Consider the following 52562-nt stretch of genomic DNA (forward strand, 5'->3'; position numbering starts at 1 on the left):
TGTGTGTGTGTGTGTGTGTGTGTGTGTGTGTGTGTGTGTGTGTGTGTGTGTGTGTGTGTGAGTGTGTGTGTGTGAGTGTGTGTGTGTGTGTGTGTGTGTGTGTGTGTGTGTGTGTGTGTGTGTGTGTGTGTGTGTGTGTGTGTGTGTGTGTGTGTGTGTGTGTGTGTGTGTATGTGTGTGGTGGGGTCTTGGATTATGTGGTGTGTGGTTTTTAATCACTATAACGCATGTGCCATAAAAGTAAATGTTATTTTCATCAAATAACCCATGAATCAAAGAAACCAGAGTGAAGCTTCTAATCAAAGAGACCAGAGTGAAGCTATTTTAAATGATAGCTTATTGGTGTAAAATTTACATAAGTACTTTAGTAATATGTGTCTGGCAGCCATCCATAATTCTTGCTGTTTAATGGCTTAGTGAATGGGGGGAGGAAGCCAACTGTTCCCTGGTCCAGGCAGAGATTCTGGATGAGTGGGCGGACTGCAGAGGGCTGAGCAGGTTCCCCTGTGTGCAAGTCTTCGTCAACATCTCCTCTTCCGGAAGAAAGGCTCGTCTGCACTATGATGAAGGAACCATTAACCTGAACCTGGAGGTAGAACAACCTACAGGCCTGTTTGTTCTCACAGATATTTATACACATAAAGGATTTGAATAACTTTGAAAACAGAGCTTAAAATAAACAGCACATTTGTATAACAAATAAAGTTGTTATACAAATGTGCTGTTTATTTTAAGCTCTGTTTTCAAAGTTATTAAAATCCATTGTAGGGAACAGTATTAATTGAATCTGCATATTAATGTATATTAATCACTGCGGCACCCGGCGCCACAAAGGTAGGTTTTTTTCTCTCCCCATGTCTGTATTTTACTGATTCCAATGAACCCTTGTTTTACTGCTCTCTAGTGTTTCTACATGCCCAAATGCCAGCGTAATGAGTCAGATCTGCTGCAGGAGGCCAGAAAGATCAAACAGTTTCTGGACGAGCGACACAACAAGTCCCTGCAGTGTCGCTTCGGCGCAGAGCGCTACCCGGAGGATGCCATATTGTACAGGAAGTACACCAGGTGGCTGGCGCTGTGGTACCTGCTGTGGCCCAGCCTCATGCTGGGTGGAGGGGTGCTGCTGGTGGGCCTGGTGAAGCTCAACCAGAGGCTGGCTCACCTTTGTGCTGAGCTGGACGGCGAGGAGGCCAGGGCGGCCCAGACAGCCTCCATCAATGGGAAGTTGTACCAGCTGCTGAGCTGGAGGCTGGGGGGCAGCAGCTCCTCACCACAGGAGCCCACAAGCTGAGCTCTAAGCATCTAACAGCCCCGAAAAGCAGGGCCATTGAAAACAGGCACACAATGTCTTGTGTTAGACATTTTCTGCTACTAAGAGATAAACTTTGAGGAAAATAATGTCTTTACAAGTACCAAAGGTCACACACTCACACTCTTATCAAAAAGGATGCTATCACCATAAAAGAAAAAGGACACAAGTATTTTAACAGCATTTATGCTCCCATGTATATTTATGCTCCCACTGCATTCTACCATAGGTACATTGCTATAACGTGTCAGATCTACAGCATAAAAAAGACCAGGTCACATTCGTTGATATTTATTGTAAAAATGACTGATTGGTTACAGAAATGCATTTAGTGAAAATATAAATATGTATAAATATTTCTTTACAAGAGAGCAAACAAGATGTTCAGACATTGTGCACACAATTGAAGTTGCAGCCCTATTCACATAGGAGAAAAGCTTTTCTAGAATTTCCAGACACAGCAAAATTATCATTTTGAAAGCCATATTCTGTCCTGTCATCTCATGATGTGAGGATCCTTTAAAAGACACTTGCCATGTTCTCATTGCCATGCTCATTTCATTTCCCACATATGTTTAAATCTTAAAGTCTCCATATTTTGTCTAAACCAAACCTAGAGGTAGATTGTTGAGTCCCTGTCAAAACAATGTCAATGTCAACCGGTCAATTACTGTGCCAACACTGGACACAGAGCCCCTCTGTATTGCACAGGGAGTTGAAAATGTCCTTAAAAGATAGTCTTTGCCTTTTAAAAACACTGCCCAGGATCCTTAGGTCCTGTTGTCACTGCTTATACCTTCCCTGCCTTTACTTACTGATCTTGCCAATCTGCTCACACAATATGGAGAGGTACTGCGTGAGCTTGACCATGAAGATTATGAGCAGCCCCCCCGCCAGCATGCAGGAGGGCCAGAAGAGAGACTGGAAGACGGCCCCAGGGCCGTACCTCTGGGTCAGCAAAACTGCCTCCTGCCGCTCCAGTGGGTCGTGGAAGCACGGCACCTGCTGCTGCGCCCGCATCCGCTGGCTGATGTCAACGATCAGCGCGTGCATCACCGCCTGGTTCCTCTGGCACTTTGGCACATAGAAGCACTAAGAGATCAACAAATAAAGAAAATATATACTATGATGACTACAGGTGGGTTGAAGTCCTTTTGTTGTGTTTGAAAACAGAAATAGATTGTAGTTTGTGATTGTGTTAGTTAGACACAGTTGCAATTTCTGGCATGTACACCTGAGTAGTAAAACTGGCAGGGTGATCATCTAGATCTTAATGCTCTGGGCTTAATTGGCATTAAACTGGATTAAAGAATTGTGTTTGTGTTACAGCTCTGCGTGGTAAGCCTACTCAGATATGGTGTGTGTGGCATCCCATCAATATGTTAGTACGTAGTATGAGCATAGTGAGTTAGTGAGAAAATAGGGACACTACATATTTCCATCCATTTGCAAGACTCAAATAAACTGTTTTCACATTGAAAAATGCAACACCAAATGCACCTCCTTTACATAGCAGTGAAACAAACTAACCAAGTTTGCAAAAGCAGTATCTCATTAAAAGGTTGGTATGCAAGACGACAGTGTCCAGCAGGAGGGTTGGAAACTGCCACGAGGCATGTCTCTCCTGCTCCTTCCAGCCTCACCTCTGCATTCTCCTCCTGCGTGTCCTCGTTGTGGGACAGCAGCGCCACCCTGCCCGAGGCGTTTAGGCTGACGAACACCTGCAGGCAGGGGAACTTTGAGCTCCTCCAGCACTCCACGCCACAGCTGTACGAGCAGTTGATGTCATCTGTGATGGTGGAGTTCAGCACTGTACACACGGTCTCGTCTGTCCACACACTGCAAAGAGGAAGGTTCATAAATGCTGGGGTGTTTTTTATCTACAAAAATGAAACACGCTGCCACCCTAGCATTGCCATCACAACACAGACAGCATCTGAAACATTTAAACTGTCTGGTGTAATGCTTCACCATTACCATCTTGATTTTATCCAAACATGATACAATTCAAATAATCGCAAAGCACAGGAGGGATGAAGTAGTCCAAACAGAATCACTTACAGCACCTCTGAAATGGATGCCCATAGAATTACTGGTATCTTTCCCTGACTGTTCAAACTCAACCTGTTCGATCAGTATCAAGTCTAACCATGAAAAGTCTGTGGTAGAAAATAGCCACAGCGGTGGTCCTTCACCTCTCTGCGTAGGAGCGCACCATTGTGATGCCCAGCAGGAAGTACATCATGACAGAGCAGATCATCATACTGAGGCCAAGCAGGATGGCCCTGTCCTCGCCTGCCTGGAGGGCCATCTCCGTCCTCTTCTTGTCCAACAGCTCATACCCACGGAACTTCTGATAGATGCTTCTGAGACAGATTCAAGAGTCCAGACGATGATTTAATGTTTCACGCATGTTTTTTACAACCATGTTCTGACTAATATTTGTCTGATTATATTTTTCTGTGATGAAAGTCTCCAAACAAGGGAAATATTAGATTGTTATCAAATATTGAAGAAATGCTGTGCAGATCATTTCTGACATGTTTCTCCCAGTATCACACAGAGAAAGACATATCCAGATAGAGAACATACATTTAGAGTCTTAAGGGTTTGATATTTCAGGACATGGCATGACAATAAAACATTTAGTAGGTTATAGCCTTAATATTAGAATGTCTTTGTAGTTTCCCCCTCACTATATTTGCCACTTTCTTATGCCTCCTCATTCACACATCATCATGGATAGATAATGAAACTTGTTTAATATACTAATGAATTGCCATGTTAATTGTGTTATGCCAGCAGTTATTCATGTATGCCTACTAAGCGCATGTCAACATATATCTTTGGCTGCAGTAAAATGATCAAAACACAAAGTACTGTACTTTGAATCAGCTCCTGAGCTTTGTCCAGCCTTATTTCCCGCAACAAAGAACATTTTCCCTGATGCTCCTCTGTGGCGTCGGCGCTGGCTGGAAGAGGGGCTCCGATGAGTCGTCTGCCGGAAAGACCTGCAGCACATTAAGTGATTTGGACACCCTCAGTCTTTACTTTAACCCCTGACGACCCGCTGGACCCCCTTAGCCTTATCAGTATCACTTTCTGTGTGGGAGACAAACAGTGGAGATCTAATTCCAAACAGTAAAGCCAGTGACACATTTTCAGTTGTAACGGGGTTCAGACCTTCTGTTTGTGGTAAAAGGGACTGACAATTAACTGTGTCTAAGGTGTAGTACTATTGTAACAAGCTCATTTTAATTGAAGATTGAGTTAATGTGGCTTCTTGCATTTTAAGTCATTAAATAAGGAATAGCTGTTTATTCATTTTTACGGATGAAAATCAACTAAAATGAATTGATAAAAACAGTTTACATGAATAACATATATTCAGGTTACTGTAATAACAATAACTTAGTGATTATTATACTACTGAATAATATAGATTACTGACAATGACATATTACTGTTTGTTTCAGCCACAGTGGGCTGCTTATGAAAGAAGATAAAAATAGAAAAGGCATACCTTTGATGCATATCCTTTGCATGAGAAACTTACAGTCAGATGTAGTGAGACACCAACAGTGCATTTCGCTTTTTCTTTCTGAACACTAAACCTTTTCTGCTTTTAAGAAGTATCTCTGCCTCCCATCTTTACCCCAAATGAGCATAGCCAATTAAACAGTGTTCCCCCAAACAGTTACATTCAAATCAACACCTCCATGCAAACATCCCACCCATTCAACCTCACACGAAGCGTCTTTGTCTAACTCGACAGTATGATGGATGGATACAGTCGAGCAGTGTGCTGCCATAGAATCAAATCTTCACGAAAGACATACCTGCCGGAACGCAGAATGAACGCTGTCAACACAAACTCATAGCAGCCACTGTGGACGGCCCAGTCAAAAGACTTGCCGCTGTTATGCTTACCAATGGTCTGTGGCCTTCATTCATTAAAAGGGTAAAGCAGCATGCATATTCAGATCAGTGTGGACCTGGCATTCTTAGTTATATGAAGCGGGTCATTACGAGGTCAGCTGGTTGGAAGAAGGTCGATGCAGCCCCATTTTAGAGATTGCCCTGTTATCGAGTGGGGTATTGGAGAACAAGGAGATTTACATTAAACCCCTCTCATGCATTTGGAGCCTGAGCGTTTGTCAATACTGTTTCACTCAAAGGCAGAGCATTGAATTGTTTTCAAGTGATTATTTCAGTTCAGAAAGACCATGACCACCGTTTTGGATTCACTGGTGGGCTTATGTTTCAGGAAATGCAGTGTTGCAGATTCAAAACAGGCTATTTGGCCACTCACAAAGCCTGACACATGCGCTTTTGTAATTTGAATCTCTCATCAAATTATTAATGTGGTGATGGTTCATAAAGATGGCTAGTTTCTAATCAATATCACATAATTACAATGAGCTTTTTAGATTTTGTTAAAACGTGAATCATTGAGGTTGAGTCAAAGCCACCACAAGGTTTTCTGTGGCTTTAAAAAATACAGACACAATGAATGATGTTATTATCTGAAAACTGGGTCACATTCATATTTCACATTTATATGTCACCTAACATACCTTTATGGCAGCATATTTATTGCAGCTGTACATTTCCTTATCTGTGCGGAGTTTGAACCATATGTTAGACCTGGGTTCCCAGAGGAAACTCATTAACAAGGAGGCATGATGAATGAGGCCACAGTGTAAGAAGTGCATACACTCACCACTACGAGTAATCAATCCCTTTGATCAGCCACTGGACTACAATGCCTAGTCTGCCTGCCCACGATCCATCTTGCCTCTGTTGGTAGATCTCAAAGTCAAGCCAAAGTCCAGTCAAAAGATACCCAAGGACCTGCAGACCTCCTCCCTTGCCACCATCCACCTCCTCCTTCCCTCTCCTGAGAATAGAAGCGACGAGCACTTTTAAAGGCCAGTTACTGCCGTGACAAGATTTTTGGCTTTGCTTAACGCCAGCTCTGGGTGGTGAACCAGCGGCAGCCAGTGTTTTCCCATTTGATGGGGTAAGGAATGGGGCTGCTCTTGCAACCCCAGTGACCTTGCAGCGTAGCCCCACGGAAGTGACTCCCCCACAGCAAGAAAGAGCCACTTCATAAATAACCAAAGTCACACTTCACTTCACCACCCTACTGCTGCTATTGCTCCACACACAGCTGTCACACTTGTGAGAAGCGGGCATGACTCGACTGACATGTAATGTGAGTTAATAAGATATTATTCAGGGATCTCTGACAGTGTGTCATTATTCAAGGCTAATGCCAGTTGCAGGACAGTTTGACAAGATATCGGGCTGCTCGACAGCCAGAGTAAATTGTTGTCATGTAATGACATTAATTGTCCTGTTTGTTGTGTCACTCTTATGATGGGTGGTGTGGTTCACTGTACATGACTCTGACACCCAGGTCTGAGCTCATGAATAATGGTGTGTGAGTTATCTGTTTTTACTTCAAAGCTGTAAATTTGAACAAATGCATGCTAGGGTATTTAACAGCCATGGAGGCTGCTGACTTCACCTTCTCACAGTGAGAAGAAATTGTTAAGCGAAACTGATGAGGACACATTTCAAAGCTCTGTGAAGTTGAAACTGCTGCTCTGTGTAAGAACCCCCCTCCCGCTTCGCTGTCATTTTTGTTTAAAGTGAACTTTCATCAGAGATGGGAAAGAAAATGCTCCTGGTGACCTAGAGATCTCAGAGAGTTGATTGTGTTCAACTCAAACTTTTAGAAGTCTGTCCTGAATCACCTCTCAGTCTGCTGTAATAAATGCATAATTCATCACTGTCAAGAATGTAACGTTTTTTAACTGAGTTCAAACTGTGTGCAGTAGGTGGCATTGCTGTGTAAGATGGTCACTCAGACAGACTCATGGGCGCCTCCATTTTGCAGATGTCAAAAGGTTTGATTGACAGCTGTGGGTCTCGCCACACTTTTCTGCTTTTGCTTTTTACTGGGTGCTAAGCCATGTGATAACAGCAAACATTTACACCTGTTGCTGGCAACATTGCATTTCAAAGCTTCCCCTACTAACACGATTCATGGAACCTTCCAAAATTGCTGACCAACCCTTTTGGAGAATGCTCCAGGACATATCTCCTGCCTTGTCTGTTGGGTGATTATTGCTGCACACCCATGTGCTCAAAGGTTTCCTTCTTTTAAAAGACTCACGCCTCACTGCCCGAACACCCTTGCCCAAGCACAATAAAACCAGTGGCACTTGGCGGCATTGATTGTGTATGCTGAAGCATGTGGACCCTCCTGTGCAACGTGCTGTGAAGGAATAAGGTTGTGTGGAACTGGCACTGTATCACATGACCTGTTTATAAATATCTGAAAATGTACACATTTCACATTCTGACATTTTCTTCTAACTTGGGAAAGACCTGACTGTTAATGACAGCTAGCCTCACCCTCAACATATACGCGGAGGTTCCACAGACTGGCATGTTATATATCTCTGTTACCAGAGCCGTCAGCCCTATCAAATGTCTTTCGCTGTTTTGTTTACTGTTTATCCCTAAGGCACCGCTTACCATGTTATGGACAAGAGCTTCCTCATGGTGTTTTATTGCCCAACCTGCCTGGCATTGTGGGTGGTGCAATAAGAGTATCCAGTATTGTTTTCTTATGTCAGCATGATATGTTTGCACAATAGTTCCTTCCGTTTCAGCCTGCTGGCTATATTCCACATATAAACCTTTGGTTTTACAGTTCCTTTCTGTAACCAGAGCCCCCTGCGATTAAATAAGGAAGTTGTATTGCATACACAGGCCACGCTGAGAGGTCCACATCTACATAGGCCATGTAGTCATAAAGCTAGAGATACTGGTTCTGTCTTTCACTTCTTAGTGCTCACTGACATGAACAATGTCACATCCTGTTTTTTTGTTGCCGCTTCTTCAACATTGTAAAAAAAAACATACACCACTAGATGTCTCTGTTTGTCAAATGTGTAACCTGTGCAACATAAAATGGAAAACTCCAAAGGGCTAGTTATAGGGAGCATCATTCATGGGAATAAAACTACAGCAGCACACACTGGCCTTAACTCCTGCAGACCAATTATTATGATGCCAAGCAATAGCCATCAACGTTGTGTAATACTGTAAAGGCAGTATAAATGTTCTTATCTAAATAGTGGTTGTGTAAAAACAAGAACACAATGTTTTGTGCAATGGAAGGATGTGGTCTATCGCCTGTGAAAAGGGGAGCAGTTGTGAAAGGGATCATTTTCCTTTGATAGGTGGATCCTGTTATCTGAGGGGAAATGATGGAAAAGGATTTTATTTTCTGACATCTGTAGCACTGGTCATTTGATTGGTCAAGATTTATTTTCATCAGTACAGTGGAAGTGTTCTTCCATTTCAACATTGGTATAATGTTAGTAGAGCAGTATAACAACAACGATTAGCTTTAGCTTGCTTCTTAATAAATGTGTAAATTCTTGGAAGCCATTTTCAGATGAATATGCCGTTACATGGGTGTAATAACGAGATGTAGCCTATTGCACAGCAGAGCATAACATGACCGCTGCAGAAAGTGAGTGAGACTGAGCAAGAAATAAGAGATTCCATTCCAAAATAAGTGTGTCTTGAATCATTACGTTTCTGGCAACAACAGACTAATGGCTAGTGAAGTGCTGGAGTTTTGCTTTGAACATTATTAGGTGACGTTGCTCCATGAATTAATAATAATGAGCTAGCTAAAGTCATGTGCCTCCTAGAGGCTAGCTTCCCATAATACATTTGTTGCTTTTGGCAAAACTGTTTTTGAACTATTGGCCAAAGTGCTTTGACCCTGCCCCACTTTAGGGCAACAGACACCTAAGGGACAGGAACTTTATATCCCATAAAAGGCACGTGGGGCTACAAGCATACCAAGCTTCATTTGGATTGGTTGAGAGCCAACTAAAAATTGGTGAAAAAAGCAGAAGAAGAAAGTTGGACTAACACTATATGACCACCTGTCTGGTGATCTATGTTACATTGGCAACAGGGAGAGCTTCACTAGCACAACTTGTCGCTTGAAAGAAAAAAATCTTTTTGCATGTCCTTAAGTCTTACACAACCATGCGTCAAAGGGTCATGGAGCTACTATCCATTAACAGCTGGAACAACCTACATAAAGGCACACACTATAAAATGCTGTGAGTATTTATGACCAAGAAGGGCTGTATCTGTGAGAGAAAGTGAGTGTGTGTGTGTGTGTGTGTGTATGTGTTCATCAGTTGCTGAATGTTATCATCAAAACAGACAGGCAGCATTTCTATATGTTTTGCGAAAGGTATCTATGTGATGGTGAGGTCAGAAAACATGAGGCTTGTGTGCAGTGGACATAATATACTGAGGAGCTCATACACACACACACACACACACACACACACACACACACACACACACACACACACACACACACACACACACACACACACACACACACACACACTATCGTATAAAGCCTTCCGTGCCAGGATTTATAGATCATGACTCTTTTACTCTACAAACCAAAGGAATGACACACCTTTACTGTCTGTCCAATCCATATTTTCCGGGATATGTGGTATGAACTTAAGAATGATGAACATTACGATTTGGACCCAATATAGCTCAATTTCTATACTTGCGCAGTCATCCGGTCAAAAAGATCTACAATGACTTCAGTAATGTGCACGGTAACCACTGAATAATACTTGCAGTTTCCATCTTGTTCTTCCATCAGTTGTTCACATAGCATTTCCTAGTCGTTGCTACAGCTCCAAGGCGATATGCAACAATAGGCCTCATCATCAGGGTAAATATGCAGTGTTTTACATGAATGAATTCTATACATGTGAGAGTGTTACTTGTTGTGCATTCATATTGCCACTACAGCTCCCATGATCCTTCAGGTCATGGGGGAACTATAAATGGGCTGCGCTCCCATCGTTCACTCTCTTGTCACCTATGGATTATGACTCTGCATTCACACAACGCTGCGCTCCTGATGAACCAGGGCTACTAGTTAATAAAGACCAGTTATATTAATAGCATCGTCTGCATCTTACTTCCTTAATGCGTGCCCCCACACGGACACAACATTACTATTTTAACACAGCGTGATATGGTTTGAGTAAGTGCTCTATATCTGATCAAATTGTGTGAGAATTATTCAAATACATTTTGGTAAAAAAATCTAAGAGGCAGTGTTGCAAATGAGAGTGAATGGCAAACAAAGAAATATGGGATGAAGCACAATCAAACCCACAAAAAAAACAGTGATATTTAACCCACTGCCTACATCACGTAGAGATGGCATTGTTTGACTTGGATGGGTCACAGGGTTTGCTCACACAAGAGACAGCATGCTGTTAACACATATGATAAAAGCACAGCCTTCATTTCTGCACCTGCTCTGTCAGTAATTCTACAAGCGAATCCATCTCTCACTCTAGCAGTTATGAATGAATGATGGCAAATACAATGTTTTAGTGTGAATACACTTTGTGACTCTGCCACAGCTATACACAACTGCAGTAAATGCGGGGTTATTTTTTAGATTTGTTTATTTGTTAGAAATGTATTTATGTAGTGCGTTACAAATAAAATGCATTATTATTATTATTATGATCTAACAAAAGCACAAGAGCCTGTTTTCAGAATCTCTTGTTTAATTCCAAGCTTTACAAAGCTCTTGCCAGATCAATGAAGACAATAATCATGTTGCCCTCAATTAATACCAGATGTATACTAATCTCTGCTATGCATATATTTCCATCAGTGGAAAAAGCATGGATTAAACCTATACTCAACACTACAGATATATGTGTGAAAATAAGACTTAAATAAGACAAGCTGTATATCCATAATTTCCTTACTTACATGGGGTGCATTTGCTAAAAGGGTCACTGAACAACAAAACACTGATTGGAATTTAATTATGGAAAAATTGAAAATTCTTATACTATTTGAAAATGACAATATCACTCTTGTGTTCAAAATGGTATTTCCTATACAACTTCACATAACATACATTTTTACAATTTTCATATGCATCTGAGCCATATCAGAGCATGTGAACTTCTACACATGACAGACAATGACTAACTTGTACCACATATGGATATGAGCCTACACCTCTTAACGCCACCCAGGCTTTCTTGAGTTAATTTAAGAGAATGAGAGCATGGCAACCAAGATAGCAACCGCTGCAGATCCAGGGTTATTTGAAGCTTTTTCAGAATCACAAATTAGTCAACAGACCTGCAATCACTGCTTAGCGTTCCTTAGCTCATGCTTCCTATCTAAAGGGTAATGTCATTATATATTTTTTTTTTAAAGATTTAAGGCGAGACACGGCAGGCAAAAACATCGTTTTTTCAGCAGTGGTCAATTTTGAGATTTTGAGCTAGTTCACTCCCTAAACATGTAATCTTTCATACTAGCATAAAGAAAATATCCTTATTATACATTAATGTGTATATTTATTCACATTTTGTCTGTTCGCGGTGTCAGCATTCTCCTATGGTTTCCTGGAAAGTTATCATTCTAACGTAACGTGCAGTACATTGGTTTTCTGATGCCTAACATGTTTGGTATGGTTGGAAAGCTAAGTTTCTCCCACAGAACGCTATGTACTCCAAATAAGGACATTTCCTTTCCAGCAGTAACCAATGATGTTAGCAAAAACGGGGCTTTAAAACTAAAGACGCAATTTCATTGGTTTGCGGTGGTTTCTGATAACGTGATGCGTTCAGACGCATCACGTGGTATGGCTTGATACTTCCTGGACTCTTTAAATGCGATTTTCTCAAAATGAGTTTTTTGTCATACTCCAAGGAAAAAATCTCCACTTCAGTTCAACCTATATATACCAAACTTTCCAGTCTTGTACCCAACTATATTATGAAGACATTTACAGAGGGATTTGTAAATATATTATTCCTAGCCTGAATTATATAACATTATCAGGGATTAAAAACGAAATATTTTTCATTTCGTTTCGTTCTGACCAGAAACGTTATTTTTCTGTTCCGTTCCAGTGTCCCTATGCTTCTCTTCATGTTATTAACCGGTTAGAACCTTATAAAAGAACGGTTAATAACGTTCTTTTCAAAAATGTCATGGGGGGGGGGGGGGCGGGGGGTGCGCGTGCTTAAAGGGATAGTTCGGTTTTTAAGACATGAAGTTGTATGGCATCTACATCACCAGTGTAATGCAATCCACGCTGACTTACCTCCGACAGCGTCCTGTGAGCAGAGTTCTCGTCCAGTTTTGGTCAAACCGAAAGTAGTCCGGCAGGTTTCTAGACCCAGGAAAATAAAACGTTTCTCTTTCCAAAACATTATGTGTTCAAAAGAGTGATATATTTGCATCCCAAAACCGTTGTAGTGGAAAAAGTCACACCTCGTTATCACTTGGCCCTATTTTCATTACGCTCGATAATGCAATCTCACAGCTAGAGTCTACCTCTTTGATTCGCGAAAGTTGATTCGCGAAAGTTTGATTCACCAAAGTTGCCTGAGAGAAACGTCCATCACAGGAAAACGATGAAAACTGAGACAACATTTGATAAAATTGACATAAAGCATCGTTTTCCTGTGATGGACGTTTCTCTCAGGCAACTTTGGTGAATCAAACTTTCGCGAATCAACTTTCGCGAATCAAAGAGGTAGACTCTAGCTGTGAGATTGCATTATCGAGCGTAATGAAAATAGGGCCAAGTGATAACGAGGTGTGACTTTTTCCACTACAACGGTTTTGGGATGCAAATATATCACTCTTTTGAACACATAATGTTTTGGGAAGAGACACGTTTTATTTTCCTGGGTCTAGAAACCTGCCGGACTACTTTCGGTTTGACCAAAACTGGACGAGAACTCTGCTCACAGGACGCTGTCGGAGGTAAAGTCAGCGTGGATTGAATTACACTGGTGATGTAGATGCCATACAACTTCATGTCTTAAAAACCGAACTATCCCTTTAATGTTTGTCATTATTCGGGTGCGTGCGTGAAGCCTATAGGCTAAATGCAATGCGCACTTTTCCAACGTTGTGGAAACGGAGTTTGCCTAGAACTTATAATAAATAATGAAACAACATTATATCACCTTGCAGTTCAATTTTATTTGTTTCCAGTCGGCAACATGAAATTAGGCTGCAGGACCATTTAAACGCAAACATGTCTTTCGAACTGAAGTCCGTTCAAAAAAAAGAAAGCAAGAAATGCAGCAGCTTAGACCCATGGCTATTCAAAACAAAATGACAACAAACTCAGCCGGTCACATTTAGGCCTACATTCAAATTCGGAAAGCATCTCCAACAAAACGTTCTCCATTACGCGCAAAATAAACACAACTCATGTCCATAGTTAGAGGCCTATGCCTACTCTCTTCTATTAACTCGAGAGTTAGCCTATTTGAAATGGACAACAGATAGCTTACATACCAAATTGCTTATTCAGTTTAAGGAAAAGTATGTCCTCCAAAACATTCTCCTTCAGATTGCTGCGCAAAGGAGACAGGATATATTTGAGAGGCGAAAAGGCACGCTCTACACTGACCTAGGTAACGGGCACAGGCAGCACAATCATTGCAGATTTGTTAGGCTACTCGCAGCTCGCTAGTGTCAACAGTAGTTTCACTTCAGCCAGGCGGTCTGGGTAACATTTAGCGGGCAGGTAGCCAAGCCCATCACTTCCGGAATAAAACTTTATTTCAAGATTTATTTTAACAATTATTTTATTCCCACAATATTTCAAGAAAGGTTATTTGGAACGAAAAATAACGTTATTAACCGGTTATTTAAAATTGAAAATATTGTTTTCACTCCGGAACAGCTGAAATTGTTTTTGTTCCGGTTTTCGATTACGTTCATCACAAAATTTCGTTCTTTACCGGTTTTCGTTTTCGTTCTTTGAACCGTTTCTAATCCCTGAACATTATATCCGCAAAAACATGGCGAAAATCGATGTTTTAAGGCTATTGACAGTCTTTTCTGATTTACAGGAAAACAAAAGTAGATATCCATAAATCCCTCTGTAATTTTTTTCCCATCTAATATGCCAACAAAAGGGAAAAGTAATTTTCAACCTGACTTCAACCCATGATCAGATTTTTTCTTTTAAACATTATGCAAATTCGCGCATATTTAATGAGATAATGCATAATTTGCATATTCAAACATCAAAATACAAAAAACTTGTAATACGTTTTTTTCTCATCTAAACATGAGTAATCAACTGAGAAAGTTTCATGGTGATACCTATTATTTAAGATTTTTACCCTATTCACCTGTAGTGTCTCGCCTTAATAATACCAATCTATGTGTGGCAGGAGCCTTAAATTTGAATAATATGAAAGCACCTATATGTAAATTGCATTATGTTCACTGTATCAATTCAGACAAAAAAATGTGGTTGGTTTCGATCCAATGCCAAGGCACCTGTGGTAAACATTATCAGTTCAGCTTGCTGAGACCTCCAGGCTCTACCTTGGCTCTACAGTAAATATGCTCTGTCACATTCTACTTTGCTATTCTGCCTATAGACTTACAGATGGTTGGTTAAAATTCAAGTTCAGTCTTTCTAAATGTTCACTAAACATCACCTTAACCAAACAAAACCCCTAACCCTGACCTTACCTATAAATCTCGATGCCTTTACGCAGTAAGCTGTAGCGCCGGATATCTTAGTGTTTGAGACTTTGAATTGATCAACTTGAATTTATCAATTAGTGCATGGCCAAACACAGAAATCCAACCAATCTCTATGTCAGGGAGCACGTACTATTAAAGCCGTCACGCATACCATAAGCTTTCTCTTCTCTGAGCTCTGACTCTGGCCAAAACAATTCTGCACATAGAATGAGCGTTAATCGCTTACCTGTCCCGTTCACAATGCTAGAAGCATCGGCTTGGATTCTTTGTTGCAGTTTCGGGGAGACATAGATATCTCCGGCTCGAAGGACCAAATGATAGACTCTAAATGAACTTGAACAACGGACCGGAAGACGCAGTCGGGATTTCTGGAGTTTATTTCAGCGTGAAGACCCACTCTACGGGGTGCTCAAAGAATGACCGACCTGATTGTAGAATATGTTGGCATTTATACCATTCACTCAGGTAAAATACAGGAGGGGAGGGGAGACCACACCCTACAGGTAATGGCAGGAAGGGGAGACAGTGGGGTGGGGGGTTCACCTGTGGGGGGAGGGGTGAGAACAGAGGACAAAGGTTGATAGCAGGAAGGAGACTATCTGGGGGGAAGGGGTTCAGATGCTTACAGTTCAGGTCTCAGTGAGACAGACAGAGTTCACATCCAGGAGTATGAATAACAGACTTAGATGATACAAAAACAGTAGAATAGCTATTTTCAGTTCTATCAGTCCCCCATATGAGCATGTCTGTCAGTGGCGGCTGGTGACGTCTTTTTTTTTTGGGGGGGGGGGGGGGGGGGGCGCAGTTGGGCGGCGTGGTTCAAATAGCACTCCACAATGAGAAGAAAACAGTGGTTTTGAGTAGAATATTCAAAAAAACAAAGCTTTATTTATCCAATAACAACTATCAACAAACTGTAACTTTGGGCATAAGAGTTTAAGAGCAGAATGGTTGGGAAACATTGGGTTGGGTTTCAGAGGTTTACAGAATAAAACAGGAGCTCACACATTCACATGAAAGAGGTTAAGATGGCTGCGGCAAGATTCAAGCATCTTACATTTCTGGGAGAAGTGCTTTAGTTCCCTGACCCCCGTTGCAGTCCAGAGTGTTACAGTCCGAGGACTTTGGAACAACAGGCAGGGGGAACAAAAAAACGCATCACTCACTGAATAACCAGCTAACCAGCTCCGGTTAGCATACAGGCTTGATGAGAGGCTCCGGTTGTACGTCCTCCCACGGTCAGTGCTCTGCTGCTGAATTTTTTAATCCGGACGTTTGGGTCCCATGTCTTTCAGTCTCTTCTTATCGACTTATGATCTTATGATCTTATGATCGGCTTACGGTCTCCCGCACACATTTAACGCGTCAACACAGTAAATTTCTTATTTTAATTATTTGGTATATAATGTTTTTTGACATGTCTTTTTTTTTCATCTCAAAATTTTGAGAGGGGCTGCGCCCTAGCACACTGTATTGACGCACCGCCACTGATGTCTATGCTCACACAAGAACCACCCTGCAACAACCAATCAGAGCAGGAAAACATCAATATGCAGTTCCATTAATTGCTCTAACTGGTCACTGAATAGGCAACATGGCAAACTACTTTAAAGGCATCTACATTTCAATTAAGCATTCTTCTGGGGTAGACGGTATAATCACCTTGAAAAGGAAACCTTATCTTTTTTAGTTAATACCTAGTTGATATATTCAGGGATGTTTAAGGGGCTGTCTGGCTTCCACATACCAACATATTTGAGAGAAAGTATACTGTATAGTCAAGTTGAAGGAGGCATAGTTCATTCAAATTCCTGATGTAACTTGTTGTTCACAGTGGAAATCTCTTCCATAATTAGTGCAAGGTATAATGTGTGAAGGGCTTTCAAAAAGGTGGATAGAATCATCCGCTGGTTCCTGCCCCCTTATTTTCTACACCCCTGGAAGGGTTGGGAGGATAACTTTAAAAATGTACTCCGATACAATTACTGATTACCTGTTATGCAGTAACCTAATCCAAGTATTACAATATTAAAATAATGTAACTTGATTACTTTCTGTTACGTTGCGATTACCTGCCATTGCCAAATGTGCAAATTAATTGAAAAGTCTTTAATGTCCCCAAGGGGCAATTTGATTTACGACACATAGCCAGCACATATAAAAGGACATAGAACATGAATTAATATATAGCTAAGAACATAAGAACACATATAGAACCACCATGCTACAGTACACTGTACTTAAAAAGATAAGTGCTGTAACATGGGCAGGGATAGTAGATGACCTATCGCTTGTTGAGAAGCCCAATATCTGATGCCTGATGGTACAAATGATCGCAGGTATCTGTTAGACCTGGTACCTTTTCGGTGGGTATACCTCCTCCCTGATGGTGGGGGGCAAAACTCAGAGTTTAGTGGGTGAGTGATGTTAGCCAAAATGGCCATTGCCCTCTATGTGGCCCTTGCCTCAAACACATGCCCAATGCTGTTGAGATCGGTCAGTGCCAATTATTTTCTGACACATCTTGACAGTCTTACCCAGCCTATTTTTGTTGGTCACACTCACATTGCCAAACCAACAGATCATGGCAAAGGTTAAAATTGACTCAATAAAAGATAGATACAAAGTTTTTAGAAGTGAGCTGTTAACATTAAACACTTTCAACTTTCTTAAAAAGAACAGTCTCTGATTGGCCTTTTTACATATATAGTCTGTGTTGGTATCAAAGTTCAGTTTATCATCCAGAATGGTGCCCAAGTTCTTATATTGGCCTACCACCTCCAACGCTATGCCATCATTGAGAGTTGGAGTGATGGTGGGGGGATTACGGCGAAAGTCTATACACATTTCTTTGGTTTTAGAGATGTTGAGAGGTAAATAAGAGTCCTTGCACCATGAAATAAAATTGTCAAAACTGGGCCATGGCCGGCCTCTTGGTCTTGCAGAAGGCTAATAATCACAGAATCATCAGCATATTTGATAATATGCCTTGATTCAAACACACTCTGACAACAGAAAAGAGACATGGCTTTCTCTTAAGTGTATTCTGTATGTCAAAAGCACAATAATAATAATAATAACTTAGTTTTATATAGCGCCTTTCAAGTAACCCAAGGTCGCTTTACAAATGAGATGGGGCAGGGGAATAGGGGGAGAAGAGAAGAGGGGAGAGTGATTAGGGACCATAGGCCTCAGAGAATAAGTGTGATTTGAGGTGCTTTTTGAACGTAGCCAGTGTGGGGGCTTGGCGGATATGGAGAGGTAGACTGTTCCAAAGGGTGGGGGCAGCAACACAGAAGGCTCTGTCACCAAAAGTCCGTAGCCTGGACCGGGGGATGACAAGTGGGTCCATGCCAAAGGACCTCAGGGACCTTGAATAGGGGGGATGTTGGATGAGATCGCAGAGGTACTGGGGAGCAAGAGCATGGAGGGATTTGTATGTGAGGAGTAGGATTTTGTAGGTGATGCGTGACTTTACTGGGAGCCAGTGAAGTTTCTTGAGTGTAGGGGTAATGTGTTGCCACCGCTTTGTGTGTGTGAGGATCCTGGCAGCCGAATTTTGGACCCGCTGTAGTTTGTGCAGTGCATTTGTGGGGAGACCACAAAGCACACTTTTACAGTAGTCCAGGCGGGAGGTGATGAAGGCATGGATTAGAGTCTCCGCAACAGTGTCTGACAGTGAGGGCCGGAGTCTGCAGATGTTTTTAAGGTGGAAGAAAGCAGATTTGGTGGTTTTACTGATGTGGGCTTGGAGTGAGAGTTTGCAGTCCAGGATAACACCTAAGTTCCGCACTTCCGGGGAGGGCCTGATGGTACAGCCGTCCACAGTCATTAAGACGTCTCCAACTTTCTTGGACTGAGACGGAGTGGCCACCACCATGAGCTCAGTCTTGTTGTTATTAAGCTTGAGAAGGTTGGTGGCCATCCAAGACTTTATGCCGTGAAGGCAGTTAACTAATGACAGGGGAGGGGGATGGGTAGATGGTTTCGCGGTGATGTAGATCTGGGTGTCGTCAGCATAGCAGTGGAAACTGAGACCATGTTGACGGATGATGTGGCCGAGGGGGAGCATATAGATGGTGAACGACAAATTATCAACTAAAACAATGTAATCTTAGAAAAGAAAATGAGGAAACCAAGTTTTAAGAATTAAACCTGCCCTCTGCTCAGTGTTTTTTAAAGACACATCTGCGTGTCATTATGCAAATTCAGCCTTCAGACCTATATTGAAAGTGCACAACACCACAGTTTACAAAGCATAGTCAAGTTAAGTCAAGTCAAATGTATTTAAAACAGCGCACGCTGACCAAAGTGCTGTACAATAAAATCACAATACAATATCAAAATAAACAAAAAAACTGAAAAAAAAACAATTAGATAAAAAATAATATAAATTTAGAAAAACAGAAGCAACAAACTCAACTAAGCATCTATATACACATCAAAACAACAGAAACCCCTCTAACAGAAAGCAAATATAGAAATTATCAACTAAAATCAGGGGGATCTAAATGCTAAGGAATAACAGTAGGTTTTGAGCATGGACTTGAAGGAGTCAATAGAGGGGGCTGATCTTATAGAGAGGGATAGAGCATAGTGCTAATAAAATTAGCACAGATTTAGAACATCCAGAGTATTTTTAATTAACCAAGTGCCCAACTATCAAAGAAAAGGAAATACAGTTACTTTATTGGAACTGTACCGGAGTACAGTAACCTTTTTTTCCCTAATTACGTAACGCTATATTCCGACATCACACAGAATCAATCCCAACATGTCAACATTATTGGTCAAGATAGTCTTTTTTACAGATCAGTGCCAAACATAACTTACTCAATAGATAGCTAAAAAAAAAAAAAAAAAAAAAACCTGAATGCACCATAAACCAATGACGATTCCAAGTCTGAATGACTGAGCGAAGGGGGTGGAGTGGAATTAATCTTTTGCAGGTTATGACCAGCCAGGAGAAAATAGGCCTACTAGTGTGGGGGATGGGTGGAACTATACAAACTTGGTAGATTTCTTCCTGCTATTATTGTTTTATTTCATTTGTATTAAAATTGCTAAATTAAGACGCCCTTGATAAAGGGATGTGTCTGTTAAGCACTAAGTTTCACTTTTATTTAATGTTTAATGTGATGATTTCAAATCGGTTAAACTTCACTGTGCCTCTGGATACACGTTTCTGTGGCGTTACAGTGGAGACTGGCTATCATCAAAATCCCTTAAATTACTTGTAAGGGCGGATATGTTTACTTTTTATACGAAAATGCGTGTGGTTGATGAGAGATAACCTAGCTGCCATATGTGCCTAATTTTCCAATAGGGTCCGACTGCGTCCTGCGTCCTCCTGCCAAGACACGCCCCGTGTACAAAGACGCGCCCCTCGTGTAAAATACACGCCTATATACAACGACTGACCAATCTCAGCGTGATAACGTAATACGTAGGATTGTGATTTCCTACTGAAATCTGGGAGTAGTTTTCCAACGTAGCACAGAGACGGGTAAAAAATAACGAAATATTTGTCCTTGTACTGTTGAGTACGGTGTCACAATGATAATGGGATTTCCACTGAAGTTTCCCCCGTCCTTCCTTAGTCTGATGTTGGAGTTTATTTGTAAGCAACTTTATTGGAGCTCCAGCAGTTGTCTTGTTGAGCAACAACATCGTTAACTATTCTGTTACGAAGCTGTTGCGTTTTTGTCAAAACCTACAAAACGTAGTGATCTTTGCCATACAGCTACACAGCCTGCCACACCTAGGTACACAAAATAGGGTTTCAATATTTCAGTTAACTTCTGTAAGTCCAGATATTGCCTGGTGTTTGTAGGCTACGGGAGGGAGTCAATTTACTGTAACAGTGGAGTTAAAAAGTTAGTGTAACATTTTGCTCATGGGCAGCGTCATTTAAATTCTGGCTCTTAATATTCACAAAAATATTGATTGGAATTTATTCTGAAAATGTCAGGCTGACCAAAGAGTAATGAAGAGAAACCGAATTTGCATTTACTGATAACTGTGATGTCAAATGCATATACTTGGCTTTAGAGAGGTACAAAGTAAAGTTACTTAAAGGATACAAGCCTTAGAATTGTACATTTTCGCCCCTATTCCACTTGTATTGTTTACAGACAATACTTATGCATACGATAGGGAATTCTTAGTAAGGGAAACATGACTCAGGCCATAAGGGTAGGCTACATTTTTTTATTATACAGAAAGGGAAGGTCATTACACAAAGCATTTAAAGTAAATAAAAAAGTAAATACAAAATATGTGCAATAACATTAAGGGATAAAATTATTATTAAAAATGGGAAACACAAGAGGCATTGACAGGTATAAGTTAGCACAAAAAAAAGTACAAAATAAAGGGGACGGAGAAGAGGGCCCCCAGAATTGGGACCCAGAGGCAGAGCAGATGTGTGTGTGTGTGTGTGGGGGGGTGGCGCAGCCAAACATCTCGCAGGGGCCCCTTCTACAATATTTCGTGGGCCCAGAGAGAGAGAGAGAGAGAGAGAGAGAGAGAGAGACACTTTTTACTCATTTATATCCCACTCCCCCCCCCCCCATCATTCAGGTGGCAATCCCAACTACAATAGCCGGGAAAGTAGTCAGTTGCATAAAAGCCCTGGAGGACTCCCCGCTGGCCGTTCCCCCTGTAGCCAGGCCCGCTGTCTTTGTACAGTTGGCGGCATTGCAGATTGCGGCACTCAGAAATGGCCAATGCCGTTCGGTACCTCTCCCGGTGGCTTGGAGCCAATCTGCTCCATTTCACCACACCTAAAATCCGAAGAGCAGTGTCAGTTTAGATGCCTACACACATTTCTCTACAGCCACACTTTTTGGGCATTTTTATGGCATGTCAACATCTGATGCAACAGCTCTGTAAATGCAGTATTATTTAATAACTTACTGTCTAGCCAGTTGTAATGGGCCTCCTCATACAACTGTGGCTGGCAGACAACGGCGTTCATCTTTTGGCAGGTCATAGCCAGCCGCAGGATGGCGGAATAACCATCTTCCAATACCACCATGAGAAAAATCCCTCTCATCACTTCCTCCGGCAACTGTGGAAACAAACAGGTGGCAGTTTGTCAAAGGGTGAAGAGCTGGTGGGGGAATGCAAAAGGCTTTGCAAAGTTCTGCACTAGGGTTTTGGAATTCAATATCATAGGCACTGAAAGCAGTGAAACAGGTGCTTAGCAGTGTTTAGCATTCTGCCATGTTTGTAAAGAACAGCATATCCAAAAAGCTTTCAAATATGGTACAGTCTATGGCAGTTATTGTGACATACCTCCAAAATTCCAACCTCCTGGTCGTCAGGCCAGCGTTTTTTGAAAGGTGTAGGTGCCTATCACACACACACACACACACACACACACACACACACACACAGTAAATTAATATGCTGGTACACAAATTTACACTCGCTCAGACACATTCACTCAACACACACAGCGTAAAACATTAACATACTGATAGACATGTACAACACACACGTCCTACACACGTCCTACATACATGTCCATGGATTCATTATTGATCGTTCATTATTAATTTGAAAGGGCTGCGAGTTGTTTTTTAAATATTGTCCATTCATTTTCCCTTGTTGTTCTCAGAAAACGCTCTAAAGATTTGTTATTGTGTTGCTCTGTAATCATATAAGCTACTTGTGTAGACCAAAATGGTGTTGAGGATGTTGCCAAAACAATTTAATAAAAACATAAATATTATTTTTATTTTAAGTTTGGTATAAACAAATCCTCCAGTTGCATCCCAGAGGCAATTGTTGTTTGGGTCATATCATGCCTACACACGTCCTACACACGTCCTACACACGTCCTACACTTTCTCGGAGAGCCTTCCCAGATGAGTTACAGCTGTAATAGCTGCAATAGCTGCAAAAGATGTGTATATAAAGTAATATTACAGCAATAGGCCTTGAGATGGAGGTGGCGGGTGCGTGGCTGGCATTGGGCTCGGCGTGCTGAGGCCTTGAGATGGAGGTGGCAGGTGCGTGGCTGGCATTGGGCACGGCGTGCTGAGGCCTTGGGATGGAGGTGGTGTCCTCATGTCAGGGCAGGTCTGCAGGTGCTTTATGCATGAAGTTTTGCTGCCAGTAATGGTTGAGCACACACTGTGGTAGTGTGGAGATTTTGTGTTGGCACAGTTGTGTTGGCACCTATAGATTTTGTAGCCTTCCAAAAAGGAACAGAAAAGTAAATTAGAAAATATTAACTGTTAGTATTCCTTGTTCACTACATCACAAGCTAATTGATATGTTATGAGTTTGATAAAAGTATAAAGAACATAGAATATAAAACATTAGTGACATGCATTTAACTTTCAATTACCATTGTGAGATATGGCTGCTCTGTCATGTGTTTGAACATGTGCAACCATGGCTGGGTAATCGCCAACTTTTCTACAAACTTGGCACCCGTAAGAATCTCCCAACCGCACTGGCTGCATCAGAGATCCATGTTTGCAAACAGTTGGATGGATCTGAAAAGACAAAAAGTAATTTCTGCTGCACAAACAATTCAACCAGATTTACAGTTTAAGTCAGCTCTTAGGCATCCAATGTGTAATTAACTAAACCAACCCTATAGATAAATGCAAGTGTATACAATGTAAGCGCAGGTGTGACATAGATGCTGTAACATGGCTCACACAAACAGACAGATCTTCCTCAGGCATCTTTGATCTAATCAAGTCCTTTGCAAGCAGTGTGCAGATCCTTTCCCGCTCCTACTAGTTAGCGGCTAACCACATAGTCTTGGGATGACAACTTCAAATCGGTAACACGGCGAAATGATGATAATCAAATCAATACAAACCAGTGAGAGTATATTGCGACAAAACAAACACGGCATCAAACGCGGTACTTAACAATTAAATAGGTAACATGAAAAGCAACAACTGTTAAGCTTAAGCAATATCAACATAAAGGAAAAGTTAGCAGAGACATCCCAAAAACGCAGCCAATTTGTGGTTGGATTGACGACACATTATTACGCTGTGAGTGTAGCCTACATGAAAATGTAAAGTAGAACTACACCAAGAACAATGACAGTATACGATCTCTGACTGATAATGCAGTCCACTTACCAAATCAATCGAGGCAATCATCATTATGCTGTCTAACTGCTGTTGACCAGTTCGTTAAATCTCCGGACTAGTTTCGACAATAGAAGAGATCCGCAAATGTCAAATAGATTATGGCTCTGCACGAGGCTATGTGTGACGCCAGACGCCATCGTGAATCAGACCAATCAGGGCCGACTAAATACACGCCCTCCTTACAATACACGCCTCCTCAAAATACACGCCCCCGTCTTGCAGGACGCAGTCGGACCCTACTCTAATTTTCGCCTGGTTGGTCTCCGCCCATTGCTGGGTGTCTGAGGCCATTGGCTTCCTTTGAGCAGCTTTGCTGACTATTAGCTTTCCCATGTTTCATGATATCGTTGTAATAACTTCTGTGCCTAGTCAAACATTATTGAACTATAACGACATCATTATTTTGTGATTAAACTGTCGGGCAAGCCCACTTTGTTGGGTACATACAGTTTTTTCACAGAAATAAACAACCTAGCTGCACGAGTTGGAAATACCGCACGAGCTGAAGCGGCTCGGTAGAAGGCTCTGAAGGCGACCCTAGAGTGATCTGGATTTAAAAAGTAAGAATGGCTCTTAACTTAGCTCGCTACCGGGAGACGCAACAATAGTGAGCCATTTGTCAATCGATTTGTTTTGGTGGCTGGCTAGCACCTAATATTGAGATTGACTATGAATGAAATGGGGAACACTAGCTAGGTAGCATATAACTGACAAGTTTGGGACATAGCTAGCTATCTAGTGCGCGATAGCCAGCTAACTAGCTAGATGGTTAGCCACTATTCACTGTAGAATCTTGGAAGTTAGCTAGTAGGTTAGCTTGAGTGTACCTACTACCCTGCCTCCTGTGTGGGGGATGGGCTTTGTGTTTGTAGCTAGTTAATGTCTGGCTAAACATTTGAAGGCCTACAGTAGTCATATGTGTGTGCAAAACCCTATTAGGAAACCAAATAACATCCAATCCCATTGTATTTTGCGTTATTCATCAAACGGTCAACAAACACCAGGAAGAGGCCGCAGAAACGCTAAAGCTGCCATTATGCTACGAAAGCGTTAGCTAGCTTGGTAGCTAGGCTAGATAATTTCCGATTGAGCTGATTTACTAGCTGAGCTAGTTACCACCAGCAGCTAAGTTAAATGCTGTGTTTACTTTGTAGCTGTCTTTTTCTCAAGTCAGTGGGTTGTTGTTGCAGTCTAGTTTTGAAGTATAGATGAGATATCCACAAACTCAATGGCACATTAAATCGATGGTTAGTCCAACATGAATTGGAGTGGAGCCTGCCACGAGGATTGCTATGAAGCGTTGAACTAATGAACTAGCTTCAGTTAGCTCAGCTGGCTAGCTATAGACGTCAGCTAGCTGAATTGCTGGCTAAGGTCACGGTTATCACGTATTAGTGATGGGTACGATTTTACGGTGTGAGTGCTATCTAGCGAGGCATGTTTCAGCTGTTCACGTTACTTATAAGTTGTATTAATTACGCAAAGATGCCAATGCGTCTGTATTTACAAAGCCACGAACGTTGGGGAATGATGCAGAGTATTTTAACGTAACTTCCTCGATAGGACAGAATGTTGCAGTGATTGATTGCTCAAGTTAAACCTGTTTCGATTTCATAAAGTGTTACGTTAATCTCTGAGGTTTGTTTTATACTGAGTTCACCATCATTATTAACTCATTAAATGTTATTTAAGCCCAAAAAGCGAGGGCTGAAATAGGCTGATGGATAACTTGTATGAGTTTCTCCCCCGAACTTGCCTTAGCTATTTGTGAAAGTGATTCATCTTAAGGACTGTCTGAGTTTCTATACAGTGTCCATACAACGCATCTGGTGTATATACAGTATGTTGTTTCTTACTGCAGCATCTACTTTTTGTTGCTGTTGAGTTAAGTTAAGTTTCTGAATACTTGGTTTTATGCCCAAGTTGGCACAATTATTGGAGCAGCCGTATGATCGAAACAACGCTTGAAACCTAAAGATCAACACACAGTTTCAATTTTATGCAGGGGCACGATTGCACTTTTATATGTTCTATAGGGCCTTGACCAGCAACAGTTTCCATTTGCCCGCTCTTGCCAGTTTGGATAGGTAAAGGAGACATTTTTAAACTTTACATTCTGGGTTGTAAACATGAGCTGTAACGTGATGTTTTTTTGTACACCAGGTCAAGGATTGTAGATAGGTGGCTGGGGTGGTCACCACTGGTACACTCAGACAGTCTTGTGTTCCTCTAATAAACAACCAATCAAGCAAAGCACCTACTCGTCAATCATGCATTTAGGGCAAGAGAATATTCATGAGCGACTGTTTTATTTGACTCCCATTTGATAATGTCTAGCTTCCTCCAATTATTGTACCTTTAAATCTGCTGATGTATGTTTCACTTGGGAGTTAGTGTTGCACAATGGGAGTTACATTGAATTATCCCCTTTGTCTATAATGTTATAGCCTGGCCATTACCAGCCTGTGACTCCATTTCATTCCGTCTTTCAGTCTGGGCCAACCCAATGCATTTTGGTTTCCGAGATGGGCGGGTGCTTATCTTGAGGTTTAAAATCATTGGAGATCCCTTAACCAATCAGCAAAGTTTAGTAAGCATTCGGTAGATTAAACTCTTCCCAAAGCCAGTTGGGAGAAGAGCTACGACGTCCTTTCCAATCATAAAACTTACAAGAAAATACTCTTGTTCTCCTTTTAATTTTCTGATGTTCTCGAGAGTTGAGACAACTTTTCCGATAGCTTTTCGTGTCTTTTCCTCCAAGGCGAGTTTTGCGTCACAGCTCTGAACTGTTCGCTGATTGGTCCTACAAAATTTTGAGTTCTGGAGACGATTGTCAATGGGGTTGGGCCAGACTGAGTATGAGCTTGAAATCAATTCAGGCGGAAATACGTAGGCTGGTGTCACCAGGCTAATAATGTTAGGTTATAAAACAAGCAGTTACTGGCATAATCATTTTTGTCCCTTAGTATACTTGTTAGCAACATTATTTTTTTTTTTTTCGTTAGGTCTTTGTTGAATACCCCCTTAATGTACAAATCTGTCACTCACAGGCTCTGAAGAGGTTCCTTCCCTCATCGTCTGCAAGATGGGCATCTAATCACTGCGCTCTTATGGTAAGCATTACAGTAACCGTTGCCTTTAGTTTAGCCATGCATCTGTTTTGCAATTGTGCATTGTTAATACCACTGTGTTTTTGATTTTTCTCTGCATTTTCTTGAACATATAGACTTTGGGCCGTATTCACAAAGAATCTTAGGGCTAAAAGTAGCTCATAAGTGGCGAATTTAGGAGAAACTCCTAAAAATAATGGGCGTGTCAGTCTTAAATGTAGGACTCCTAATTTTTTTTACTAAGAGCAATTCACAAAATATTTTATCCCTAAAAGTAGCACCTAAGTCTAGGACAGCTTAAAACTCCTCATGAGGACTCCTAAATCACTAAGACCTATTCACAAAAAATCGTAAGATGGCTGCAGCCGACTTGGAATTGATAAGACATTGCTTAAACTGTGAAGGTATTAATATTGTCGTAGAATTAGCGCGGGATGCAATGACGCCTTTAAACAACGATGTGTCCCGAAGTAAAATGTTTGGAAACATAAAGATATCCTATTTGGCTTTGCGGAAAACCCAAATGACGACACTGGGAATCATCAGTCAGCCGTTTAATTCATCAAACTATCAACGCACTGTAGACCCCACATCATCCAACAGTTTATCCAGTTGCCTTTGGACACTCGCCAATTACACAAAATCAAAGCAAATTCCATGGCGATCGCAGGAATGTCCAGTGACGGGACACACATTACAATAATTCGTCCACCGTGGCCTGGATGTACCGATGACTCGTGCATTTCAACGGAGAGCGGTCGCAGGTTTTTGAGAACTTACCAGTTGGATGCCGCTGGGGTGACAGTGGCTATTGGTCCTGGGACCAGTAGGCTTTCGCCTAGGCTACGGTTCACGTTCGTTTCGCTTTGATCAATTAAGATTGGAGGGCTTGAAGGGCCGTATGTGCTGATATTTGAAGTGGTCAAGGGCTGGAAATATAATAGCCTAACAGTTTTCTGGGTGCTTTAATTATTACTGCCTTGATTACATGCAATTGCCATATTATATATTGATCGCTTTCTATCTTATCGTGCAAAGTGTCATTCCCGTTGGATGCACAAACTTGTCATCATGCGTGTGCATTCTGCTGACTGCACTGTCCATAACTATTTAATATGACTTAATTTGAAGCCTAGGTTATTCTCTTATTTTCAGTTGATATAGTGGGATTGTTAGAGGGACGTCACGAATGAGTTTTTAATGAGAGAGCCTGTCAACAACCAATCACCGTCCTCCTCCCTTCTAAACTCGTGCATGAGAATCGACGTCATCCATAGCAACAGAGTTTTTATCTTAAGCTTAGGAGTTGGTATTATCCTTAGTATGAGTAGGTCTCAGAGCCGTTGTGAATCACTTTTAAGAAATTACTCCTACGTAAAAGGTTTTAGCGCGAGTTAGGAGCACTCCTAGTGGTAAGATAAAAGGCTTTGTGAATACGGCCCTTTGGCTCTAGGTTAAGACCCAAAATAGAACTAGCCTAAGTCCTGTTTTCTTTCAGATCGACTCACAAAACCCATTGAGCTGTCTGAAACTCATGACTGTCAAACACAGGAGCTTACAAACAGTTTGATATGATCCCACCAACAGCTGTAGTCTTTGTTTGTGTGAGAGAGAGAGATAAGAGATAGACAGATGCGCCTATCCTTCCTGGATATTGACTTTGTATTTTTGTGTTCCGGGCTGGAACACATCATGAAAATGAAAAAAGTTTAACTATATAACCTAAAGACACCAGTTACCATATTGGCCAACCTTTCTGTACCAACCGAGCTGTTGGTGGTGTTTGCAAAGTTGTTCTGCTTTTTATGTAGTTAGTTGCCAGTTTTAGACCAAAACTCCTTATTGCTGCTTTCACCTGATCTTGATGTGAATCAGCCGTCAAGCCACAGCTTTGATGCCAAACCAGTAATGCCCTCATCTTAAACATAAGTCCACTCGATCATTCACTCTAATCTGAATGTGTATGATCCAAATGTGCCACCTGATGGGCTCTCTATAGGCAGAATTCAATCAAGACACTTATCGTGATGCTGTTGAATTTCATAATCAATGGTAGCTTATAGAAAGGCTGAAGGGCAATATAGAATTCACCCCCTTCCTCCCCAAGTCTTAAGGAGGCTAAGCTGCTTTTGAAGAATTCCAGGGTTCATTAGGATCATAGCCAAGGAGTCGAGCTGAGCTTGTCTTATTTTTAGCTGCAGTAATAGGTGGCAATCTCATTTGTGGTATTGTGGCATAACATTCAGAGAACAAGAAAGTTGTAAAGTAGTATGGATAATGCGAGTGAAACCACACACAACACACACACACGCACAGTACCGCTTACACACACATACACACACACACACACACACATCTGCTGGTCTCCTCTCTGGGGTGGGTCTGCCATCGTTAGACGTTCTATTTGAGGGAGTTCTGCTGACACCCAGTCACTGTGCACCAGTGGAAATTAGCCCGAGGCCAGACAGGCTCTGAAAGTTAAAAAAAGGAAGCAAAATTTGGCCACATAGCTGGTGTACATTGGCATTTGTAGGAGCTTGGGAGCACTAAAAAGGACACTTGCGCCTCAAGACACTTGGTTTTTTTTTTTTACATATATATTTGATTTTTCTATTTTACTTCTACTTCCCCTTATTTTTTTTACTTCCCCTTCAGACGCGGCCATGTTGACTTTCCAGATTGATCCCAGATTAGAGCCCTTCCGTTGCTTTTTTTGTGTGAAAATCTGATCATGTGTGGCTGCTGAAGTTAGGCTGCATAATATTTAATTTTCTTCTATATAGAGACAGTGGAGAATAAGACCAACCCTATAGTTATTCTTATTGATGACTGTCTACTGCCACCGACATGGAAAATTGGGACACTATCATTTCCGCTGCTTTCTTTTCCTTCTCAGTGTTATTAATGCAGCCTCTATCCCCCTCCCCCAGGCTCGTCTCCTGCTCTGACCCCTTGGTATATCCAGGATTAAAAATGAGCATAAGCAGTGATGAGGTCAACTTCCTGGTGTACAGATACCTGCAGGAGTCGGGTAAGCCAAAATAATTCACTGTTTTGTCTCTACTCCCACAGACTGACATACACTGGCGTGACTTGTATTGAATACGATGGCGGAACAGTCGAGACAATTAGACCACAATGTAGGAAGATTTGAGTAGTGCATTTTGAAGTTTGTCACCCCTGTGCTGCTTGCATCACTGTACAGGCAGATATAGTTGTGGATAGCAATCTCGTCTCCCATTTACGATGGGGAGGGGCACCTGTCCATCCCACCCAGACTGTGTGGAGTCAGTCTTGGCCGGATGGGAGTGTCACCTGTTGAGGTGTCTTCTGAATGGAGTGAGGTTGCCAGTGGGTTCCCTGTTTCTCCTCCAGGCTTCTCCCACTCTGCCTTTACGTTTGGCATAGAGAGCCACATCAGCCAGTCCAACATCAACGGAGCTCTGGTGCCCCCGGCCGCACTCATCTCCATCCTCCAGAAGGGCCTGCAGTACGTGGAGGCGGAGGTCAGCATCAACGAGGTAAGTGTACTCCTGCAAGTGACCCAAACCACCAGCACCAGCTGTCAATAGTCAGACCACACAGAACAGAATGGAGAAACTGTTCCAGAAGGTTCTCAACTCTGAGTAGGTGTTTATACAGTAAAGAGATGTTAAATTAATTAAATCTTTTTTAAACAAATCACAACGTGTGTGAGGTCATGTAATAAAGAATGATTTGATATCTCCAAGCTTTCAGTCAAATTCTACTAACTTAAAGATTTATAAATTGGTTATTGGCCCTAGATTTTAAGCACACTGAACACCCCACCATTATGTTCCAGCAGTACTTAACGGAAGTACTTTACCTAATGTCTTCATGTCTGTGTGTTGTCAGGATGGCACACTGTTTGATGGCCGGCCAATTGAGTCCCTGTCGCTGATCGACGCAGTGATGCCCGACGTAGTCCAGACACGGCAGCAGGTGTACCGGGACAAGCTCGCCCAGCAGCAGGCTGCTGCTGCGTCCTCAGCAACAGCCCCCGGCAACACTGCGGCCACTGGAGGCGCCAAGAATGGCGAGAATGCCGCCAACGGAGAGGAAAATGGAGCACACACCCTAGCGAGTAAGTATTCCGCTTTCTACAAGGACTTTGAAGTTTTTAAAAACAGACTTGAAAAGCATTGAAAGGCATTGAAAGCACTTACATTTATATTGACACTAGGCTGGCCCAATCACATCTCTTATTAGCGCAAGCGGGTTGCGGAGGAGTGACCTAATACTTCTCAGCTATGTAGTGGTTTGGGGGAGAAGTACAATAGTCTTACCGCAAGGATGGTAACCTAGTGTGTGATTTCCAACCGATTGTGGTGGGCCATCTGGGCTAAAAAAATGCCAAGTCCAGCCCTGGCCAGAGACAACATAGTCTGCAAGCATGGTAACACAGCACTGTTGAGAAGTAAAGAGAAGTGTTTACACATTCAGGTCTCTCTTTGTAAGCTTCTGTAAAACCTGCTAGTTATCGATAAAACTTTACTAACCTTGATCCGTGTCTCAGACTATGCCATGTTGGGTCCTTGAATTTGAGGGAGTTGGGTCTGAAAAGTCCTTGAAGATAATCTTAGATTGTGGGAATTATGTTTCCACCTACAAAACAACCTTGGCCATTAGAAACAGCAGTGGTGACGTAACAGCATAAAGCAATACATTTTACTATGCTATGGAGTAATACTTCCTGTCACTGGTGATAATAACACCATCACTTGACATGAAACACACAACTGTTATTTTTATCATTTGTAGTGTTTACCTAAGACAGCGGTTTTCAACCGGGGGTCCGCGGCCCCCTGGTAGTCCGTGGCGGCATTGCAGGGGGTCCGCGAAATGAGCCTATGTTGTTCAGTTCACCTTTGATTTTTTTATAAATTTGCTTTGATATTTCAACACATTTCTAGATAACTCTTGAATATCGGGAAAAATATCTAAAATAAGAAAATATGTCTAAAATAATATAAAGGAGATTCACGCTGACAGAATGTAGCCTTGCACCTATCCAGCCTGTGGTAGCCTGTGCTTTGCTGATGTCAATGCATTACGTTCCTAACGTCACGCCACACGCATCTGAAGTTAAGCATAGCCTACTAGTACTTTTCTAGTCTAGTCGAAAAAGGTAATACTTTTGGTGACCGACTGAAGTTATCTACTGTCCTTAGCTAACATTTCGTTCTAACGTCGAGTTAGCTGGTCAGAAGCACCTGTGGATTGGTTTTTAGTGAGGAGAAGGACAGTCATGCTGCCACGACAGATGGACAGGATGCCACGATAGAGGGACTTACACTGATGACAGACACTGTGTTTCGTGTGTTTAACATTACTGTCAACTGAAGCCATGAAGCCGTCAAAACTATTGCGGTATATGGAGTCGCATCACATTTTCTTGAATGCCAAGCTTATTGAGTACATGGAGCAGATGTTGCGTGATTTTCATATGAATTAAGTTCTAGATAAGTTGCCAGACAGAATTTCCAGAGCTTACTGCAAAAGCAATGAGGTGTCTTTTACCCTTTCAAACTACCTACCTGTGTGAGCTTTTTATTTTTCCGTACTTGAAGAATAAGTACAGGGCAAAGCTTGAACCAGAGAATGATATGAGACTGTCTATGTGTACCATTAAGCCACGAATAGACAGGCTTTGTGGACTTCACCATGTGACACAAGCGTGCAGGCACATCAGTGGGCCATGGATTACTTTCTAGTCAGAATGGTGGTCCCTGGGACCAAACCAGTTGAAAACCACTGACCTAAGATAATTGAATGACGAGGGTTTTTTGTGTAAATATTTAGGATTGAGTGAAGATATTAATTGTATAAATGTTAAATTTAATGTAATTATCCCCTGCATCAGTCATGGTTGTGACTGAATGGTCATTGGATTTTCAAAGCATCACAAAAAGACTTTAGCAATTTGTCTTTGAAATTCTGTTGAAACCCTGATGTGTAAATGGTGCCCTTTTTCACATATGCTATTGCTTGTTCCAACAGACCACCATGCGGAGATGATGGAGGTGGACAGAGCGGTGGAGATCCCTGCCAGCAAAGCCATGGTGCTGCGCGGACATGAGTCTGAGGTGTTCATCTGTGCCTGGAACCCCGTCAGTGACCTGCTCGCCTCCGGGTCCGTCTACCATTTAGCTTGTTCACAATTCAACCCTTTCAGTTGCAGTCAGTTGTTTCCAGTTTGTGCATTAACCAAATTCACCTATCCTTATATGTGAACAAAGTCGACAGATGAGCCCTTTCAAGAAATACGTCCATGGCTTGTGAGAAATCAAAATAGCCTCAGCCTGGTATTCTGCCTTTGTGATAAACTGGTTCATGGGGGTAGTATCTATGTATTGACATTCTGACACTTTTGGTGGTGTCATGACCTTTATGTTTGTTTTGTTTCTGAGAGTATGTCTCTTCTGTGTGTGTGTGTGTGTGTGTGTGTGTGCGCGTGCGTGCGTGCGTGTGTGTGCCTGTGTGTTTGTGCGCGTGCGGGGGTGTGTATGCAGGTCTGGAGACTCAACGGCTCGGATCTGGAACCTGAGCGAGAACAGCTCTAGCGGCTCCACACAGCTTGTCCTGAGACACTGCATCCGAGAGGGAGGCCAGGACGTGCCTAGCAACAAAGACGTCACCTCACTCGACTGGAATGTAAGTTGTCCTGCCAGAGGTATCCCTTGGCAACCAGCCAGAGCAGGAAATGTGTTTCCCGTGGACTCTTGGGAGGCGTCACATGAGCCTACACTCTGATCTAGCCTGCTGACCATGTGTAGTTGATGCATTAGATTGTTTTTCAGCCTTATTGCATTAAAACCCAGAATGGGGTTTGCATGCAAACAGTTGAGTTTCTTCTGTGGTAGGCTGATTAATAGAGAGTGATTTTTGTGGTTTTTAATCTTCATTCTTGTAGAGTGAGGGTACGCTGCTAGCAACTGGCTCCTATGACGGCTTTGCCAGAATATGGACTAAAGATGGTGAGATTCCTGTTTGTGGTTCTCATAACCCTTACATTTAGCAGTCACGTTGTGTCATTGGTTTTAACAACATGTCATTTGCAGGCAACCTTGCCAGTACCTTGGGCCAACACAAAGGCCCCATATTTGCGCTGAAATGGAACAAGAAAGGCAACTTCATTCTCAGTGCTGGAGTAGATAAGGTAAGAGTTCCTTCTACGCCTTTCTCCTTGTCTGTTTTTTCATTTGCAACCTTTTCTATGATGGGTATTACTGTTGTTTACCATGTCTGTGTTCTGTCCTACAATTAGACTACGATCATTTGGGATGCACACACAGGAGAAGCCAAACAGCAATTCCCATTCCATTCTGGTGAGCACAGCTGGTCTGCATTAGTAGTAGGGCTGGGCAATTTAAAAAAAAATATATATTTTAATCTAAAAATGTTTCCAGTGTTGTAGACGATTGACTTCTTTCAGCAAACAATTTCTGTATACATGAACAAAACATGATTCAGAAATAGTTTTCTTTACTAAAACTATGACATTCAGTAGCTAGGACCATACCGCCCAGCCCTAGGCCCTGTTCGGATAGTCTTTTTTTACTTGGATACTTTCAGATCATTTCACTCAGTTAGTGGCAGGCATGATAAGAGCTGGTCAAATTCTCTAAATGCATCAGCGTAGGGTAAGCTGGACCTTTTAAGAAAGGAAAGAAGATTGTATCGCCCCACAATTCCTTGCAGCAACAACAACCCAATCAACAACCGAGCAATGTGACCCACATTAATAACATCCGTCTTTGCGTAGTTAGTAGCCGAGTATATTCGCAGAATAAAATTTGTTTTGCAACCACAGTCAAATGGCAGGGAGGAGCACAACATGTAAAACAAAGCAGTCAAATGATTGAACAAGGCGACTGAAGTACATTTTACAGTTTTACAGCAGTAGACATAGACAGTCAGCCGTGTCTATGTTTGTCAAACATGGGTATCGTGTTTGATGTGAAATGTTAAACCTTCTTTGAATACGTTATTTACCACTAGCGAGTTAAACACTCTGACATGGCTCCCCCTGGTTGAGTTTGCTTGCTGTTATTCTACAGTTTAACGGCAGCAATAACATGACACAACCTTGAAAACAGGCAACAGCAATAACATATCTAATGAAGGACCCATTCCACAACAGACCAATAGTGGACTGACATAACCAAGATTCTTTTTCTCACGCAAATGTTACTGTTGTAACTTTTCGGTAACTCCATAGAGGTGCTGGCATTTGAGTGACTGCAGCTAAAGCACTAATATTGGTTTTGCGAATCAGGTAGTTTAAAAAAAAAAAAAAATCCGATTTAATTGATCCATTTTATATATCGCCTAGCCCTAATAATTTGTAGTATGAAAGTCACCTCATCTGACTACAACTCCTATGCTACAACTCTGATATTAATCTGGTCCTCCATCATCTGTGACTGCCCTTTTTAAGCTCCTGCCCTGGACGTGGACTGGCAGAGCAACAACACATTTGCCTCCTGCAGCACAGATATGTGCATCCATGTGTGCAAGCTGGGCCAGGATCGACCCGTCAAGACATTCCAGGGTCACACGGTACTGTAGAGCCCCCATGCCTAGCACATTCCTGCTCTGCCCTCATCTCCTCTCAGTCCATCGTCTCTCTCTGCCTCGTCTCCTCCCTAGTATTTCAGTTCCTCGTCCATCCCTCTATCTCGCTCAGTGTCACCTAACCACAGCTCAGGACCGAGCTGGGGAGCCTTTTATCTCTTTTCTCCTCACTCTGACCCTTTTTTACCCCCTAGAATGAGGTGAACGCAATCAAATGGGATCCCCAAGGCAACCTACTGGCCTCCTGCTCCGACGACATGACTCTGAAGGTTAGTCAACATCCTTTACTGTGCTGCGAATCATTGGTTGTCCCGTGTTCTTAGCAGACACGGAAATTAAATGACTCTCTGTGTATATTCTTCTGTGCAGATCTGGAGCATGCAGCAGGATGGCTGTCTGCATGACCTGCAGGCCCACAGTAAGGAGATCTACACCATCAAATGGAGCCCCACGGGCCCAGGCACCAACAACCCCAACGCCAACGTGATGCTAGCCAGGTAGTGCTGAATCCCATCATCTGTTTTTTTTCCACAGAAACCTTGCACTGCTATGATCTGTGATGGGTAACTTGTGAGCAAGAGACAGCGGTTGTGATGCACTGCATGTTGATTCATTTTCCAGCAGCCCCGTCCAACACGCATGTCAGGTTGCATTAATTTCTTTGTGAACATTTGAAGCTTTGATCATTGGACGGCTGCGTTAGACTGTCATCATGCCAGATTCATACATTCATGACCATTCATCATAGCCAACACTGTCAGCCTTGACTCTGAGCCTCTTGGTAACATATTCAATTTAATGACATCATTGTCAGTCTGCCAAATTGAAACAATTTGCATCTATTGTACTCCTGTATGATTTACCCCTGCCCTGCAATTCGAGCAGAGTGGTCTTAGAAATTGATTGTTGGTCACTACTGGCAGTGTAAAATCTGCAGCAGTTGAGTTATAATTGCCTCCCCTGCTTTAAGTAAAGCGACTGGGCAAACAATGGTAATGTATGTCTATTGAATAATGTGATTTACAATCAATTTATATTCTGTATGTTCTTCTCTGAAGCCATTGTTGCTGAAATGTGTATATGGTGGTCTAGATATAATTATTGCTCTCACTGACTTTGGTGTTCTCCCCTGTCTCCCCACAGCGCGTCATTTGACTCGACGGTACGGCTGTGGGACGCGGAACGCGGTGTCTGCATCCACACGCTCACCCGCCACCAAGAGCCCGTCTACAGCGTGGCCTTCAGCCCCGACGGGCGGCACCTGGCCAGCGGCTCCTTCGACAAGTGTGTGCACATCTGGAACACTCAGGTATGGCAGTGTCACTCCAGAGGCATGGCTGGACTCACAGGAGTTGGCTGACTGCTTGATTGACTGCTGAGTCAATCCAAAAGACATTCCGTTTTGGTTTGTGACTAATGCCATGTATTTCCTGTGGGTCCACAGAGTGGAGCTTTGGTGAACAGCTACAGGGGAACAGGAGGCATATTCGAGGTCTGCTGGAACGCAACAGGAGACAAAGTGGGAGCCAGTGCATCAGACGGATCAGTAAGTGCCACTCTTCTCCTGTCAAGATGCTGCCCTTGAGCCTTGATGAGGCATAAAAATGTCCTGCCCCGATGCTTGATTAACTTGAAACAGCCTGCACATGCAAATGTAAAAGCTCTCCCACTGAGAGTAGTGGGCGAGTTCTTGCTGTAGTTAAGCATGTGCCTTTTGCTTTCACTGCACTGTCACAACAGTAAAGTTCCTCGTTTCTTCTTCCTCAGGTCTGTGTGTTAGATCTGCGGAAATGACGCTGCCAACAGGAAGCCATGGACCGACTCTGAATGTGTACATAGCCAAATTGACTCTGTCTGTCCCTGGCCCATCCACTGCTGTAGGTCCTTCCCTTAGGCCTTCCACTGCTGAGTCCACACATAAAAAGGCATCAACTTTTCTGGAAAAAGCGGATGCCGTACTGTTTGATTTCATTCACAGGACTGTTGAACACACACAAGCCTAGGCCACATATCACAGTTAGTTTCTCTTCTGTCTGTCTTGTAGGTGGAGTCAGTAGAGCATACATTCAGACCTGTATATCATTGCTGGTGTGTGCATATTGTACGTATCAGTGTTTCTGTTTGCCATCAAGGGGTTTGTTGGGTATCAAAGATGAGAGTTTCAGGAATTTCAAACTTTTTCACAGCCACTAATAGTCAGATTTAGAACCATATGGACCACAGTTCTTTTCACAGGGATTACAAATATGCAGTCTAAAATTGAGGAAGCCGTTGGGGAAATATTGGATAGCCGTGGCACTAACACATATTTAAAAATGGTAATCGTTTGCATTTTTCTTACTTTTTGCCAAATTTTAACATGGTATGCAAGACTTCACAACCAGTTGTAGGCATCTTAAATCTCTTCTGCATTTCCCTTTTGAAACTGCAGTGACCTCAGCATAACAACCCCATAGAAAGAAATGACTGAAATGGATATCCCACTGTAAAAACTGACTGGCCTGAGCTACACAGCACATGACTGACTGTAATATATCACTTTTTAATAATAAGTGCTATGGTTGTGGACACTTATCTTTAGTGTCTTAAGTCATTTTCTTCTGTGTGAGGCTCATCCAGGTGTGTAAGAACTGAGGAGATGCATGCTGTAGCTGCTATAAAAAAAAGTACATGGTTCAAGTGTGAAAGGGCTCGGAGGGAAAATCAAGGCTCAAACGTTCATCACTAATATGTGAGTGAATGCTCACCATTAATTGAACTGGCCCCAAGAAATGTGCAAGGCCTCCATAGTGGGTTGGCCATTTTGATGCCATTACCTTTCTTTACTACTGGTCCTTGAAGTGCAGCATAATCTAATGTTGGTTGTATGTACTTGATGAGGCCATGGCTCCCTCGAGGACAGCATCGTGATTTCATATGCACATTAGCAGACCTGGACAATGCAGTTAGCCAATGACTTAGATCCAGAGGGCCCTTCGACGCATTGGAAAGTCAGTGAGCTCAGTGTGTGCGTGCATGCGTATCTACGTACCTACCTTGAATACAGTTTTTTTTATGTTTCATTTGTTTGACAGGGAGGAAGAGAGATGGTTTCCATTGATGAAGAGTTTTTTTTACACAGTACCATTTAGCTTTGAGCTGCAGGGTCATGAAAACACACAACAGAAATGACGATAAACTGAAATGGTAATGGTAAATCATATATACTATATCTGTGCTGTCACAGGGGTTTGTGAAATACATGCTACTCCTTTGAGACTTCTATTTTTTTTTTTTTTTTAGTAAAAATATAAATTTTGAGGGTTTGGTACACTCCGTGTGCTGTTTCTGAATAAATGTCATCACCATTAGTCGTTCTGTATATCGTTTCCTGTTTTTAAACAAAATACCATTAGACAGTCATCGCTATAGAGGAGCTACCACATCCCCAGTCAACCACAAGGAAGTTGTTATTTTCCTGCACTTTAAATGAGCTTGACTTTAGCTGGCACTTAAAAATTGTTGGAAGGAAGTGTTTAGTTTTTACATCTGGAATGTTCCGCTCCACCTTTGCCTCGCTCTAAAACCTGTTCAGATGTGTTTTTACCTGTGCAGAAGAGAGGTGAGGTGGGTGTTAAACAGTGTTGGGAGAGTGCAGTGGCTTGGGGCCAACTTCATGGCATTCCATGTTGTACCATTCAGTAGCATAGAATAGCAGGGCCAACAAAGCCAACATTTTCTCATTAACAGCCTACATTGTGATTTTCTGATATGTTTTGTCACAATTTACTTAAATAATTTTTCTTTTTTTGTAAAGAGTTGAGAGTATTTTGAAGTTTGCTTTAATATAATCAACAGTAATTAGATTGTACCATAAGACACTATTTATTATATTGTCTATGACAGTGGAATGGTATTTTATAATGTTTTGATTTTAAAAGAGATGCTTTTTACAGTGCATTTGAGTGTGTTTGCTTCCTTTTGGTCTGACCTAAAATGCCTAATTTTATCTTTATCATGTTTATGGCCCTTGAAGGTTTTGTACTCTGAAAACTTTTTATAATTATGTCTATAGAAGGAACACACCTGGTTGTATCTTACCATCCTCCTGGACCATACAAATATTTGATATCTTTTTTTTTTTTCTTGATCGGTTTGTGTCATTGTCCTGATGTACCATTTCCCCCTCCTTGCTCACGTCCCGTTGCAAATACTATCTTTACCATGTTGATCTGGCTTTTGTGATTTGAGTCAGATCAGATGAAAAGTCCAGAATAAAATATATTTTGATAATATCATTGTTTGTTGTCCCCCCCCTTTTTTTTAAGGCAGCTTGTTAAGTTCTAATTTACAGACACCAAAGGAAGGACTAAGAAAAATAATGGTTAAGAATATAAATGAAGAAAAGAGAACTGTTCAAAATATAAAAAATAAAGCGGTAGGATTGCTACCACATTTGTGACCACTCAAGAAGTTTTTATTCAGGCAGCTATGGGTTAAGGGTGAGCTTGTGGACATCTCTTGCATCTGCCCTGGATATTTGGTGGCATCTTGTGGTCAGATGGATACAGTGTGAAGGTCATTCATTTTATTCTTCCGACATCATAACTACTCTCAAGTCACAGCCATGGCATTCTTGTTGATCTGTTCCAAACAACAGTCTTGAACAATATCAGATTATATTTCAGTTGACGGTCACACTTAATTTAAGTGGTGGTCGCCATAGGCCTCCTACAGATGCTCAGATTATTAACAAACTATATGTTGAAACTCTAACTATAATGTATGGGCAAGGTTAGGTATTGGGTTTGATTAAGGTCATATTCAGTTAACTTGAATTTCAACAAATCATGTGCTCATTGGAATAGTACTTATTTTCAGGCTGCATCAAATACACCGGGGCCAAAGTGCAATCCATCATGAGAAAAGTGTAGGTACAGTGCCCTCCACAAGTATTGGCACCTTAGTGAATATGAGCAAAACAGGCTATGAAAAAATATGTCTGCTGTTTATCTTCTTGGTCTTTCGCTCAAAAAATTCACAAAAATATTACCTTTTCATTGATAAAAAATTATGACATTAAATAAATATTATTCTCCAAAAAATGTCTGCCACAGTTATTGGCACTACTTAATTATTTTTTGCTGTGCAGCCTTTCCTTGCAAGATAACAGCTATGAGCCTCTCCTATAATGCGTGATGAGGTTAGTGAACACATGGCACGAGATCTGAGACCATTCCTACATACAGTATCTCTCCAGATCCTTCAGATTTTGAGGTCAACGCTTGTAGACTCGGCTTCAGCTCATCCCACATATTTTCTATGGGGTTAAGATCAGGGGACTGTGATGGGTATGACAAAACTTTTATTCTGCAGTCGGTGAACTATTTTTGTGTTGATTTTGAGATGTGCTTCGGATCATTGTTCTGCTGGAATATGCATACCTGCAAACTCGGAAGGGTTGAAAAAGGTGATAAACCAATGCCCCCCCCCCATTTGTTTTGTGATTTTAACATGTAAATTAAGCATTCTGGTGTACTCAAAGTAGAAAATAAAAGGGAAAAGACAAACTTTGCTTAGGGTAAAAATGTTTATTAATATATCATAATCTAATCTATTAAATAGCTAATAATTAAAAACTCATTTTTTTTTTTTTTTTGGGCCTGGACCAGCCTTTCAAGGACCCGCCTTTCGTTGCTTGGCCATGTGCCTCTTTCGGGCCACACTCTCTTTCCACCACTTCCGCCCTATTCTCAGCAGCACTGGTGGATGGCTGGCAGCCAAACTCCACCCTCCTCTCCCTCACTTTATTCAACTTTTTTTGTCGCTGGGCTTTGTCCCTAGTTCCAGCTGAGCAAATGTTGCCATACAGCCTCTGATCTACAACACCAAGCTTCACTTCATCGCGTTTGAACATTTCCACACCACTCTGCTTCCTGCACAGCAAAGCATATTTCACTGTCTGAACAGCAATGAAGGTGGAGATGTTCATGCTGGTGGACCTTTGGTCGATGATGTTACCCATGACATTGAAAGATGATTCGACCAGGAGACCATGGAAAATTGACACGGCAGCCTTCACTGCTTGACACAGTCCTGGATATTTCCCAGTATCAAAGACAGAGGCCCACCACTTCACAACATCCTTTCCATCTTTGTAACTGGGCAGCGTCTGGTCCACATTATATCTCCAAATCTCCTGGTGTGTCAGCATCAGGTGGTAGCAGGTGACCCATCAGTTCAATGAGTTTCCTCAGTTTGACTAAAGTCTGAGAGTGCCCTCTCACAACTGGGTCCATGGCCGACAAAGACTGAAAGGTTTCACTTTGCAAAGGCAGCTTTTTTTGCAAGTATTTGGCACATGTGTCGTAGGCCTTGGACACTTCCTGCAGGAATGGCTTCAGCAGCTGAAACAGATCACTTACTAATGTACATGCAATCATACAAACCCTGCAGAGGCTCCTAATTAATCAATAATCACTCTAATTACTGTACACAATTTGATGTACTCACAGGGTGTTGTGGATGTGCCGCTCTAAATCGATCAGCCTCCCGCCCCACATTCATCTCCCTCAAAGGTAGCAGCTTGTTGTCGATCTCCAGGGTAGTCAGAGTTTTTGGCATCAGGTTAAGGTGTTCAGATTTGACAAAGCAGGCAAGGAAGTTCAAGAAAACTTGCAGCTGTTTGTCATGAACAAGGTCCTATGCACAAGTGTCTGACTGGCCTATAAAGAAAATAACATGAACATTGTGGTTCAATGTACCAAAATTCACACGAGGAATGCATACCAATTATAACTTAGGACTCTAGAAAGTTAAATACTAGTATTCACCTCGCTATGAAAAAGCATAAAAGGACATATCCAAGGACCAACAGATACCCTGTGCTCAAAGAAAATGTTGCATCGACCACTATGATTTTTTTGAGAGCCAGGTACCACAGAATCCTGTTCCATTTTTATCCAATTCTCATAGTTTAAGATTTTTTCCCTTTTCTCATTTCGAAAAACCTGACGAGAAATTTAGCATTCAATGTTCAACTTACCTGGAAGACCATTACATACTCCTTAAGGATGGCAAGCACTCCTGTATAGACACTGAGGTGCAGCTCAGTTATGGTGGCTTCATGCCACACCTTCCGAATCACCCTCTTCTTCCGGTCTTTACCCAGATCAAAGGCATAACAAAGCTATTTACAAAAACTAACAATCCTTTGGCAACCATAGTGCAGGTAAGCAATCCGAGAACCATGTAGAAACAACTGCGATGAGTCACCTTTTTTTCTGAGGTCCTCATGAAAGGACTGAAGCTGTATCTGAGCTTTTTCGCTCACTTTGTAGTCAGCAAAGAGCAAAAACTAAAACAAAGCTAAAACTAAAACTAAAACTAAAACAAAGGAATGGTTCATTATTATAGGCCAGATAAAAACAAACAAACATTGTATTTGTCTTCATTGCCAGTTTTCATGCCTTTCTGTCTTCGTGGAGAGAATGTGTTTGAGTAAGAATTCGGACAACATTCTAAATCATATTATTTGTATTTCACACTAATCACTAAACTCATCATAACTTTTGAACAGTATAGAATATTTACCTTCAGTTTTTTTGCTCAAATAGCAAACCAAATTGTGAATATTTCATACACTCTAAATTTTTATCTATCTTTTAGACAAATATACTGAAAATGTATTTTAATATCAGATAAGTGATTTTTTCCAATTTTATGACAAATATTTGGAGAGGATTTTCAAAGACTACTCATTACTTCATCAAAATGACCAGATATATTTTACCTAATTTAATAGAGCTGATTCTTCTAATTAAAATGATATGTTTATTTAATTGATGGTGTGTAGTAGGCTTGAGAATTAGACCTTTTTGTGAAAGGTGGACATCAAGCAGCAAAAAACGGCACCAAAGGGTTAAGAACGATTTATCTCAGGTTATTATACGTATTAAAGAATTTTAGAATGTATATTAGAATATGCATGTACGTAGATCTAGAATATTCATCTAGAAAATACACTCTCCCAAAAGGTAAGTATAGCAGCAGGTAAGTTACTGTAAAGATACAATTAGGTGTAGAGGCACGCATTGCAGTCAGTTGTATGCATCATTCTGAACTAAAAAATATCTTTATAAAAGAGATTGAATTGAATTCTAACCTGGTCTGTGGCCCATTGATGATCTGTATGTAGGTCAGTGAAAAACTTTTCAAGATGGTTGCTGAAAGGAGCTGCAAAAAACTTTGCAGCATTGTGGATGTGGTGGCAACAGTATCACCGACAATATCAAGGAGGCTTGGGCAGTGGTTCTGGCGTATTCTCGTTTCCAACCCCATCTTACTGCCTCGCATTACACCGCAAGATTGGACCATGGTATGTTTTTCTCTTCAAAAAACATATCTAGCAACTTCTCAAGCTTGAGGCTATGTGCACACGAAGTCTAGTTTGTCTTCGTCCGCAACGTGCAGAATACCGATAGCCCTATCATAAATACTCTCTATCCGCACACGGTTTCCGCAAAGATCGAAGTCTGGGGTAGAAAGTGAGTAGATTTGAATTGGGGGGCTGGTGTTCGTCTGCACGGTTTCACGCAACCTGATGACGTCATTGCCTCACGTGATCGTTTTTCGAGCTCTAACCACAATATATATATTGCTTGTTCTCCCTCAAAATCTCACTCGTGGTGGGCCTCGAATTCACTAACATTAACCCAGCCTTCTGATTTTTGATTAGCCTCCTATCTTGATATAATTCTTCTTATTCAGACGTAACATAACTTTCATGACCACAAATATAAATTGGCCAGCGATTTAATTTGCTTTTTTATTCATAAATGTATGTAAAATGGTCGCAGCAAAGGCTCATGGGAAATGGGATGACAGACATGTCATGTTGTACTGTTCCAAACTCAGACCTGTTCTTGGACCCTTTTATATGCTCTGCAAAGGCATCCTGGCTTGTATTAGGAAATGACTGGAGTAGTGAAGGAACATTTATATTGCTGCTAAAATCAACTTAAATATGAATTGCACAAATCTATGTTGTTTTCATTGAGAGCGTTTACCTTCAACACCTCTAAAGATCCAAGGTGTCCCACATCAACCATCTTCCTGTCTGGATTTAAATAGCTAACCAAGATGGAAAGCACTTTTTATCACCATTGATAGTGCTTTCATCAAGGTTGATAGAAAATGGATATCTCTGGGTATTGCAGATGATCCTTTCTGAAAAGGTGAATCCCAACCCATGCACCATTTTGTAAGCTGCTGATGTGCGTGACGGCTTGAGCCCACTCAAAGCTACTTTGTCCTCAGCCAGCACTTAGGCCAAGTTCACCATCACTGGTGCAAAGGTAAAAGGGAGTGAGCGTTCTGCAAGAGTTGCAAGAACCATCGCCTAGACAAAGAAAGCATTGTTAGATTTTCATCAGTAAAACTTGCCCTGCCTTTTATCATAACCCTCTAACTGTATGGCTTAATATTCACAAACTTCCATTGTTATTGTACAGCTGTTAGAGTGTAGCCTAATTGCAATAAATGTAATCTAAATTGACTAAACACACCATGTACAATTTTTACCGGTAATGGAGCATTCTCTTATGTAGCCTGACATTAGTAAATGTCAAATAGTCTATTTCAACACTTAATCATAACTAGTTATGATTTAATGACATAGAAAACTACAAGCCTTTTTTAATACACACCTCTGCATTAGCAACCCGCTGAAATGTAGGTACAGGCACCCTAACTCTCTTATATCCAACCACGGCCCATTTTAAGCTTCATGGAGGGGGCTGTTAGGTTTTCATTTGTTGGTATTTGTCCATGATACCATGTATCCTAACAAGATGCCTAGGGCCTTTGGAAGAAAAACAGCCCCACAACATCAAAGATCCGACACCATACTTCACATTGGGTATGGGGTGCTTTTCTATATGGCTATCTTTTTGTCTACGCCAAACCCACCTTTGATGTTTGTTGCCAAAAAGCTTTATTTTGGTCTCATCTGACCATATAACTCGGTCCCTTTGAAAGTTGGACTTCCATTTGGCTCTTTAGTTTGTTGTTGATTGATAGCAGAGGCTTTTTTCTGGCAACCCGCTAAAACGTCTTGCGGTGATCTTCACTGTGTTCATGGGTCTTTCCCATAGTGATTGATAATTAAGGGAATTTGGCCTGGGTCACCTCATATTTATAGCCCAGTGAAACAGGAAGTCATGGTTGACCACTTAAGAGTTCCTAATCAAACAGGTGAACTTTAAAATGTAAAACATGACTGGAATTATACTTCAGTTAGATTTTAATTATATAATTTTTCTAGGGGTGCCAATAACTGTGGCACACATGTTTTGGGGAAGAATATTTATTTAATGTCAACAGTTTTTTTTTTTTTCAATAATTTTACTTCAATGAAAAAAGGTCAGATTTTTGTGAATATTTTGAGTGAAATACCAGGAGGATAAACAGCAAAGACATAGTTTTTCATAACTTGTTTTGCTCATATTCACTATGGTTGCCAATTATTGCGGAGGGCATCAAGCTATATTAGTCATCTGCCTTTTGAATAATGCAAACTTTGTTTTGGGGAACTATTTCAAATCAACTGTTCAACTGCGAGGTTGGCTTCTTACTCACACTCTTAAAAAGCTGTTAGAACACCACATCCTGCCACGGGATCACTGTTCCTCTTTCAAAATGACTGTTCTCTGGCTGTATGCAAAGGACGTGAGGCAACAATGAATGATGAACAAGATTCATTTTTATTTAGACACATTCATTGTGTTAATGTTTTTTAAAAGGTTAACACAAAGATGTGTACACATACTGTATGTCATATTTACACATTGCTGTGTCCTTGTATAGCTACACATACTGCGTTAACATTTTTGTGATTATTTGGGGGAAAAAATGAGTTAAAGGCTTCATGATGGCCACTTTCCCCATCTTTTTCACTTTTATCTCTAGACATAAGGTAGATGTTGCTTGTAAAGCTGCAAGATAAGGAGCCATAGAAACCAAGGTTGGACAGTTAGGAAAGTCATGAAGGTTTTCATGATCTGGATGTTTGTCTGGCTTGCTCCCTGCCTGTATTTTCTTTGCTTTTCTGTATTTTCTTTGCTATCAACAATAAAAGGCAGCTCTGTATATAAACATAACTCTCACACTCACAGTTACATAGACAAGCAGTGTGGTGTAGCAGATGCTTCTCAGCTTCATCACACAAGAACGTCTCCACACAGTACAGAGATTTTTACTCTTTTTTCCGAGAGATCTGTAGTCTGCAGTTTTGTCTATAGGCCTACCGTTTTTGACAAACTGCGTAAAAAATAGTCCAAAAGTAATCCGGGTCGGATGCAGCGAGTTTCGGTTCCAATGCCCCGCCCCTGGACAGTGACTAGATAACCTACTGCACAAAACTGTCAACTTCCTGATGTTGGTCGGAAACTTTGGCTTGTGAGCGACAATTTCAACATGTGGTGAGTAAATAACGTCGGTTACTTGTTGGCCATATGTAACTGTTATAAAAAAATTTGGGTTAGGGTATGAGCTTTTAAGGCGATTTTAAGTAAGGCTACCTTTCGGCCGTAGCCATATGTTCTATTTTTTTAAAAAAAACCGGTTTGTTCAGTTAAGGTAGTCCATATTCAAATCGGGGCTAATGCGTAGAAACACTTTTCATAGAGATAATAGGCTACAAAATGATTAAGCTCAACACTGTTTTGTCATAAACTGGGCAAATAATTGCCCATATTTAGCTATGGAATATCATTTTACCATCCGTGCCATTCGATGGTTGTCACCAGTGCTGTAGTGGTAAAATTAGAGGTGGGTAAACTATAGTGGTGGTTGAATCTGAGTCAATCGGATTCAAAGATCCGAATCCTTACATTCACCCATGAGTCACGAGTCCGTGGTCTCAATTAATAGGTATGTTGACATAGAATGTTCGCCGCGAGCGGTTGTTGTCTCAATAACATGATCCACTCTGCGTTAATACTGTAAATATGTGTCATACAAAATTCACTCCTCGCCGCCTGGTGAGAGTATGTTTGTCCTGAATACGTCAGTATTTACATCGAGTACAACCACTGTAATCGTTAGACATTTCGAGCTTTCAGCCCTGAGGTGTTTTCAGTTCACCGCAACTCTCTGAAAATTTGAGTGGCTTTCAACCGGTCAGCGGACTTCATCTAAAGCCTTGGACACTGATTAAAGATAGGTGGACTTGAATATATACTTCTTATCTTGGTACATACGAAATTTCATCGAAATCCATGGTCGAAAAAGTATTCAACTAAATCGCGGAAAATTGTTAGTCATTGTTAGTCAATTGTGATGAGTAGATTAGCGAACGTCCTGTCAGATGCACTGCAGCAGGCGTCGTTCGTGAATATGAATGGCCGCTTATTACAGTGCATGAAATGCCCTGTATTGTTATTCCTAGGCTTCTTCTTCTTCTTCTTCTTCTTCTTATTCTTGTTACCTTTTTCTGCGATTAATTCAGCCCGAACCGCTTAACGTCGAAACTTCATTCAAACTTTGTCGCGTAGGTCTTGTAAAGGACACTTATGCTATGTATTTTTCACTTTTCTAAACTTTATACTTTTTAAGATATTAAATAAAAACGAATCTAAATTTTCCCATTGACTTACATTGGGCCATTATGACATCATAATAGGGTCTTTAAACTGGCTTGCACCTGTGCTTCACTGACAGCTGCACCAAATCAAAGAAACCTCTTCTCTGTCCCTCTCAATTTAACTGTAACTAGGAACATTAAGACACCTTCCATTCTCTACTTTTTTTCTCTCCATCTTTCTCTCTATCCCTCTCAGTCTACTTTCTCTCACACTCAATCTCTCTTCTTCACTCCATTTTTATCTCCTTTTTTCAATATTTTCACTCTCTTTTTCTCTTCCACTCTTCTTTCCTTCCTCCACTCTTCTTTCCTTCTTTCACTTTTCTTTCCTTTCTTCACTCTCCTTTCTTCTTTCCTTCTTTCACTCTTCTTTCCTTTCTTCTTTCCTTCTTCAACTATTATTTCCTTCTTTCACTCTTCTTTCCTTTCTTCACTCTGGTTTCTTTTCTTCTTCCACTCTTCTTTCCTTTCTTCACTCTTCTCTCTTTTCTTCTTTCCTTCTTTCACTCTTCTTTCCTTCATCCTCTCTTCTCTCCTTTCTTCACTCTTCTTTCCTTTCTTCTTTCCTTCTCCCACTCTTCTTTCCTTTCTTATTTCCTTCTTTCACTCTTCTTTCTTTTCTTCTTCCTTTCCTAACTTTTGCATTTCATGCACTGGTATTTCCTTCAGGAAATGCATTTTCTAGTTAATTATAGGCCTAGTTGTTTTCAGTGAGGTACCATGGTCTGATGCCCATTCCAACTAAATGTTCATGGTTTCACTTGAAAGAACTAACAAAAGTCTACCTTCTGTTCAAATTTCAGGCAAATATCTGATAAAATGAGGAAGTTACAAGCAAAAACATGTGAATAATAAGCGTTTTCGGTCACATGACTTCCATTGTAAGTGTATAATATTGATAGGTATAGGCCTAATCGGTGATATTACAAATACCATAACTCTCTCAATCCTCAACTGATTTTCACAATCCAGGTGTCATTGTAAATGGAATGCCTGGCTCTGTCTAGTCATGTGATCCATTTTGAGTTTAGGGGTGTTTGAAAATTTTATCATCATACCTACAATTAACCCGAATCTTTCGGTTCTCGCTGCTACGGACGACATTATTAAAACAATGCACGAATGTCATCAAACTGTAGGTCTATAACAACATTAACACATCCGTTTTTCATCTGCATAGTAACTTAGATTAAGCATATTGATATACGCAGAGGTTAAATTGGGCCGGGGCTGTCCAGGGCGGAGCCCCGGCACATAAGCGGCCGGGTCTGGAGTTCTACAAAGCAGATCTGCTGCGCAGCAGCTCCAGCCGATTTTGGCAGTCTGCCTAGTCCATTCACGAGCAATGTTGTCCTACTCATTTGCAACTTTTCCATTGCAAATCTATGTTGTTTTAAAACACAATTCTAAATAATGGTAGGGATAGGCTGGCCTAGACATCTGGAGCAAGTTTGAGAAGTAGGCATATCGTGCACGAAACTTGCGCAGCCACTCCTCCTCCCAGATCAGACAACACAACGTCAATCGGTCATCATCAGACATATCGTAGTAGACAGGTGAATGGCGAGGTAAGAGAAACAAAATTAAAGGTGCACGGTATTTTGAAAGAGGTCGATCATCACCAATAGGCTAATATCATTAGATATGGGCTTGCATTTTTATTAAGCAGGAAAAATTAACCTTAGACATGCAGGGATAGCCTGCTACTGGTGTGTCAACTCCCAAGCGCTAGTTAAAAAGAACAATGCTGCTAATTCAAAATGATTTAGCAAGTAGTCTATGCGATCTCCAAATCACATTTCTCATTCCTAGCTGGATGAATTTCAAACTTATTTGTATCTATGAATCAGCTCTTAATGTGACCTCATCAAACACACTCAAAATCTACAGAGTACATATTAAGTAACAAATAAAAAATGCTGGAGTTGTTGGCTGCTTGCTTCACTGCTTGTGGATGGTTGCTCATCATCTGAATCTTCCTCCTGGCTATGCGTTGGTCCTTGAACATACACTACTCACAAAAAGTTAGGGATATCTGGCTTTCGGGTGAGTAGTGTATTTTAGCATTGACCCTGTGAATATTTTTTAAATAAAAAAAAATGTGAGTAGAGAAAAGTAACCTACTAACAAATACTTTCCATTTCCCACCACTTGTTTGTCATGTCATCCATTCATATGGATGTGAATCAATCAATACTAATACAACTTTAACAGTGATGTGTTTTTTGTTTAATTGGGCAACTTATTGACTGCATAATCCACGAAAGATTTGTGAAATTTGCCCCTCCGGATCAGAGCCCCCCCCACATAGAAAATCCCAATTTAACCCCTGGATATACGGACCCGAAGCTGCCAGCTGCGTGTGAATAAGAACTTCCTGTAGACAGAGCTGTACACAGATCCAGATCCATAGACTGAGCGAATTCATGGGTCGGATTCGTATCCGGTTGAGTGAAAGACTAACTCAAAGGATTCGGGTGAAATGGGTCGGACTCGTATCCGGCTGGGTGAAAGACTAACTCAAAAGACTCAGGGGAAATGGGTCGGACTCGTATCCGGTTGAGTGAAAGACTTAGGCCTACTCAAAGGATTCAGGTGAAATGGGTCGGACTCGTATCCGGCTGGATGAAAGACTAACTCAAAGGACTCAGGTGAAATTAAAAAGGATGCAAACATCGGAGGTGTCGCCAACGTGACTTCTATCTGAGACTGATAGGCACGTTGGCGACATCTCCGATGTTTGCATCCTTTTTAATATTAAAATATGTCCGACCCATTCAATATGAGTCCTTTGAGGTAGTCTTTCACTCAACCGGATACGAGTCCGACCCATTTCACCTGAGTCATTTGAGTAGGCTAAGTCTTTCACTCAACCGGATACAAGTCCGACCCATTTCCCCTGAGTCTTTTGAGTTAGTCTTTCACCCAGCCGGATACGAGTCCGACCCATTTCACCTGAATCCTTTGAGTTAAGGCATTTGCATGGTTATCCAATTCACCTCGTACGACTTCACGAGAGACACGCCCTTTCTAATCTGATGATTGTACGACTCACCTCTACCTGCATGGTTCTACGAGGGTCTGTGGAGATTACCAACGGTTTATTATGATGTTACAAGGCCATTACATCATCAACAACAAACTATAAAATAAGAAATCGTTTGTTTTTATCCGTGTATTTTCAGTTAATGATCAGAGGCTGTTGTTGTGAAATGAATTACTAACGACAATGACCAAGCTCGCGGTTATTGCCGAATATTTTCTATTATTATACCACACAAACAGTTCTGCTTTTTTACGTCTACAATTCAGGTTATTTTACAATGTAATCATTTACACTGCATGCTCTGCTAACTCAAACACAAAGAGGCTGTTCGAAAACAAAGAAATGTTTTTATTATTGCTGTAATTAGACGACGTCTCCCTATATGCTTTATATGCGGCGAGAGCCACGATAGAGCAAGTCAGGAGGGAGATGTCGGTTTTCCTCCTGCATCGCCGCTGGTAGTTTTTTTCATTTTTACAAACTTGTCCCTGATCTTCCTCCAACTCCTAATGCACTCCTGGACCTCCAGCCCCAGGTTCCCAGCGATTTCTCAGAGATTTTTTAAAAACGGAGGTGCTGTCATAGGGAACGAAACAGGAAACGTCATTTTAGCCAGGGGTGTCGGACAGCTCGGATCGGATAGTCGGATCGGATAGTGAGAAAATTCAAGCGGTGCTCCAGAGGCCATCCGACACCCTCGGATGGCTCTCCGAGGTGCTCAAAGGTGTGGTCCCACTTCAAGGAGGGCGTTTAAAGGCGTGCCTCGTGAGATCGGAGAGCACGATCGGATAAGCATGTGAGCACCTTTAGTCTTTCACCCAACCGGATAGCCTACGAGTCCGACCCATTTCACAGTCGTTTGAGTAAGTCTTTCACCCAACCTCAATTGATTGATACAGCAAGCAGGCCCGTCGTCAGATTCATTTTCTACGTTTGTAACAGCATTAATGCTACTTTCAGGCCGTGTTTAACGTGTAAGGTAAGGTAGATAAGCTGACTTAAATCATTTGATGACTTCTTTCAGTCAAAATCGACTGTAACTCGTCTGAACCAATTTTCTTGAAATATGTTTATTTTAAACATGACAATTCAATTAAGTAAA

At 41.5% G+C, this 52562-nt stretch overlaps 3 protein-coding genes across 4 annotated transcripts in view; 2 read left to right on the forward strand and 1 right to left on the reverse strand.

Annotated features, from left to right (window-relative positions):
- kcnmb3 (potassium calcium-activated channel subfamily M regulatory beta subunit 3) overlaps positions 1–1291 on the forward strand; it is a gene marked incomplete at both ends in the record, with an annotated part of 2196 nt that extends 905 nt beyond the window's left edge. The window contains 2 exons of the mRNA XM_080836190.1: positions 418–592; positions 905–1291. Coding sequence (XP_080692316.1) covers positions 418–592; positions 905–1291 — 562 coding nt within the window. The remainder of the gene's footprint in view (positions 1–417; positions 593–904) is intronic.
- Positions 1292–2116: 825 nt separating this feature from the next.
- Positions 2117–19028, reverse strand: kcnmb2a (potassium large conductance calcium-activated channel, subfamily M, beta member 2a; the record flags this gene model as incomplete). The annotated part of the gene is made up of 4 exons (XM_080836191.1): positions 2117–2383; positions 2953–3148; positions 3505–3675; positions 18634–19028. The coding sequence occupies 4 exons, from the start codon at positions 19026–19028 to the stop codon at positions 2117–2119; spliced, it is 1029 nt and encodes a 342-aa protein (XP_080692317.1).
- A 5354-nt stretch (positions 19029–24382) lies between these two features.
- tbl1xr1b (TBL1X/Y related 1b) lies at positions 24383–40066 on the forward strand. 2 transcript variants are annotated; one of them, XM_080837058.1, is made up of 16 exons: positions 24383–24644; positions 27135–27197; positions 30125–30225; positions 30570–30715; positions 31071–31299; positions 33216–33348; positions 33728–33869; positions 34129–34192; positions 34277–34374; positions 34483–34543; positions 35656–35777; positions 35987–36061; positions 36162–36289; positions 36936–37101; positions 37237–37338; positions 37560–40066. In XM_080837058.1, the coding sequence occupies exons 3-16, from the start codon at positions 30168–30170 to the stop codon at positions 37584–37586; spliced, it is 1551 nt and encodes a 516-aa protein (XP_080693184.1). In that variant the 5' UTR covers positions 24383–24644; positions 27135–27197; positions 30125–30167; the 3' UTR covers positions 37587–40066. The 2 variants fall into 2 exon arrangements, with proteins under 2 accessions (XP_080693184.1, XP_080693183.1); XM_080837057.1 differs by lacking the exons at positions 24383–24644; positions 27135–27197 and having other exon boundaries at positions 30139–30715.
- Positions 40067–52562: the final 12496 nt, after the last annotated feature.

This window comes from Sprattus sprattus (genome assembly GCF_963457725.1).
Source record: "Sprattus sprattus genome assembly, chromosome: 4".
NCBI lineage: Eukaryota > Metazoa > Chordata > Actinopteri > Clupeiformes > Clupeidae > Sprattus > Sprattus sprattus.

What these genes read in the sequence shown, in the direction of transcription:
- tbl1xr1b (XM_080837057.1), top strand. Translation starts at nt 30,497, where the DNA reads ATGGGAGTGTCACCTGTTGAGGTGTCTTCTGAATGGAGTGAGGTTGCC. An exon ending in TCACCTCACTCGACTGGAAT is followed by an intron (nt 33,870 to 34,128) that starts GTAAGTTGTCCT and finishes TCATTCTTGTAG; the next exon opens with AGTGAGGGTACGCTGCTAGC. An exon ending in CCGACGACATGACTCTGAAG is followed by an intron (nt 36,062 to 36,161) that starts GTTAGTCAACAT and finishes TCTTCTGTGCAG; the next exon opens with ATCTGGAGCATGCAGCAGGA.